This window comes from Ascidiella aspersa, chromosome 3 (genome assembly GCF_963924565.1).
Source record: "Ascidiella aspersa chromosome 3, kaAscAspe10.2, whole genome shotgun sequence".
NCBI classification, from domain to species: domain Eukaryota; kingdom Metazoa; phylum Chordata; class Ascidiacea; order Phlebobranchia; family Ascidiidae; genus Ascidiella; species Ascidiella aspersa.
Genome location: NC_139449.1, coordinates 15,890,955 through 15,963,043, shown reverse-complemented (window position 1 = coordinate 15,963,043; position 72,089 = coordinate 15,890,955). Strand labels below are relative to the sequence as shown.

Below are 72,089 nucleotides of genomic sequence, written 5' to 3'. Positions count from 1 at the left end.
TGCGGCCCGCAAGCCTACCTCAAAAACTGGTATATATGAGTGTCATTAACTAAAAATATTTTTGGCCAACAATAAATTACCGTTAACAGTAATGAATCACATTTTATTTCATAGTCAAGCTACAATTAATTTTTTCAGTGCATGGGTACATAAACTCAGTAAAACCTAAAAAAATATGACACACCTTTTACAAAACAATATAATTATAACTGAACAAGTGAACAATCATCCTTACTGCACAGGTAATAATATCAGTCATCTACTGGATAATCTGTATTTAAGTCTACCCCAACTTAAAAAGATTTAAAGCTACAAACCCTGGAACATGACATCCAGCTTCCCGGATTACATTTGCTATGGATCGAAGTAGAGGTCTGTCAGCATCCGTAAAAAAAGTGATTGCTTTCCCATGCATTCCGGCCCTTCCAGTTCTTCCAATGCGATGAATATAACTTACAGCACTTGTTGGAAAATCATAGTTCACCACCAAGTTGACGCCCTTATTACAAATTTATATTATATTTATATTTTCTGTACAAAATGTATTGCCACAAAATGCATGGTATTGCCTAAACTAAAAAGGGTATTTAAAAATTTATATATAGAGCCCGTTTTGTGACAAGTAAAAATAAACCTACACCATTTCCCCACATTGCCCTGCCATGAAAAGGATTTACTATGTTTATTTTTTGTAAAGGGCTGTAAAATGCACGAATTTACATGCATTTAGCAAGTGATTCCAAAACTTTTTTATTCTGTGACCTAATTTTTTTTTATTTTAACAATTTTTGGCCCACCATGTGCCGTAACCTTTTTTGTATGCCTTTAGCCCATTATTCACATAAAATATATCAACCTGGCTGATATACATATATATCAAAATTGCCTGTCTGCAATTTACGCCTACATAGTCGGACAATCTATTATTAAATGCATTGATTCTAACAACATCAAAAAAATCCTTTTCACTTCCGGTTTATTTTTAAACTGGAATTACATATCTCTATGACAACCAACTGAATTCAAGTAAATTGCTGTGAAAACTGTGCAGCGAAAAAGACATACGTCAAGAGATTTTGCCTTTGCGCATAGTTTATAAAAAGCTAAAAATATGGAAAATGGCCTCGTTCCTATATAGTTTCATACATGATAACAATTATTTTAGAAAACAAAACATATTTGGTTGCAATATTTTCAAATAGCTCTATGGCCCACTGAAAATAGTCTTGTGGTCACTCCTGGGCTATGGTACACAGTTTGAGAATAACTGCATTAAGCTATATGTACTATTTTTACAATTCTTATCTATCAGGAAACCATGTGAAAGGCTGTATAGAATTCAGGGGTTATTAAACTTTCGGGACTGTGCCTCCTTTGGCACTGCCCACCCCTCTAAGAATAATGTTTGGTAGCCACAAAGACCATACTTACAGGCCATATACACTAACTTTAGGAAAAAGCCTTTAAATGTCTAATCTGTTTTGTGTCTAAAGTATTATTTAGAATTGCTAGTCATGGGAAGTAATGCTTAATATTGTTTCAATGGCATGCATTACACAAAATATAAAGTATTTTAAAGGAATATTTAATATAAAGTATTTTACAGAAAGATATTCAGGGGCGCTGAGCATCCTAAGTTTTTTATAGGGGTGTTTGGAGCAACACAAGCACCCCAAGCTTGCAGAAAGATGTTTAATATCTGAGGTTTTCTTTAGATTGGTTTAGCAACCAAGCAACCAAGATTGCTTGGTATAATAATATTCTTTGCCATTCTTGAATACATGATTTCATACAGTGCAACATATGCAATAGTGTGTACTGCGCATTTCGACTAAAAAGATTTCCACCACATGGGAAAAAACGTAAATCAAGTGATTAGTTTTCATAAATTCTCAACAATTAATTATAATTGTGCCGTTATGTCATAAATAAATTCTTCAATTATATTTTTGAAAGTATAAAACTTTGAAGCATTAACAATATTCTACTAAAATACAATAATGAATGAAAAAATAAATTTACTGCACTGATGCAAACCACTTTAACTTTAGTCACTTTGAAAATGTGCCCAACTGGTACTTGTTTAAAGTCACCTTGAAATCAATTCCACGTCCAAGCAATTCAGTGCAAATTAATATCCAAGTTTCTCCACGTCGCATACTTTTGATAGCATTTTCTCTTTGAGCTGGCGTCCGATCAGCGTGAATAGCGTCAATGTTAACTCCTTTAAAAAATTGAAAAATATTATATTTAGGTAAGCTTTTTCATGTTGAAACAATTTGTTTTGCCAACTCAATTTTTATTTACCATCATAAATCATTTCAGCAAACAATTCTTTGGCCCTATCCTTAGATTGAACAAAAATGATTACTGGAGGGGAGAATCCCTCTCTGATAAGTTGCTGAAGTGCCAAAAGCTTTCCTTGTTCATTTCCAACATATTGCAGACTTTGATCCACAGATAGTACAGCAGTGTTTTTGCCACCGATTGTAATCTAAACACACAAAATATAAATGCTGAAGCAAGGACAAAAATCTCAATGACAAAATGGTCAGAAATTTTAAATGGCATAAATCTATTTCATGGGTTGAGTGTATAGACAGTCGCCTTTCAGTTTTGGTATAAAGATTGGAGGCATTGTGGTAATGTAGAAGCGTTCACGGGCGCTTTCGAAGGTGGTTCCGGTTGAAAGTAAGGTCATTACGCCGAACAACATCAACAGGATGTTTGACGTGTCACCGGTTGCGCACTATGTGCGTTTAAATTTGTGTTTCGTTAAATTAGCCAATCGCAAGGATTGTCTTTAAGAGGGGGTAAATGTCACAAATTTAATTATTGTAACCCTTTTGGAGCATAACTAATGCGTTAGGCCGCGAACTGCTGTCCGGGTCGGCTACCCGCCGCCATGGTTTCCCCTTTAGGGATATAACTTTGTGTGAGTTTCGTAGCCTCCCTTTTGCTGCGTGATATCTTTGTGTCGATTTTTTCGTTGGGTGGATACCGAGAGAATCGAACATTTTGAGCACAGTTTGCAATCTCGTTGGTTAGAGATAAGCTGTTGCCTTATGCGAGCACTTGGTGTGCATGGTTATGTCGTACTGATTATCGATCTGTCCAATAAACGACTTGCTCGAGAAAGTAAAGTCATTCCTATCCTTAGCAGCTACTTTGGGGATTGTGTCCAGTCTGCAACAATTGGGGGATCGTCCGGGATTTAAACAAGGTTTGACTTAGAGACTCTTCAAGACGTGGTAGAAATGGACAAGATAGTCGAGGCAGGAAAGAGCATGGGACTCGCAGGTGATGACCTGGTGAAGTTCGTGCAGCAACAGCAGCAGCAGCAGAACGCGAAAAACGTCGCTTGGAGCGCGAAGCGGAGGCCGAAGAAGCTGAGAAAGTCCACAAAGCTAAGGCAGCCGCCGAAGTAAGGCGGGCCAGAGAAGCTCGAAGAGAAAACGAGTTTCGATTAGAGATGAATCGGTTGGAAGTTGAAATAGCTCAACTTCAGCATCGGAGACCAGTCCTATTAAAGCTGGTCGAATTCGAGAACAAAGAGAATAACAAGAATACTTCCGATGATAGTAAAGAGAAGACTACGAACCAAAGGTCTTAAGATAGATAACTCAAAGTGGACAAGCAAGTAGAAGCGTTTGAAGATATGCCTACCGCAGGGATATGTGTCCCAAAGATGCAAAACACAGGCACTTTGCATCCGTCGCTTGTCGCGAAAAATGTCATGAACAACAAAGAAATTACCGCGCCGAGCAAGGACAGCTCGGGAAGCTTGGTCGGCGGAAAAGTGACCGAGAAGAGTTCTACTGAGGAAGGTCAGTTGTACAACGAGGCATTGGAAACGTCAAACGAAAGTTGTTCTGACGACGCTCAGTTGTACATCAAGCTTTTGAAAACGGAAACCGACAGGTGTTATAAAGACGTTCAGTTCTACAGCGAGGCTTTAGAAGCGACAAACGAACGTAGGGTTAAAGACGTTCAGTTGGGCCACGAATCATTGCAAGCGGCCGACAATTCGAAGGTATTGAAGTGCGTGGAAGCGGATGATGTTCAAAAGGCAGGAATCGAGGTCACGCTTTGCACCTTTCTCTGAAGATGACGTGAAGCTGGAGGCCGTGTGCATTTCGGATAGTCCACGGGCGCTTTCGAAGGTGGTTCCGGTTGAAAGCAAGGTTATTACGCTGAACAACAGCGACAGGATGTTTGACATGTCACCGGTTGCGCACTATGTGCGGCCCTCACCGAACAGAGACAAAATTGAGCGGCGTGCGCTTAAATCGGTCATGGCGATGACCCGAGTTGTTTAAAGTTAAACTACTGTAAATGTGCATGCGATGTTTTCTCGTTTGTTGTTTTTCATTTTGTGATCTTTACAATTTTTGCTTTGAAATGTATGTATCGTAAGGTAGCTTTAAAGAGAGGGTAATATCGTCTCTCGTATGCGAATTTGCTATATGGTTCCTGATTTTGCTGGTTTTCTCTAATTAATTTTTGCTAAAATGCATGTCGCAAAAGTTTTTTTAAGTTGGGGTAAAGTGTGGACTGTAACTTGATTTGATTTCGCTTTAAATTTGTGTTTTGTTAAATAAGCCAATCGCAAGGATTGTCTTAAAGAGGGGGTAAATGTCACAAATTTAATTATTGTAGCCCCTTTGTGCGGAACTAAGCGTTAGGCCGCGGGAACTGCCGTCCGGGTCGGCTACCCGTCGCCACGGTTTCCCCTCAGGGATATAACTTTGTGTGAGTTTCGTAGCCTTCCTTTTCTCAGCGCTGCATGATATCTTTGTGTCGATTTCGTTTGCTATTGCGTGGTGTCGTTTTGATGATTATTCGTCGGGTGGATACCGAGAGAATCGGACGCATTTTGAGCACAGTTTGCAATCTCGTTGGTTAGAGACAAGCTGTTGCCTTATGCGAGCACTTTGTGTGCATGGTTATTTGCCGTACTGATTATCGTTCTGTACAATAAACGTCTTGCTCGAGAAAGTAAAGTCATTCCTATCCTTAGCAGCTACTTTGGGGATTGTGTCCCGACCTAGTCTGCGACAGATGGTATAACAAAACATGACTTTCGGGAATTGAATGCAACATAGGTTTTAGGAGTTTAAAATATTAAGAAAAGGTTATAAATTATTTTATATAGCAATAGCATGAATATGTGTATGCATTCTGCAGTACAACTGGCAGGAATTAAATTGGTTAGTGCATAACATGCCGTTTAGTGGGGGGGGGTAAAGCACACTGCTAAGCATATAAATTGTTTATTGTTTTAAAAATTCATCAATTTGATCATAGAATTGTCGTGTTTGTAGTTATACTTAAAGTGGAACTACTTTCACCTAAAAAATCACGATAGTGGTAATTCCAGATAAATATACAAAAGACAATTGACAGGGGGGATCCATGAGATGTTTTAAGCAAATCTATTCCAGCTTAAATGCACTATGCATACTATGCCATGTTGCTCTGCGTGACTCATAACCTCAACAACAAGTTCTTATAAATTGGACGATAAATGTTGATACTTTAAGCAATACCGAATCTGTGTTATGTAGGGATGTTCAAAGTAGAATCCCATAACGAATCCAGAATATTGAATCCTTTGGGAATATGTTGAGGAATTTTAACTATTTATGAATATTTGGCATCTATATGACAACACAACAATTTAAAGGACAACATTTTATTATAATTCAATATTATTAAAAAAGAAAGAAAAAACAAAAACATATCAGTTATCCTTCTGGTAAAGGTGGCTCAACTGGGCAACTCATAAACAGGAACTATTTATTTTATCAAAATTTTGAAATGTTTCCCTGCTACAAGGTTTATTGATCGTAAATCTCAAACAATTGCATTTGTTATTAGTTTGATCATTTTATTGCTTAGACTAGGGGTGACTGTGGGGCGAAAGAGTTGACTGTGAGGCGAACATATGGGGTCAATCTGGTTTGTCTGCCTGTTGTTTGAATGGATCCTTCCGACCTGTAAAGTCAGAACAATGATTTTCTTACACTTTAACAAAAAACATAGTCCGGCGCAGTAAAATGTTCCAAAACACCTGAATACCTTGCACGTGGCATTTCTTTCTCCTTAGTCAAAACTCTGTCTGTGCTTCTTAACCGCAACAACAACAAATGGTGATGCGTGCCTTAGCACCAACGCGAAACGTTAACACACAAACAAAGTCAGCGTTTTTATCACTACCACGAGACCAACCGCGCGGTTAGTTCAAATAGGTCACACACAGCCTTCTGAAAAGCGCACTTAGGAATGAAATTTATGCAGCACCAATGCAAAGCGAAAACAGGCAAAGTCAGCGTGTTTTACGAATACCGTGAGTACAAAGTCTAACCCAGCGTTCAGTCAAATACGTCACACACGGCCTTCTGAAAATTTTACTTAGGAATGAAATTTATGCAGCATCAATGCAAAGCGCAACGATAAAAAGTCAGCGTATTTTACGACTACCGCGAGTCCAAAGTCCATACGCGCGGTCAGTCCAAATACATCACACACGGCCTTCTAAAAAGCGCACTGGAATGAAATTTATATTGGTTCCAATTCCCAGACATAAACAGCAAAATTGGATTCGAATCCAAAGTGGGATCCGATATTCTACTTTGAACATCCCTAGTGTTATATACCTAGTGCACCATGTCTCCTTTTAAATTATAATTTTAAACGCTTTTAATTTGCCTTTAGCACAACTAAAGAGAAACCTTCCCCTAATAATCAAGGGTCAGCCGTGTAATGTCAGGTGCAGACATTTCGCAATTTTCTTAAAGGTGTTTAGTTGCAAAAGTAACATTCTATTGTAATAGTGCAAACTATGCTACGGGGTTATTTGAGGTCAACTTTAGGCCAATATTTTTATGTGAAATCGGAATTGTTAAATAACAGTAATGCAAAACTGGCAACAGTACACTTTGTACTTTTTGCAGAATATTGTTTGGCTGCCGAAGACCATGTTTTAGATCTTTTTGGCACTAATATTTTGTGTTATATAAGTTTTAATTAATTGATTTAGGTAACTTTTTACATTCTTTACAAAAAGTATCTGTATCGTTACGACTGCTTACTATATAACTTATTCCTACCCTAACCAATTTTTTAACCCCACTACCCACCACTAATCAAAACTAAAATACAACAAATTTTATAAAACAGACTAAATTTGTGAAGAGTTTATTGTGTTGCATTCCCCAGACTATGGGCAAGAAAAAATATTTTGGCAACAACCTGGTATTTTTGTCATGTTTCAAGTTTTTATTTTGTGTAGTTATACATCACAGTTTTCACAACTGCTTCAAATGACAATTGTTTAAAATGTTAACCATTTGGAAGATTATTGTTTCTTACAATATACATATATTAGAAAAGTGTTCTGTGATTAATTGCTGTCACTATAAGGTATATATACCCAACCAAAAAAAATAGAAGGTTATTAACTTGTTTAAAAAAAATGCCAATAAAATGGTGCCAAAATTAGTTTTATTCGAGCTACGTCTGATCAAAAAAGGTCCCAAATGAGTTTTATTCAAGCTGCATACAGAGAAAACAGTTGCACAAATGGGTTTAATTAGAGTTATGTACAGACAAAAAAATGTCAAAACTAGTTTTAGTAGAGCTATGCAGGGATGAAAAAGTGCCCAATTAGCTTTATTTGAGTTTTGGGGGTCGTGAGTTCGAACCTCACTAAAGACTATTAGTTATTCTAGGCTGCCCTGCTTGCATCATAGATGAACAGATTCGGTGAGCCTGCAATGGCTTTCAGTGTACTATTATATGTAAGCCGTAATCGTTGGTCAAAAGCAGCTTCAGAAGGGCTAGACTCCAGTTGTTAACACACATATGTGTGTACATGTTTCATTGAATGAATGATATGGTACTGTGAATCACCTTCAATATGAAGTTGCTTGTACTAACAGATTGAGCAAGCATTGGCGTATGGTTGTTTCTCGACTCGCTCTTCTCTGAGCCTGCATAGCTCAGTTGGTAGAGTGACGGTCCCGGCTTAATCAGAGGTCTTGAGTTCGAACCTCACTGCAGGCTAGTTGTTTTTCTAGCCTGCCCTGCTTGCATCATTGATTGACAGATTCAGTGAGTCTGGAATGGCTTTCAGTGTACTAATTATACGGAAGCCGTAATCAATGTCAAAAAGCAGCTTAGAAGGGCTAGATCTTAGTTGTTAACACACATATGTGTGTGCATGTTTCATTGAATAGCAGTCATTAAGCAGCCAATATTCAGAACCTATGTTGGCCTTCTTGCTTCTGCATGTATATACTGTATGAATCTTGTGGAATTGGTGAACCTTTAGATATAGATCTCCAAATCCTCATAAATTGGATACTCATTATGGCCCACATAGTTATTTTACAAATTTAATAAAATTAACTGAGGAATTTGTTGCAAATTGACAGTTTAATTTGACAGAATACCTGATTTGAAACGAATACCTAGGTAAAATGTGATATAAAAATCACTGTGCAAAGTGACTACAATATTGCAAAATGTAAAACACATCAACAAAATTGTTTAATGACTATTTGTTGTTGCATGTTATTGACAAACAATTCGAAAAGGGAATGATATCTGTATCAATTGCCCTCCTAATCAATGGATCTATGTATGTAATTGAATTTATCTTTAAAGATTATTTTTTCTGCTGCTTATGGTTTGATTGTTACGCACCACACTTTAAAATGTGCGAAACCTAGGCTCAATTCTCAAATTCAATTGTTTGTTTGTACTTAATTTTTGCCAGCAAAAAGTTTTGTTAAAAAGTTTCTGTTTGGTGTTGCAAGTTTTACATGCACGCTTTGATAATGGTGCACCCCAAGCATAATTTGATACCCCCTTGGGTACGTGCAGTGTTTACCCAGGTTAAAGAGAACTGTTCTAGACGGTGAAATGTCAATTTAGGAGGAGTGGAACTGTTCTAGACAGTGAAATGTCAATTTAGAAGTGGCTGCGTTGCTTTCAAGAGTTTATCTCTAAAATATATTGGCCTTTATGCCTGGACAAAATAAAAGCTGTAGTGAAACAGTTCAAAAATAAAGATGATTGTAGTACTTAAAGTAAAATGTCTGTTTGCTAAAGTAAAATACAATTTTACAAATTTATTTCAGATTGTCATAAGATTTGAAAAGCAGGTACTTTTAACAATAATATATTACTTTCCATTATTAGCAGGTCTGTTTTAGATTACGTGGCTCGTTGGGGGATGCTAGAGTAAAACAACAATAATAATGTAATTAGCTGCGATTAGGCGGCATAAAGTTGCTGGTGTAACATCGCAGTAATTAAGTTTTTTTTGTGAACTTTATTTACAGAGAACCATACTGCTGCTTGTTAGTGGTCTACAATGCTGCATCAAAAAACCTAAACAAGTTGTGTATAACAAATACTACCTTTTTAGAATGTTTAATTATACAGTTTTTCAAATAAGGATATTCATATATTGCCTATTTTTTTAATTCAAAGAACCTATTAAAATTTATTTAATGGTGCTAAACTAAAAGTTATTTTTTAATTAATTTTAAACAAATCACATGATTATGAATGCCATACAACTAAAAAAAACATGCCTAACATACCTGTAAAACATTGTCCATATTTAAAAGGCACCATTGTTGTACATCAAAAGCAAATGTAGCACTAAACATGGCACGTCGAACCAAAGGATTAGTACAGGAAGAATAGATTATGCCAAGTTGCTCCCTGAAGCTTCTACTTCCAGGGCCTTCCTCAAACAATTTGTCACATTCATCTACAACCAACCACTTCACAGTCTCTAAACTAAATAAACAGTTACACCGTAATATTTTAATTTACCACACCTTGATAATAAATTAGGCAACAACAATAAATTTATATGATATATTTTAATAGGATTATTGCAATGTTTTAAGACAGTTGTTTTTAATTGGAAAATAAAAAAACAGGAAATAAATTAAAGAAAGAGGGAGATTGGAAAACAGGTTTGAATTGCCAGACAGGTGAGTGTCTACAAATCAGCACTCGCCTGAACAAAAAATGTATTCACCGTCACATAATCTGCGAATTTTCATCCTACTAAATTGGTTCTCCAATAATTTAATTTGCTTTCTATTTCAGGGGTTATTGTTTACCACACTGTTTGAACGCGTAATGTTTTTTGCAATGTGAGATAGGTTTAATTCTTGCAAACGCCAAGCAAGTATTGTAAGTGTTTTAGGCAATAAACTACTTTACTTTAGGTACTTGCCAGTCTGGTGACTGGTGTCAAATCAGGATAAGCCTGAATGAATTGCATATTAGCGAGCAGGCGAGCGAGCGCAAAATCCTAACCCTGAACAATAAAAGGATTTTCAGTTTAAACAAAAAGGCAACCAACTTTTTTAAAGGTGTAATTAAATATCAACTTTTCATTAATTCAATTTAAAAATGGCAGTTATTCTTTATGGTGTAATGTCATTATACACTTTATTAACAAAATTAATGTGTTGTTTAACCGACCAGTAGACATTTGTAAAGATGTATGGCTTAACAAAATTAAAGCTAGTATCAGTATACAAAAATTGGTACTGCCCAAAATTAAGCAGTGTTTGCGCGTTCTTATTTATATTTTAGGCCTCTACAGCATTTTTTATGCAGTTTTGCATTGCCACACCTCTTGAACTACACCTTTTTTTTCAAATATACACCAAGATTTGAATAAGGCATTCATGAATCCCCTTAAAACTATGCCACATACTTGCAAGAGGTCCACATACCCCAGTTTAAGAAGCCATGGCTTATTAGGTCATATTTCTACAAATAATTGATCAACTTGTACAGAAAATCAGTTAGGTTGTATTGCTACAAAGCATAACAATTAAAAAAAAAATATACGTTTTATATAAATACCTTATTAGTGGAGGATTTTGTTGAAGGAGGTAAACAAGGCGATTGGGTGTGCTTATAAGTAGATCTATACATTTTGCTTGTTTTAAACCATTGTGAGTAAATGATTTGGTCTCAGGTTTATCCATTATCTTTACACAAACAAGATCTTCCATTTTTGTTGAAACATCTGATGGATTCTGAATTTTTATTAATTCTTTACACTCACGAAAAGTCTGCTCTGCCAACTCTCTTGTAGGAGATACAATCAAGGCTTGTAAGCCCATTTTATATTTAGTTCTTGTTTTCAATATTTGTGACAAAATTGGAACCAAAAAAGCCACAGTTTTTCCAGAACCTGTGGGTGCACAGGCCAAAATTTCGCGGCCATGAAGCATTGCTGGAATTGCCTGCAAAGAATTATTTTTTTATGATTTGCTATTGTCCAAATTATGTAAAAATAGTTCAATAAAAATACTATACCATGAAAGGGAATTTTAAACCAAAACATTTTAATCTAAAATATATTACCTGCATTTGAATAGGAGTCATTTTGCTAAACCCCTTTTTTATAACGATATTCTCTATCAGTGAATGATTAGAATCATAAAGAGCTTCAAGTTCTGTAAAGGTCTTGACTGGTTCAGGGATATCTTCACCGTCAACAAATATCTTGTTTTTTATCCTTAAAGTTTTACAATCTTCAGCGGCCAAAATTTTTCTCTTCTCTTGTTGACTACAATTATATGTTTGATCAACAACAGAGTTAGCTAATTTTGGTGTTTCTATGTTGACAACTTTATGCCGCTTGGTCTTAAAGAAATTCAATTGTGATTGACTTTTAGATTTTGATTTCAGAGCACTTAACTTGCAGCGATCGCTTTTCAAATGTCTACCATCAAACTTTATACTGCTTCGTAATTTCTGAAAAATGTCCTTTTCGTCCATTTTTTTAATTAAATTGCTAAATCATTTATAACAATATAATTAGTAAGATTCCAATCTAAATTTGAAAAAAATAGTTAGGCTATATACGTATTTCCAGTATTTTGATGTTCAGTTATCAGGGTATTGAATTAAAATTACTCTAGCCAGTCGGGTGACTGCCCATTTAACTCTATTAGTCGCAAATTTAGAAAATCATGAAGTGCACACGGAAATTTGAAAGTGAACTGAGATCTTGCGGGTAGACGACCGGAAAAATCTGGATGACCGGGTGTAACAAAGGTCAAAAAAGTGCCCTTGGGTCAAATTTCCGATGCACTTCAGGATTTTTCAATGCACTCTGTATTGCATACATCGCACTGTAAATGTATGCCACAAAAGCATTCAACATATTTGAGGTGCAGTTCAGGTTTTTCCAGGGTGCACTTTTGAAGGGTTGAAAAAAGCTTGCCATACTTTCAAAAGTGACTTATTAGTCTCACAACATTCGAAGAAATTGCACAAAAACAATCCCGGTGCGCCAAGTTCACCCAGGTTTAAACTCTTAGAGTTGTGAATTCGATTGGCGCCAAAGCGTAAGATATTTAAAATAGCCAAAACATATGACAATCGTTCTCAGTTTGTAAAAGAGCCCATCTGGAAAGTGCGTCAGATCTTGACAAGATCTCGTGGGCAGTCGGCTAATAAAATTGGGGTGGCTGGGTGCAACTAAGGTCAAAAGTGCACCTTGCCATTATAACATATGGGAAAACCAAGTGCATATTCATTTTCTAGGGATGCAGGTCTGGTCTGTTGAAATAAAACCAAGGGTGCACTTGCCATACTTTCCATAGTGGAAAAGGGGTAGCATGCAGGATGTATGGCCTGCGGGCCGTATGTTGCCGACTCCTGACCTAAACAGTATAGGTCTTTTTATACAAGAGGGGTCTTTTTATACGAGAGGGGCAAACCTCATGACTAGGGCGATTATTTTTTGACTTGTCAAAAAAAGTATTTTGTCAAAATTTACACGTTTAAGTCAAATTTGTTTCAGGTCAAAATCGATGAAAAATGCACATAAATCGTTTACAAAATAAAAAAACTATAGTCATATTTCTAAGATTGTCAGTGAGTTGAAATTTAAAAAAAAAATTAGTTTCGAGTTATATTCAAGACATTTTAACTGTTTTATATTCTTACTGTAAATGATATAGCAAGCTTTCAGAATTAACCACCCAGGCCTAGTTTATCGCATGATGTTGAGCTCAAACTTCGTTTTTGCTTTATACAGTTTTGTATATCTGATTAGGACAATTGTATTAAACAATATTCCAGTCTTTTTTCGCTTGCGATTTGCAATTATCCATTTTCCTATTTCAATAACTAGTTTTTTGTTAATATTTTGCAGTTATTTGTATTTCAACTGCTTACGCAACATTTTCTAAAATAACCAGCGTCCTGTTTTTCTTTGGCATTTTTATAGCTGTTTGTCTTTTTGATATCCAAAAAATAACAACTAAGCTTTTAAGAGTTCTGCATAATCCCAACAAACTATTTGATTTGTGAACCAGCAATTGTCAGTAAAGGATCTAAAATGTGTTGTTGACGAAGCCAAGACACTAATGCAGTACTTCAAACAACAACATGTTGATTAAATCAATGTATTTTTAAAAGGTCAAAATTTTGTCAAAAAAATATATTTTTAGGTCAAAATTTCTGATTTTTTAGGTAAAAAAATAATCGTTCTACTTATGACCGAAGTGTTCCTTGTTATTACGTCACAATGTACTAAGTGTGCGTGTGCCTTCGGTTATTTGCTACAACAGCATAATAATATGGAACACTATATACGGATCTGTTCATAAGTTTAATGGTGGCTTACACCTCGCTTCTGCGCACCTTTTTATCTATCGTTTTTGCGACGCTTGTTTCGCACGTTTTTATCATTCCTTTATGCGACTAAAGTGTATATAAACGGGTGTAACTGATGATGGCATGAGGATTTGCCGAAACTTTTGAACAATAAAGCATGTCGCTTTTTACGTCTATTTGGGCCGTTATTTTCACCATTAAGCATAATAATATTCGGCGCTCTTTCACTATTGTACGTAAAAATTAATAAAAAAAAAACTTTCTTGAAATGCCGCATACCACAACACATATTTTTGGGTTAGGGTGCGGTTTGGCGTTTGGTTGAGGGTGGGTCAAGGTATTATTAATAATAAACATAATATTACTTGACCCACCCTCACCCAAACGCTAACCCGCACCCTAACCCAAACAATATGCGTTGTGGTATGCGGTATTATTATTTTTTTTTTTGCATAACTTTTCACGTACAACAGTGAAAGAGCGCCAAAACTTGTAATTTTAAAGAGGTGGCGCTCTTCTTCGTATTGAGATATTTTCAGCAATATTTGTAGGTCAGTTGTGGGGGACGAGTCACAGTTATCCATTAGCAGGATTTTTTTAGAATTTATTTCGCTCAAATTTTGCTTATTTTTAAATCGATTTTTGATACGCATACCACATAAAGTGTTTATAAGCATGTTTTTTAAGAAAAAAATATTTCTATTTTATGTATAGAAAGTCGCTATTTTGGTTTGTTTTATTTCATTTTACCTCGGCGTTATAAAACCTTTATTACTTAACGAGCAATTTTTATTTCTATATAAAGAAAACAAAATATATCTTTTCTTCCGCTTATATCTGATATTATTTAATTTTTTGGCTTCAAATTTATTGAATAATTTACCAGCATGATAAAATATTTATGTTGCCGAAAATTCTTTTTTGCAAAGGGTGCCAACATTGAACAATAAAACTTAACTTCAAAAATGCAATTTGTGATAACATCTTGAATTAATCTAATTTTCTAAAACCCTTCAGGAAAACGGAAAACTGATTAGTTATTTAAATCAACACCAACAGGCCATCCAAGCAACGCCTATCTACACGTCGCTGTAGCTGACTGATAAAACCTTATTGTTCGAAATTGACCGGATGGCCCGTCGCGCCACAGATTATCTTATACTTCAGCAACAATTGTTTCCATCTCTAATCCAAAGTCTTTTTCATTTAACTATTTCACAATTATATAAGTTGGTTAACGTATTATTGTTTTCAATATTTTTAGTGATTAGGTGCTGATGCAATATTACAGCCGAACAGACGATTTATAACTTCGTTTACATTTACACCATAGTAGCGATATTGATTGATTGATACAGACTTGGACAACTAGATAATTCTAGTTTTCTAATTCATTGAATTAGAGCAAAATGCGGCTAATTCTACTTCTAATCTAATTTGTGAATTGCTTGTGTGCTCTAATTCTAATTCTAATCTAATTTACTATTTTACCAAATATGCTACTTTGTCCAACGGCATTTTTAATCTCTCAGTTCAAACACAGAATTTCAATTAAAATTTTTTGGTTGGAACGACTTGCATGTCATTTTTACAGGCTAAAAAGCATAAAAATGCATATAAATTAGCACACACATATTTACCATTCACGTTCTTATAAGAATAAATTGTGATTAAATTAAATTGGTTGTAAAAACTCAATGTGATTCTAGTTCAAATTCTAGTTGAAATTTGATTTTTTAGGAATTCGGTAATTCTAATTCTAATCTAATTTGAAAAAACTCAAAACGATCTAATTCTAATTCTGATCTAATTTGGAAAAACTAAAATAAATCTAGTTGTCCAAGTCTGGATTGATAGGTTGCCTGATGCAAGTTTTAACGTTTTATTATTTTTCTTGGGTTTCATTCTTAACACAACAAGGCTCTTCACTAGTCATTTTCTTTGCGCATATCCCGCTGGTCAACACGCCACCGCGACGCTTTGTAATAGGAGTAACCACCGCTCAATTATTCAGTATTGCTAGAATACATCTAAGTCGACAATGCTGTTAAGTCATTTTGATGACCCTATACCTAGAACGCCCAGCAGAACGGTCTAAGGGTGGCCTATTTTAAAAATTGGCGAAATTTAGTTTTATACTGTTGAAGGAATTCAACAAGGCGCTTCGCTAGACATTTTCTATGCGCATATCCCGCTGGGCCACACGCCGCCGAGACGCTTTGTCATAGGGGTAACCACCGCTCGCATTACGCGGCTAGTATTGTTATTCAACGTCAGCGACGTAGAGCAGCATAGTTCATTGGAAGTTAAGTTATTTGTTTGCTCAAAAGCAGCACTACCAGAATTTAATGTTCGGTTGTAGTAATAGTTATATTTGCAGGGAAAGACGAGGAAGGATTTTCTGTGATTTAAAATAATATTTTTTGGCATAACTTGGTTCTGCAGCATAAAAGTAAAGACAAATCAAATGGTTTTCCGTACAATAGATTGTTTTTAGTTATTCAGTATTTTCAGAATACACCTTATTTAACAATGCTGTAAAATCATTTTGATGACCCCATAGCTAGAACGCCCAGCTGAACTATTGTTCGAAAATTTTAAAAAAATTGCCTTATTTTTATTTCTAAAACTCGTATCATGAAAAAGGCGAAAGTAGGCCCCGAACAAATTAATAATGTTAAAGTAACCAGGTATGGGGTCACTTTTTTGACTTTGTCGATTGAATAAGGAACATTTTTTCTAAAACTGCCGAAAGTTTGAAAAAAATCTATAGTTCGGAAAGTTTTTAAAAATTGCCTTTTTTACGTCTAAAACTCGAATCATGAAAAAGGCGAAAATAGGCCCTTGTAAATCGTTATGTTGGGTTAACCAGGTAAGGGGTAACTTTTTTGACTTTGTCGTTTGAATAAGGAACATTTCTTTAAGAACTGCCGAAAGTTTGAAAAAAATCTATTGTTCGGAAAGTTTTTAAAAATTGCCTTCTTTTTACGTCTAAAACTCGTATCATGAAAAAGGCGACATAGGCCCCGAACAATTTATTATGTTGGGTTAACCAGGTATGGGGTCACTTTTTTGACTTTGTCGTTTGAATAAGAAACATTTCTTCTAGAACTGCCGAATGTTTGACAAAAATCTATTGTTCGGAAAGTTTTTAAAAATTGCCTTCTTTTTACGCTTAAAACTCGTAATATGAAAAAAACGGAAATATGTCCTTGTAAATCGTTATGTTGGGTTAACCAGGTATGGGGTCACTTTTTTGACTTTGTCGTTTGAATAAGGAACATTTCTTTAAGAACTGCCGAAAGTTTGAAAAAAATCTATTATTCGGAAAGTTTTTAAAAATTGCCTTCTTTTTACGCTTAAAACTCGTAATATGAAAAAAACGGAAATATGTCCTTGTAAATCGTTATGTTGGGTTAACCAGGTATGGGGTCACTTTTTTGACTTTGTCGTTCGAATAAGGAACATTTCTTTAAGAACTGCCAAAAGTTTGAAAAAAATCTATTGTTCGGAAAGTTTGTAAAAATTGCTTTCTTTTTACGTCTAAAACTCGTATCATGAAAAAGGCGACAATAGGCCCCGAACAATTTATTATGTTGGGTTAACCAGGTATGGGGTCACTTTTTTGACTTTGTTGTTTGAATAAGGAACATTTCTTCTAGAACTGCCGAAAGTTTGAAAAAAATCTATTATTCGGAAAGTTTTTAAAAATTGCCTTCTTTTTACGCTTAAAACTCGTAATATGAAAAAAACGGAAATATGTCCTTGTAAATCGTTATGTTGGGTTAACCAGGTATGGGGTCACTTTTTTGACTTTGTCGTTCGAATAAATAAAATTTCTTCTAGAAATTCCAAAATGTTGAAAAAAAATCTATTGTTTGGAAAGTGTTGCATTTGTATTTTTTCCTAAAAGTCGTTTCTTACAAAACTACGAAGTAGGTCTCCGAACAAACGTTGAGAATGCCTACTAGCGATGCCGAAACTTTGAAAAACTGCATAGTTCAGAAACATTCCATATAATTTTTATATAGTGCATCATTAAATTGGTTTACAAGTAAAGTATTTTTATTGTTTTTATTACATCATGTTTAATTTTTTCAAAAATATTTGGAAACATTTAAACGAAAAAGTCATTTTGAATAAGACAAAAAATGAAAAAAATCCTGGCAGGTTGATTATGGTAATCTTAGGGGGAATTAAAAGGTTGAAAACCACTGCTTCGAAAATCGCTCAAGCGTGCCGCTAGTTGCGCTATCCAGGTTACATAGACATTTTAATCCGATGTTTAGGATAAAGTATCGCGATCCGACCTGATAACAAAAACGTCATTAATTGGCTCAAATAAATAAAATTTAAACAGTCAAAGGTATTTTCCAGGTTAGTAGGCTAAGTTACCTTCGTTTGTTATTTATAATTTTCATCAAGTATCGGATCTGAGTTGACAGTCATATTTAGTACCATTGATAGATCTATATATTTTTTATGATAATAACTTCTACACCCTAGGTGTTGACAATTTATTTCATTGAACTATAGTATCGTAGCATGGGAAACTTAATAAGATTTGCACGTTGGATGTGGCTAAAGTTAAGTTTATTTTTTATACACTTTTTTTCTTAAAAATTTACGTCAGTTAAGCTAGCTGACTTTTGTGTTTCAACCAATTTAACTTTTATACAAAACACATTCCAGTTCTCTCTTTATGCTAAAAGGAAGTGTGAGTGGCTATTTTACTTTTAACTTAAATAATAAAAACCTTCATCATAGCGAAGACGCAGGGGCGGATTAAGGCGGGGGCTAAGAGGGCTGCAGCCCCAGGCCCACCTAAAAAATAGGCCCATCACTAACAATTAAATTGGACCAACCGATGTTATCTTTGTATAAAAAGTTATATTCTAGAATCTAGAGCAGCGGTTCTTTTAAATATTTATTTGTCATCATTATTGTCTTTAGTTATGCTTTATTATTAGATCATATAGCGTGTTTTATGATGTCGCTTGTGACATCACTAAGCATCTATTATGCTGTTTAACTCGCTGTCAGCAAACGTTCGCATCAGTTAAAAAGTTGTTACTTTAGAAAGAATCATGACTGCACTAGTGTACTACAAGAAAAATAGGTCAACTGACCCTAAAATTTGAAGGCCGCGGAATATCAAAATTATTGCAACGGGTTCACCAGGCAAAATTTTTAGAAAAGTTTTGGAACCGCTGTTCTTAGAGATATCACCACGGACTCCAGTCATAAGACTGAGATAAGAACAACATCATAGTCGAAATGAAATACATTTCGCAATAAGACCAAAATAGGACTAATAGGCTACCTAATAGTCGTATTACCGTCTAAATTGGATTACCAAAAAAACGGCCGATGCCAGACCGACGGCCCCCGATCGTCCCATACCCTCTACCTACACTTTCAGGAATTATTTTAAACATTTGGGCCTTATTTGGATGAATTTAGGACGTATTCCGGCAGATTTACGTCTTATTCAGACGACTTCGATCTTATTCTGCTCATTTTTCTGCTTAAAAGAACGTCATTTTAACGTCGAAAGTAGCAAAAGAGCTCAAATGTTTAGATATATTAACGAAAATTTGTTCATGTATGCGTTTTGTAATGTATCTGTTGTATTAAGGATGAGCCTTTTCCCGATCATTACCACCTGTTCAGGCGAACGCTCATTTTCAGTCCTTCAAAGAGTACTGAACCAAATGCGTTCGTGTATGGACCAAAATAGGTTACATCCCTTTGCTCTATTTAAGATTTTGGAAAAAATAGACAGCTATAAAACACCTTTGCTTTAGCTAAAGTTAGAAAACATGTTAAATGAATCTGTTTGATAAGTGAATCAAAAATCTTATTTCATGTTAATTCTGGTTGGAACAATAAACATAATAAAAATAGACCAATAGGCGTCTGAATGCCATTCAGCCCCAGTTCCATGAAAACCTTAATCCGGTCCTGCGAAGACGTCATCAATTGCATCATTAAGTTAACAAATTAATGTATTGCGCTAGCGGCTTTTGCTTCCATGTATGGCCACTTCTAAATACGTCATAAATGACCATTTTTTTAATGGCGTTAATATTTCTCTTTGGTTTAGTAAACGTTTTTACGCTTAGTTATTCTTTATTGAGACCAATCAATCATTTTGAAATTTGTAGCCAATGTATTCTAACCAATGTAAACCAAAATGGATGACGTCAGTTTGACGGACAAAATATTTTCACGGCACGTTTTTTTGTTAGTTCTTGGCACAGTTGCAACCTTTTTAATTTTGTTTTACCCTGCTTACTGGCCTATTATGCTACAGCGTAATTTTAGATTGAATGTCGTATTTTTGGGAAGAATGACGTATTCACTAAAAATAAATACCTAGATTTAAGTGCATTTTTTGGTAAATCTCCAATTCGGTGTTAATCTGACCTTAAAGGAAAGTCTTTTCCTTCCTCTAAAAACTTTTTTATTCGACTTTATTCGGGAGGGTTATTGCCGGGCATGCCGAATTCATCTTTATTTTTCGTTGTCACCTACATCGAGAATAAGCTAAAAACAAGATCAACTTTGAAAACATAGTAAACCACTTTACGAACATGTGGCGTTTTTGGATGCAGGATCCCTTAACTATTCTAGAAACAACTGTCACACTTTCGAGCCCAAAATCGTGTTGCACTGTGTTATTAATAGACGATAAAGTAAAATTTCAGCACGATAAAAATTAGCATTTACAGTATTTAACAAATTGTAGGACGTGATAGAGCAGCTTGTTTATATAGGTTAAAATACACCACAAAAAAATATAACAAGCCGATGTCATAGGCGGCTAATAAACACGTGGTGCACAGGGGCGGGTTCAGCAATTTCGTTTAATGGAGGGATATATTTTTAGAGACGACGTTACAAGAGTTCCGTTATAACGTGAATTTATAAGAAAAGTAGTTATGTTCAAAGTAGAATCTCAAGGTATGGGTTTCTAATCTAGAATAACGAATCCAGAATATCAACTCTAGTATATTTTTAATTGTTAATTTGCATTTTATATTTTTTGGTGGATTAATTATAATATACCCTTTAGCAACTAATCGCAAAAAACATTTGCTAACATATTTTTTATTGTAATCGTAATTTAAATTACAAATAATAGACATTCTTAACAATTCTATAGGAAATTAAACAAGGAGTTGTTTACATTTGGACGCAAAAACATGATACAAGAGGTTGTTACCCAAACTTGATTTTTTCCCATATAAAGACACAGTGAATTCTAGTTTTGTTGAGTTTTTCTTACACTAAAATCGTGATCTGATATTAGGCAGTCAAATTGCATGCTGCAAAGAATACAAAGTTACTACTGCCATTGATGCGTTACTATTACTTGACCGTTACGCTAAGCCGTAACCTCGTTGAATATTGGCCTTTTTGCCTCGAGTAACCACGTAACGTATTTTCCATGTTTTACGATGGAATGTTACCTTAATTATCAGATATAAACGGCAAAATTGGATACGAATCCAATTCAAGTCACAAAATACTAAGAGGTGTTACTACGAGACAATGGCCACATTGAAAGATATTTAATAGCCTCGCGCAAAGCGTTTAAACTTTAACGCATTAAATGCCCTTGTAACCCCTGAATCCCCCCCTAGTGATGTGTTGTTTCCGGGGCGCATGGAACGACATTTATATTCATACAATATTAAAATACAAGTAAATTAGAGTTATTTTTTAACGATGCAATCTTACAAAACATAATATTGAAATTCATAATTTAAATCTTGCGTGGGTTAGTGTCATGCCTTTTCTGTATGGTTAAACCAAAAGCTACAGGTCAAACACAGAAATGTATTCCAAAAGTCTACATAAAATTATATCTTAACTATGCAGCTCCTAAACGATTTAGCTTGTTTTTTGGTAGCAATTTGGTGTTTTAATCTTTATAAAATGTAAAAAACAAAACGATTTAAACATTGCGGTTGGGTTAATATTGAAACGGTATACGCTGGTCATCGTTTATATTTCAATTTCAAACTGTAATCATTGAAAGTTTAGATTCGATTCTTGAAATGTTTTAATGGCAATACCACGTGCTTTGTTCGACCAAATAAAGCTTGTCAAACAAATTAAGTGCAATGTTATTTCACCCGTGAATAGCGGAGCTGTGTATTGGGGGTTGGAAGCATTTGACGTTCTCCATAGGTGACGTGGCTTCAGCTGGGGGATGAAGGTATTTTCCCAAAATGCCGAAAATTTCGTTGTTGAGAATTTGAAACTTGCGAACGCGCTCCACGAATTTTTTGAGAGACTTGAAAACAACGTTTAGTTAAAAACCTGCTAATATTTTTTTTTGAAAACAGTGGAGACAATTTTTTAGTAATAACAACTATATAAAACATCAAAAAGAGATTGTAAATATTTTTTCTAAAATGGTTTTATTGTTAGCTTAACATCGAACACTTAGGCCGTACTATGTTACAGGCGGGTGTGTCTGCATAAGTTTAGCAATAAATGAATCTAGTAAGCAGTTGGGAGGCTAACAAGTCTATTGTTATGAGGCACACCAAGTTAGAAGCGTAAAAGTCTTATCAGTCCTATTTAATTAATACTAGTTCGCTTTTAGTTACCATTTTTAACTCCCCTGTGACTTACCACTTGTTTGATAACCTCATCTTTCTCATCATATCTCTGAACCTTCATTATGTGATAACTGAAGTCGAGCACGTCAAATGCTTTGTTCTGACGTAACAGAGTCATTATTGCACAAGAAGCCCAATGCAAACCGTCGCCGAACAACTGCCTGTATTGAAAAACTATTAATTAATTTTTAGATAACGAAAACAAATTACTGCAAAAATATTATGAACACAATGTATAACTTCATACGACAGACAACGAGCTTAAACTGTCTTACCGATTTATAGAAGTACGAAACTTAATAAAATATAATGTTTTGTGCACTTTTTCTGCTCAAGAACATAATTAATCGTTTTTCTAGCAAACCATTGCAATTAACGCTCAACACGTAATAGTGGAAAAATACTGAAAAAAAAGTATATGATGAAACGTCCCTAGGAAGAAACTTACTCCGTGGTAAACTCGTGTGCACGAACAGGAATGCAGTACACAAACTGGATTGCACTCCACAAGCGATGAAATTCTGTACATTCGTCTACATGCATCACACCGTTCGCAGGTGGAGGCCCCTGTGTTACAAATAAAAATTAACCTTATTAGGTTGAAATTAAGTCATAACATAAGCCTACAACTTATTTTATATGCATTTGTAAAAAAACGCGCCCCCCAACTTAGGAACCCCTGCCCTTCACAAAATAATACACTGTAATGTTATGACAAAGATTCTTCTAAAATACTTTTACACGCTACAATGTTACATAATAACTTTGCTAATGACTTCATTATCTTTTATTGATGAATAAACATTAAAAACTTACCTTCCAAATTGATTGATCCAAATAAGATTTGATTCGATTTAAGACGACTTCGAACATAGAAAGTCCACAACAAAGTCGCTCTCTGGTTAGCAGATCGCCTTCGCGAGCAATCGAGATTTGCTAAAAAACAAATATAGTTGAATATTAAAACAGTATTTTATGCAGAAAGTGTTAAAAATATTTGGCATGCATTATAATTTTTATCATTTGGATAGTAGATGTTAGGACATCGATTGTTCATCATAAACTAAATTATTTCAATTGTTTGAGAAGACATAAATTTAAAAAGTTACCTGAGGTGTGCCAAGTTTTTCGATGAGTGGCACAAGGTGAAGTGACTCGTATTTTGTTTCCAGTTTCTTTACTTTGTTTTCCAGCTTCTCACCTTCTTTCACGAACGGTCGAGGTATAATGTTCTGAAAGGGTGCGGCATGAAGCAAGTCGCATATCTCCTCTTGGTTCTGTATTATCATTGAGAAAATAATATCGCTATAAGTGAGTATTACGTGAATTTTATTTGATAATTTTTATTGTTGTTTTACCGGTACTATTGACTATTTGCAATACAGTAGTTTCATAATACTTGCCAGGTTTTGCTCGATCATAAGGCAGAACAAGATGGCGTTGCCAACTTCGCGAAAGTTCTGAAAGACGAGAGTTTTCAGTTCGGAATACTCAATAATGTCCTTTAGTTGATGCTGGTAGTACTCGAGAACACCAGGTGAGCCGTAATCAAACCTAGGTAGTTTACAGATAGGTGGCATCACATCAAGCAAAGTGCTCACGTATTGCACTATCGTCCCTTGTAGCTGAAAAACAGAATTGTACATACGCAACTTTGTAATACATCAGTTTTAAGTGACTACTCATTTAGTATGTTGGTTAGTAAGCTTTGCTTTTGAGAAACGCTATTATCCGATTAGATAATCAAAATATATTTTATCCTTCATTAAAGTGTCTGTTGTCTACGAGTAGTGAAAATAAAAACCGGATTTATAGTTCTACTAAATATGTTTTTCTATTTTGTTGCATTTGGGCAAAAGCTGAAAACTTACCAAACTTTTGACAATTTTCAGTAGCTCTTGAATAACAACGGCGATGCCCTGGTAGCCTATCAAGCGGCATATAGCAGAAAAGTGTGGATAGCCAACAAAATCGCTGTATGAACCTGCATAGTGCGTTCAACATTAACAGTTACCAAAGTGGATTTTTATTTAAGTATATAAAACAAAACATAAACACAACAGTAAGTGTGAACAAAATATGTTTTACCATACGTGCTAGTAATTGACACGTACTTGCTATTTCCCTGTAGGCGATATTTAGATGTTTTGAGCCGAAGAGGTAATGGTGAGCCACGTTTGGTGGTTTGTCTCTTTGCAACTCTTGTGAGAAAGTCATGGGAGTACGAACAAATCTGCAATAATATCCATTAAAAGCAAAAAAAAAAGTTTTTTGTTGGCTATTCATATTCCATTAAGTTGTTTCGTAAGAGGTTCGGGCATTTTCATGATAACCGATTTATCAAGACTTTTTTTAACAGCAGGTTTGTTTTGACCGAACTGCTAATTCAAAAGTTTATCTATGCGACAAAATTGTCTTACATAGTTTATCTAATTTGTCCGGAAATGGTGATTTGTACGGCTTCACTTAAGTCACATTATTACAACACCATCGTATGATCATAACTTTTATTTTTTTAAGTATTATTTCCTTCCGTTTAGATTAGATGTTATTAATTTAGTTGCATATTTTTATGAAAGTGTTGAACAAAGTATTCGAAAAAACAGGAATTGAATGAATACACACCGCCACCAGTTCAACACTATCAGCAATCAAAAAAGTAAGTGGTAGTTTGGATATAAAAAAACATGTTATACAATACAGCAACGACTTTGGTTAGGCCTCTTTACAGTCTCAAGCAGTGGTTCTTAATCTTTTTTCCTTTTGCGTTGATCTTCAGTAAATATGCTATGCCTTGCGCCAGATTAAATATTAAAACTGAAACATACTAAAAGCTATTCGGTATTTGTCGATTACATATCAGTGAGAGAAAAGAACATACTGTACTATGGTGGACTCCTAATTGCGAAAAAGAAGCGTTTCATATGTGAAAATTCACTAAACTTTAATTAGGAGACATAAAACATTGGACCACAAACAAATTGCCATTGGTTGTGCTAGATATATTGGCTATCATCAAGCTGATTTTAACCAATATGTTGTAAGGGCCAACGACTCCGCAGATGGAAGGATGCATAGAAACCACGAAAAAGTCCCGACTAAGGGCAGAAAGTTATACATTGCCTTTAAAATAGGACACCGGAAGCTTTTGACAGAATAACCGAATCTGTCGATCAATAATGCAAGCAAGACAGGCTAAAAGAACAAATAGCCTGTAGTGAGGTTCAAACTAACGACCTCCGACCATACCGGAAGCGTCGCTCTATCAACAAAGCTACAACGGTTCAGAAGGAGCGAGTCGAAAAACAAGCATGGCACCTTTGCTGGCTACAACCTGTTAGTACAAACAACTTCATATTATGTTATGGTTGATTAAAAAACTACTTTAGAGTGGCTAGTCTAAATCAATAGTTCTCAAACTTATGTACTGTCACCTCTTACAGCAATTTATACATCATTATCGCCCCTCCCTATCAACATTATAAAACAATTAATCTTTAAAATTCGTGTTTTCTAGTGAAGTCCGCAAATATGCAGCCGAAATCAAATTCAATTGCGCGCTGAATAGATTTCCTTCAGAGGACAAAAGTATACCAGAATCGAATAGAAGTTTTCCCGAAGCGCAAAAATATTTACATGGTAAAAGTTAGGAAAAAATAAAGTTTGGCCTTATATATCCCCTCCCCTAGAACCGCCCTAAATCACGATGAACGACCTTGGTGATCTTTTTCTCGAGTTTTACTATTTGAGAAAGTTATTTTGTCAGGTATGACGGCGTAAAAAAACATTCATGCCAGGCCTAAATATACATTTGTATATTTTAATTCATAAGAACGCCGTGTTGACCACGGTGCCGGAAATGCCTCCCAAAACAGTTTTAAATCACAATACAGAAAGAGTTGCGGGAAGCATGACATCATTTTGCATTTACGTTTAAATTACAAGTTTGGGGGTCCATAACCTCTTATTCCCTAGATTAGTCCCCAACAGGATGCTTTATGACTGATATGTAAAAGTAAACCGATTTTAACAATTGATTTAGGAAAAAAATCATCAGCATTAATTCACATTTGTTATTTGTTAAAACACGTTTGCTATTTATTAATCACTTCGCGTGCATAATCTTTTTCATAGTAGGCGAAACGAGAAAATTGGGAATCAATAAATTGCTCCACAAGCCATTGATAATTAATGTCTCTTAAGTGTAGACCACGCTGATTTAGAGTATCTTCCACCATTATCGCCCCCGTCAAAAGTTTTTTTCGAACCACTGGGCTAGATCACGCGTACTGTATGTGTACTGTATATATATCGTGTTTTAAAAGCAGGTAACTTTTTTCATAAAGCGAACGATAACAGTATGATCGCGGGACGGATCTAATTTTTTGTGCAAAACTTGAATATTGTTAAACGAAGGAAAACAAAAGTAACTAAACATCAAAAACTTGAGTTTCAATAAAAAAATGTTGTTCGGTTTAAAATTTTATAAAATTAATGGGAAATTGCATTCGGCAACATTTCAACCGCACCTTATCTTCTTTAAAAAAGAAATATGTCGGTAGAATTAACACAGCGAGGTATAGATAGACCTTTGTTTTAGGTAGTTTTGGTGACCTTTTGTTTTTCTGTTTTACCTGTTGGTAGATCCATTGTAGCAGTAGTTGGGAAGGAAATCGTAGTTTAACTCCCAAAAGACGTGAAGCGTGATACGGCCATAAGGGGCGGACACGTTGTGGTTGGCTTCGCGTAATATCGATGAGAAACTATCCAGGGTGAGATGTTCACATAACAATTTATGGGTCTGACGGTTCACAGATATTAACATCTCCAACTCCTGTGGGCAGGTAGAGACCGATCAATTTGAATACACATTACAAAACAAGCAATTTAAATTTAAGTTATGCTGCCTTTGTGGCGGGACCTAAACGAATGACCTTAAAATAAGAGTTTTGCAGCTATCCAGTGACAAGGATTTGCAGGTACGCAATGCATTCCTACTAAGTTTGTTCAATGTTCGTAGACCTTGAAAGGTAGGCTATTGAAAATTATTATCAAATATCGCTCAGAAACCCAATTTATTAAATTTAACATTTTAATTTTATGTCAATGCTTCGACTTAACTTGCTATTTTTTAATACTAAGTCATTTCGAAATGACTGGTTTAAAACACTGAAAAGAGGTTTTGGTTGTCGGAAATAACTCGGACCGTACCACCCGAAAATTATTAATATTTATTCATTTTAAAAATATATACATATCTGATTTTGGTACTTTCAATTTATTAAAAGACATGTTTAGAGAATACAAAAGAGGTTACATTTTTGCATTTGGCGCATCAACTTTATATCAAAACCTGAAGTAGTAAGCTACAAATGTCACATTTCAACAACATTTGTTAGGCTGTTTTGTACGAAAAATAGATTTTTAGCACGTTTTTTTGAACTTTAAATAAGTTATTGATATAATTGTGTGAAGACTAAATGTACTATTTTATTGATTTGATGTCATGTGTGCTGCATCTACTTTATTTTAAAATTTTAAGCCATTGTTTGTACAAAACAGCCTAACAAATGTTGTTGAAATGTGACATTTGTACCATGACTACTCACTTTTTACTGCAAAACAGGTTTATTTATAGCTATTCAATTGCAAAGCAATGCAAAAAAAGAAAAAAACATTTTTTCAGGGGGAAGATAATTTATTTTTTTCAAAAATTTTAGCCTACATCTGACTTTTCAAATTGACGTAGCACGGTCAATACTGAACCAAACCTGCTCAGATTTGGTTTGTGGGGTTTTTAGACACAACCTAACAATTCCATGGGGTACCCACTGAAATTTGACATAAAAGTGTTTTTTTGAACAACCCTAATACATATAGTAAGTGTAACTTACCATAATCCCGGTTAAATCACCGCTTTCAAACTTGTGAATGGCCAGGTCGACAGATTTGTGCATTGCCACCTGCACACGTTGGGTAATCAGTCTGTTCAAATCGATCGAGCGACCTAATAACTAAAATAAAAGTTGATTTTCTTTGGAGTTTTTCTTATTGAATGTAATGCTAAAAACCCAAGCTACCAAAGCTAGTAATAAGCAATTATTTCACTAGTTTAATGCATTTAAAATAATAGGTTTACTGACCTGTACGTGGCGTTGTTTGAGCAAAGTTTCATATTTGTTAGCTTCAGGGTACGGAATACTTGCTCCACATTGCTCCCGGAACTGCTGGTCCAAAAACATTGAGCCCGCCAAGTGCTGCAAAATAAGCAAAAGTTTTAAGGTCAATGTAAATGTTAGCTAGACAAAGTGTCCTGGCTGTTGCATGTTTTGCCATGGGGAACATGTCAGTGCCACAACACTTTCCCAACAGTTATTGTTGATTGGCCTCTATTCTGCCATGGTCAATGAACTACAAATATTGTTTTCCGATCCAGTGCTTTAGAAGACGAATCGAATTAGACCAAACGATGTTGGGTAATAATTGTTTTATTAGAGTTGCCAGGGGTCTTTATGGGCAACATATTTATCCAAACAAAAACAACATGTTCCCCAATTTTTTTCAGGCCACAAAAAAATAGTATTGATATAATTAGCAGTTTAACGGTCTTACAAACGCACTGGGTGTGGTGAATCATAGTATAAATGAACTGTGTTGTTTAAATTGTTAAATGTTATTGCATATTTTCCGGACGTTTTTTACTGGGTTTACTTGTTTACAAAGCTAAAATATATGTATTTAGATGAGCAGGGCACCTATAAGTTAAAAGCCTATAAAGGGGTTGCACAAACCATGAACATTTTGAAATAAACTAAAATAGTAAATCAAAGCGGTTTCCTATGGCGAATATTTTGCATACCACAAAAATGTGTGGTACTGGTACCCCCAATGTTAGAAATCAGAGGCGTATCCCGAAATCAAAAAAAAGAATGGGGGGCAAAATAGGGAAGAATTTATTGAAAAACAGCGAAATAACGTCCAGCGTAAGCAGATCCATAGACGCAAAGCGAATAAGTGTATCGTGGACACTCCTGTCAGGCGCCAGCTGCGAAACCGCTTGGTGTGTAATCGCTCCTTTGTGTAGGAAACCTAAACAGACTGCGAAATATGTCTGATGGATATTTTGGTACATCTACAATTCCATTAACAGAAGGTTCCCTAAGTAAGTACGGAACTACGCTTAAATATGAGCACGCCTTTCACCACCTGCAATGCAAAACGAAAATATATATTTTTTTTTGGGGGGGGGGGGGGTAAATTAATTGCGTTAATTAAACGCTAATCACGTCATATAAAATATGCTGAGAGAATTTTTTGCGAAAAAGAGTATTTTTGCGAAAACAATCATTTCATGATTCATGACATTTCAATCTTTTCAACAATTATTTCATATAAATAAAGACCCGCAAACGCGCACAAAGTCTAAGTTAGATAACTTTTTTGGAAAATCTGCTGCAGTAAAGGATTTGTTACGCCAACGAGAGATATTAGCGGAGACAGCGATATGCCAAGAACGTCAACTGCGCATAACTCGGCAAATGGTAATGGCCGGCATGAACTTGACATTGTCATTTTTGACGCCTGCAAGATCGAAGACACGCTTAAATTTTAACTACATACAAACGCATGGAAAATCTTTCCTTCCCAGTTTCGAAGAGCACTGTTAACGGGGAAAATTAGAACATCAAGTTCTTAATCCAGTTGGTTGAAATGGTTTCCCTGGTTATCTTACTCTTTGTTCGGATGGATCACAGCTAGAGGATCAAGGTTTATAGTTATTAAACCGCTTGTAACCATGAACATTAACGGCGATCTAAAACTTAGACGGGACTTTCTCGGGTTTACTCAGCTGAAAAGCTTGACATGAAAGTGCATCTCAAACGCAATTTTGCATACACTAACATCGTGGGGACTGGACTGCATTATGCTAGGCCAAAGTTTACGATGGTGTAACTGTAAGCAATATTCCTGGTAAATTCAATGGAGTCCAGGCCAGAATACTTCCAAGACATCCGAATGGGGTATATTGCCACCGCTCTGCTGTCTATTTGAAAATTGTTCTCGCGCATCTTTATCTGCTATTGGTCCAATAGGCCGAGTAATGCGTAATTTGTCTGATGTAATAATTTTTTTCTGTGGAAGTCCTAAGGAACATTCATATTTGCATTGCGCTATCGAAGCAATATCTCCTCAATCACGACGTTATAATCTTAGACGTCTGTGTGAAACCCGGTGGTGAAAAAGCACGAATCAGTGATAGTGTTTGTGGAACTCTGGCCTCCTACATTGATTGCACGCACTTTGTCGCACTGGGTGAAAAGGAAACTTGCGGTGCCCAAGTAGTGAAAGACAAACTCTTGAATGACAATTCCGCATTAGGGCAATAGAATGTATAGTTTCGTTGAAGGTTTAGGAGTCTGTTCTTTTATAAACTTTCACCTTTCCACAAGCCTTCAATCAGCTTCCTGTGATTTGGTATTGTCTGTACAATGGCCACCGATAGAATATTAACATTTGAAGAACACTGCGCCCACGCTGAGCAGAAATTTAAAGAACAGCTTGCAGTATAATACAACAAATTTGTGCTGAGAAGTAGAATAACGGATGACGCTGCTTAATGGGTAGTTGAACGCAGTTTTTCAAGACGATATATATTGTCTCTTGAACGAAAATGTCTTGGTGCATCGTATTGTCGCACAAAAGCGTCATATTTGTGCTTCATATGTGGCAAAAAACATAAGTAGGTAGGTATACGGCCTATACAATAATCACGTTTGTCAACAGATCAAAAATAGATATCGAAATCTGGCAGAATGCAGTCAGCCACCTGATACCGTGTCAAATACCAAGTAAATTTAAACTCTTAAATTTGTTCACATGTAAGAAATTAAAAAAAGTTTCGTGTGATGGTGAATTGATGGGCGGCGAGGAAGCGAACCAACTGCATGAGCTTGCAGATTTTTATGCAAGGGACGCTGAAATACCAGGTAAACTTAAACTCTTAAATTTGTTCACATGTAAGCAATTAAAAAAGTTTCGTGAGATGGTGAATTGATGGGCGGCGAGGAAGCGAACCAACTGCATGAGCTTGCAGATTTTTATGCAAGGGACGCTGAAATACCAGGTAAACTTAAACTCTTAAATTTGTTCACATGTAAGAAATTAAAAAAGTTTCGTGTGATGGTGAATTGATGGGCGGCGAGGAAGCGAACCAACTACATGAGCTTGCAGATTTTTATGCAAGGGACGCTGAAGTGGCAGAGAGTTTAAACAAAGGCAAGACCCAAATCACGTCTTTCCGCAATGAAAAATGCTGACACCAACTTTTTTCTAAATCTTTAAACAATTTTTACACGCATCGTGCAGTTATCCGCAGAAAAAGTGGTTGACGTTTTCAGCGAGACCAAAGGAAGGTTTGATTTAGTTTTGTGAATTGCATATTGGCCTTTGTATTCAGTGTACAACTCCGATTTCATTGTATTTTTTTCTGCGTACAGAATAAACTTTTCTTTTTACTCATGTGCCGAATGTACACTTGGCGATTAGCCAAACTGAATTATTAGAGAAAGGCGAAAGAGAAAAAATGCGTTGATTCAATTACATTACAAAACAATGCCGCTGCGAAAAGTGAATTGAAGCCTAACAAACACGAACAAAAAACGATATAAGCACTTAAAAAAGTGGACACCCGAACCGCCCCCTGGATAAGCCACTGTTAGAAATCAATGTTTGATATCACAACAAAATATTCATAAGAGGAATAAGTGATCACGTTATTGTAAGGATAGGCTACATGTTAGAAAATCTGGTTATTTATAACATTGGTCAACCAATTTTTTTGCAGGGTATATTGGAGTGGTTCTACGATATTTTAAGGTCCGATACCAAAAATGCACATAGTTTGACGGAATTGCCTCTATTTTCAAGATTTAAAAAAGGGAGGGGTGACTTTTTTTTTATCTTTTGGATAAATTACCACTAAAATCTAAAAAAGGCGACATTCAGCAACTTCCCCGGTTTTATGCCACCTTTTTTTATGTGAAAATTGCATCATTTTATCCTTGAAAAACGTCAAATGAAGTCAAAAAGCCGAAAATCTTAAAAACTAGAGCTAATTTAAAAAAAAACTAAATGCATTTTTGAGTTCGGGAGCTGCAAAATGTCCTAAAACAAAGACTTTGTGTCAAAATTTTTGTTGCACTAGGTGTAATATTCAGAACTATTGTAAGTGCATAATATTCCCAACAGATTTATTTGACTGAAAGGGTTAAATATCAACAATAAAGAACAGAATTATTTAAAAATCTACCAATTGACTAACTTTAAAATAGGCAAAGATCTGATCGGAAAGCTTGTACACGAACTGGTCAAAGCACAGGTTGACTTCTGCCTCAACCTCATCGTAGAGAAACTGCTTTTTAAATTTTGTGAGTGCATAGTGGGCGCTGTCACTGTAAAGGTCCAGGGGGTACAGCACAAACCTATTAACATACAGAAATACAACCTTGGGTGGATATAATTGGGGGATGTTAAATTTAAAAAAAAATCATGGTTCATTTTTATTAAGAATTTCCAATCCGAATTTGGCATTTCAGAAAATGTAATGCCAGACCATGCGGTATTTTTTTAATCATTGTAGATACAAGTTTACAACAAAGTTTGTTACGAAAGACAAGTTTGACATTTACTCCATCATGGAGGGCTCCTTTTTTTCAAGGATATGATCCGTTAAAATCCATGGAAGAGACATGTCAATGGGAAACTGGATCCTTCTTCCCATAGTTAGTTCCAAGTAGAACTCCCGGTACCAGAGCTGGGATAGATCACAGCATTCTTGAAGTGTTTCTGTGCCAGAAATCGCATTTTGTTAATTTTACAGAGCTTGCCATCTTTTCAAAAAACAATTCAGTTACCTAACACTTATTTTATAGAAAGCCATTTAAAATTACCATATAAATATATGTAGCTGTACTAAATTTTATTCAAAATTATTTAAATGTAAACATTCCTAATTATTTTCAATTAATGCCCTAATGCAAGACATTATTTTCACCCTGTAGAAATTTAAAACAAGAATAAAATACAGTAACATCCCAGTTCAGTTCGCAACTTGAACCTAAGCAGTTTGGCGAATTTATGTGGATAGGTGAATACGTAAGTGATTCCGCCTTATAACATGTATACTGTAACATAAAACAAGGCCTAAATCGGCCGAACTGAAGACGCTGATATTTAAAGCTCATCCAGTAGTGCATAACCTTTTAGCTATTGACAGCTGAACACACAGCCTGTATGATTATTATGGCTGCCAGTAGGGGTACTTGACAATATAGGATCAGAGGCAATGCTTATGGCAAGTAATAATATTGCTATTCATCTTATACTAGGGAAGGATCAGAGCCGACCCGATATCATCAGTATGGCAAAATGCTGGCGACTTGGCGACTATGTCGGCCGAAGAATGAGCCAGAAGAAGAAATTGGCGCAAAAAAAATTAATTTAAAAAAAAATTCAAAAATTTTAATTTTTTTTTAAAAGATCCATCGTCAATAAAAAAATGTTGTTTTTACACATACTTAATCACATATATTTTTGAAATGAAGAATATGTAGAAACATTACGCACTACAGTTGGCAGGAATTAATTTTGTTGTGTCATTCTTAAAAAAGTTACGGAAGTGCGAAGCATGTTGTTTCAGGACTCGCCATTCTTGTTAAATAGACAGGTATATGAAATTCGCATGGGCCTTAAGAGGATGTACTAGGGAGCTAGGCCGTGCTGTTACATCTAAGGCTTAACCTATATTTTTGGCTATTTTAATTACGTAAACTCAAAATAATGTCAAGCTTCGCGCAAACTTTACCCTTGTTTTGCTATGATTCTGTCTCTGTTTTAAGCAAAGCTATTCAGCCCATAGCCACTAATCATGCTGAGACATGTTGGACTTGATTGTGCGACTCTAAACTCGGTAAACAATTCCTATTAAATTTGATTATAAATATCATTATTTCAAGCAATATATATATTAAAAAAATTCCCCTATTTAACCAAAGAATTGTTTCGAGCTTTTTTAATCTGGTTTTGCCCTGCATGTTTGCTCACGAGTTCGCAAGCAGGCATGTGCTATCCCAGGCCCCAGTTTGTACTTTAGCATGTCCCTTTTGTATATATTTGTTTAAGTCACAAAATATTTTGTTTGCGCCTTCCGCGGAACTTTTTGTAAACTGTTATCAGCCTTGTTTATCACTTTAACATGGCAAAGTTTATAAATTCCTGGCAAGATTCTGCCAGCCTGTATACCATTAAAAAAATTTTAGTCGTGATTGACGTTCCAATGTAGTGATTTCTACCTTGAAAGGCAAAGTTATAAAACATATTAGGTTAAAAACTGTTGGTAACTAAACTTGTCAACACTAAACTTTGTAAATGCCGATTATTTCCTAATAATTTAGAAAAATATTTTCAAGCGTTTTAATTTTTTTAGGTAATTTAGGAAGCGTGCTGTTATTGATTGAACATGTTTACAATTATGCTATAAAGCCACGGTAATTGTGCGGAGCATAAAAAAAGTGATTATTTGGTTTCAGTTGGCAAAGCGTTTTTTTTAAGAGACTTATCAAATTGGGCACATAAAAAGATTACTACTATTTACTCCACAACTTTATAGCTGCATCGTAATCACATAAAATGTTCGTGCCAAGCGCAAATCATACAGTGTGTTTATATTGTTTTTGAAGCAAATAGGCATTACTCACATTCGCAGTAAAATGGCCCTTAGCAAAGATGCTACAAAATTGCGCAAATAAAAAAAATGCATTAACTGGATAATTCGGAAGAGTAAAGCTTTTTGCCTTGTCCTGTAAATATTTTTGTAAAGCATCCTCACACCGATGTTATCCAATCTAGACCAGCAAATGGAGGCTTATGTCTGCTTGGCCAATAACATAATCCCTGCATACTTTTGGACCATGTTTTCGACCGAAATCCAATTTCTGTATGAAGTGGATAAAAGGCTTGTATAACAAAATCAAGATTTTGTGATTATTTTTTGCGAATTTACTTAAACGGGTGCAAACTTGACTGGGATGTTACTGTATATATAAGGAGGACAAAGTTTACATATGATACCACCAAAAATATGCCAAGCATTTTATATTATCCAGCGAAATGATTTGAAATCAAATGTTAACCCTTTTGGATGAATTACCACTAAATTCCAAAAGGGGTGCATAGAAGATAGATTCACGATGGAACTTTTCAATTGCATCAATGGTGTGCGAATCCAATAAAGTCCGCAATGCCTTTTTTGTGCCGCTCTTGTCGGCCACCAAGGATTCAAGCATGGTTCGCACCATATACAACTACAAAGAGTAAATTAGATTGCATGCATGTAATTAATCATGTGAGGATTACAAGAATTACTGTTGTCTGAATATTACCATATTCTGACAACAAATCGACACCACAATATCCCATTCAACCGTTATTAACGCCCATGCTACAACTACAGATAATTAGGAAAAGCCTGTTTTATTGTTTGTTGAAACAAACATGCCATTTTTGATGCCTAAAATTCTGTTCTCTCACCAGAGAGGTTGAGCATTTGTGGATAAATGTAGGACTCGGTGTGAAATTCTTTGAGGATATCCAATTCTTGCTCTTTTTTAAAGAACTTTCTGAGCGGGCCTTTAAACATGGACTCAACCAAGACGCGAGCCATGTACATCTAAATTGCCAATTGAGCGAGGGATGTTGAAAATAAGTAAAAAAACAGAAATTGGTAAAATTAAATAAAGAAGTGACCAGTTAGTTTCATGATATTTGAATATTATCTAGACCAGTGGTTGCTAACCTGTGGGTAATAACCCCGACTTAGAATATATTTCTTGGTTACAATATAATAAAACACAGTATTTTGAACCCTATAGATTACAACGTAGACTAAATAAATTTGAAGTGTGCTTGTAATCGTTTCGCAGTTAAAAACAAATCTTACCTGTGTGCTTGAAGGACCAACATTTCTCCGTGGAACATCAATAAGAAAACCTGTCTTGGGATCTTTTTCACCTTTAATAGCAGGGTCATTTGGTGGCTCAAAACCTTGGATCCAATCAGCACAAGTCTCACGAACAGAACTAATGATGCTGCAAACAAACAAAAAATACCCTCTTTAATTAATTTCAAGTATGTAAGATTATACTACAAACTTTTACCTCCTGATGTGGTTCTTCTTTTTTTTAATTGACTGCCGCAGTGCATCTCTTAATTTTAGTTGAACAAAGTCTTGTAGCTTGCCATATATATGACACCGAATAGCTTCATTAAAAACGCTTTCCATTCTACCCATTAAGACTTGCAAACCTTTGATCATAGCAATAACCTACAAACAATCAAACAAACCCAAATCACATTAAACACTGCTGTTGTTCAGGCTTCTTTTACAACAGGGGCTAGCAACCTGTTGCCCACCGGTCAGTTTGACCAGCAGTCCTCAACATCATAGTCAGCTTTTTTGCATAAAAAAACAACAACAGCTAAATAACAGATAAGCTTCCTTTCAGGAAACAAAAATAGCAGGCGACATAGGTCTCAGGGAGGTGCAAGCCCTACTTCAATATTTACCTTTTGTGTGGTGATTTTTATAGTTTCGGTTGGTGTTCATTCTGTTTTATGATGTCATATGCTTTACACTAAAATTACACATTTGTAGCTAAGTAACTGAAGAAATATCTCATGATTTGACAAATTAAGAGCTTTGCTCCCAATTTCAAATAGTTTCTTGGTTTTTGAACTATAATTGGTACTTTTCATGACCGATGTTTATTGGGCACTATTCGTGCATCTGTACAAACTGTTTTTTTGCCAACTTTAACACAGAAACTGCAAAATATTTAGCGCAAATCTTCCATTTTCCCGTTTTGTTCGTTCCTGTACACCAAGAGCCATTGCAGACTCACCGAATCTGTTGATCTATGATGCAAGCAGAGCAGACTAGAAAAACAACTAGCTTGCAGTGAGGTTCGAACTCACGACCTCCGGTCAAGCTGGGACCGTTGCTCTACCAACTGAGCTATGCAGGCTCAGAAGGGAACAAGTCCAGAAACAACCATACGCCTATGCTTGCTCAATCTGTTAGTACAAGCAACCTCATTGAAGGGGATCCGCAGTACCATATCATTTGTTCAATGAAACATTCACACATAATGTGTGTTAATAACTGAGATCTAGCCCTTTGAAGCTGCTTTTTGACCAACGATTACGGCTTATGTATAATTAGTACACCAAAAGCCATTGCAGACTCATCGAATCTATGATGCAAGCAGAGCAGACTAGAAAAACAACTAGCCTGCAGTGAGGTTCGAACTCACGACCTCCGGTCAAGCCGGGGCCGTCGCTCTACCAACTGAGCTATGCAGGCTCGGAACGAGTCGAGAAACAACCATACGCCAATGCTTGCTCAATCTGTTAGTACAAGCAACCTCATTGAAGGGGATCCACAGTACCATATCATTTCATTTGCTGAAATCTAGCCCTTCGAAGCTGCTTTTTGACCAACGATTGGGCTGAATTTTAACAACAGGCTTACAACAGGGGGCCCAGACTTACAACAGGGGGCCCAGGCGAATCTATGTTACTATTTTTATGTTGTTTTACTGATATGTAATTGAAAACTAAATTGCTTTTGATACAATCATTGTATAATATCTTAAGGGGGGCGCAAGGCACACGACAAAATTACAAAAGGGGTCGCGTTTGTAGAATGGTTTCACTGGCTTACAAGGAAGGAGTTACGCTTGAATTTTTTGGTTATTAGTCTTTAATATGTGTCTCTACACTAAATGGTGCAGCTTTACACCTCGACTTTAACAGCGAATGTTACTATGTAACGGATATCTGGTGGAGTTTCTCAAAAAGTGCATCGAGTAGTTTTTTAATAACAAACACCGACTCGAGAAAGCACCTTCAACAAAGTGCAAGGACAATCCACTACGCTATATATTGTTGCGGCTACCATACTTAGGCCCAACCTCACATCATTTACGTCATGAATTACATAGGTTTGTACACCGCTCTACTGGTGGCAAAGTTGGGTTTTGGTTAATTCATGAAACAACTAAGATGACAAAATACTTTGCAATTAAGGATTGCCAAGAACATTTACAGCGATCTAGTGTCGTGTACAAATTAAGTTGTTCATGTGGTGCTTTTTACATTCGCCAAACCCGACAAAACCTGTTAACGAGGGTCAAAGAACATAGGGTCGATGAGAAATCAGAGGTTTGCAGGCATCTTCTGCAAAATTCTGATCACAAGGTTGACTTTGGCAAACCTGAAGTTCTCGGTACGCCTTCAGACGTTTTTAGATTGCGGCTACTCGAGTCGCAATCTATCCAAGACTGCAGCCCCGAACTGAACGTTGACACCTTATCAACACCGCTGTACCTGTTTAACACCTGAAGGTGCTAAATAATGGTCTTATAAAGTGATGCCTAATGTGCTTCTCAGTCACACCAACTGAAGATGATACAAGCTTGTATCGAAACATCTTAATCAAGATGCTGTCGATCTACTCGACCTTTTTGGCTTGCAATTTATTATCTAGTCTTTAATAGGTTGACATTTATTATTAGCTATTAACAACATCCTTTATAAGTTACTGACACATTTGCTTTTAGTTTCCATTTCTTTTTGATGGACTCCTTGTGTATTATTTTACAATGGCTTCATTTTGTTACGATTAGGCTTAAATAAACCGTTAGTCACTTTTTTGACATCTATTTTAAGAAAGTTTTTCTTGATTTTTAGATTAAAGGCAGAATATGCTTTTATGTATTTTTTCGCAGTACCCTTTAAACGCCTTCATGAAAGTTTTTTTTTATTTGATGTTTGCCATGTGAGCAAAATTATGGGATTCCTTTGTAATAAGCGTGGAAGTTTTGAAGTTTTTATTACTTTTAGGTCACCACTCTTGGGGTGCAACAAAAATAGGTTGCAAATAATAAGTAAATCATTCATGGGTAATCAAAAACAATTTAACTTTATTCGACATGGCGTAATTCTTAATCCACAGTTGGGCAGTAATAGCATCGCACATTAACACATATATCTATTCTAAGAGATGCCAATAAGATACTACATAAAAACTGTGATAAAAAAGACAAATACTCGCCTCAACAAGAGCATATTTCTCTTGGCTTGAGTAATTGTATCTTGTTGCTCGTTCGTATTCCTCTGCATCATCTGGACACTCAGTGCTGCTATATTTGTCGGTTGGATGAACCAACTTCCATGAATATACTTCCATAACATGGGAACTCCACTTTGACAACAATTGTAGGCCTACATTTGATAACTTTACATGTGAACTAAATTACCATATTCATGAAAAAAAGATTTTGGTTATCTACAGAATAGCATCTTGTACATAAATATAAAAAGTACCTTTTAATGCAAGATGATACAGCTCTTCACTCTCAGCATCAGTTCGTGGTTGGTCGCGTTGAGTAGTTGTTACCACCTAAAAAAATTAAAAAAAAATTAAAAAAAACTTTTTGCAACTATAACAATGCAATCTGAACAAATGATATGAACCAACATGTGTTTCATTACTACAATCACCCGCTTAGCTAATGATTTTAAAATGTATATCAATACAGCACCATATAGCTTAGGGCAGTGGTCAGCAAACTGTGGGTCGCGGCCAAAATAAATGTGTTGGTGAACTTGGGTAATGGCTGAATACAGCCTGATGATGTCTTGGTCGTGGGCGACGTAGTCTCTCCGGTTTAAGGATTTGCCTTGAGCAAAACTACGTAACATTTTGAGGTGCGTTTAATAAGCAGATACATGGCACAGCCATAGGTTCTTCTATAGCGGTGGTGGTTGCAAATATGATCATAAAATTGAGTTTGTCAAAGAGTGGGCTTTCGCAACTTTAAAGCACATCTGGAGGCATTCCTTGTGCCATTCAACAACTTGGAGTTGAGGATGTTTAAAGTAGAATCCCCAAGGTATTCTAGAATAATAGGTTTCGAATCTTGAATAACGAATCCAGAATAGCGAATCCTAGTATATTTTTTTTTAATTATTTAACCTTGATTTTGTTTGGGGAGGGGATTACTCTTAATCTACCCCACAGGGCCCACAATCACAGCAATAAATCGCCCTAACAATTTGCTAACATGTGTATATTATAATAAAAAAAATCTCCCATGTTTAATATTCTATCAAACTGTCATTGAAGCAGTTCTGTAAACTGTAATATGTCAACTGTCCAGGTTGTTGCCAAAACTTATATTTTTGCCAATAGTAAGTACAATGAAACACTGCACACACAAGTCTTGTGTACGGCCAGCACGTTTTACAACGTAATATTACTTTTACAACTTAACGCATTTAAGGAAATTGCGAACTCCACACCAGACATTACACGTTAGTCGCTCGCCCAATAACGCTTGATTGACACTTAATTATTAGACAGACGTTATGGCGAGACGCAGTAATTGGTCGCCCGAACTGCCCTACCAGGTTACATTTAAACCAAGCACTATAAATGTGTCGCCGCAGCGACAGGCCAACTTACCACAAGCGTTTTACAATTAGGCGCAACAATCGGCTGTAAAAAAAATAAATTATATCGGTTCTAATTACCCAAAATAAACTGCAGAATTGGATTCGAATTCCATCAGGATTCGAATCCAAGGATTCGATATTCTACATTGAACATCCCTACTTGGAGTATAAGCTTCATTATGGAGAAGCAGGTTAATGGAAGCCTTCCATTTAGTGATTCGAACGAGTGATAGCCACCTACACAGAGGTACTTGAATCTCACAATCCCATATACTAGAAGCGGGGGAGGCGACGGTCTTGTTTGACCAGGCCAGACTTGCACCTCAAATCGGGGCGTGTTGAAGGAGGAGCTTTGAGGAGTTCATGAAACCCTCTGTATTAATGGATATCAACCGTCCTTCCTAAGACAAGAGAGCGCGGTCTTATGGATCAAATCCCCTACTAAATGGAAAGGGTATGGCAAGTCACCTTACATTTCAGGGTTGACAAACCTTGTGCGCCACGTGTTATGTCACTTTGGCATTACAGTTGTTTTGTTTACTAAAGATCCAATTGAAGTCAACAATGCAAAAGGTGTAGTGTATACCATTTCTTGTGGTAATTGGCTAAAGGTTTATATTGGTGAAACAGGGAGGTCATTTAACACACTGTGGCAAGACCACATTCGCGACATGAAGAACAGCGATGCTAAGAAGTCAGCTTTAGCGCAACGCGCATGCAAATTTCATCAAGTTACTCATTTTGCTGGTGGCTCTGTTATTGCAAAAGAAGGTTACTATCGTAACTGTCTGTTTAGTGAATCCTGAAATATCCACCAGCGGTCGGATTATATGAATATGAAAACGGACAGTGTGTTTCAGCTCCGTAGAAACAGGTGTTATAAGATAACAACCAAGTTGTGTGTCGTCAATCTTATCGCTTTTATTTTAAAGTTTATTTAGCACATTTTTATCTCCTTTTTGCGTCGTTTTACTTTAAATCCTGTTGGGCGTGGAACGTGGTGTTTTTTTCCCTGATGATGGCTTCCTGGATAGGTAGACAAAATGTTGGACAAACAAATAAATACCTGAAGAACTTATTTTCAGTATATATATATATGCCGTTATATCAAGCGATTTGCAAAAAAAGGTTTTGCTATTTTAAACATAATAAATAGAATTTTTCGCGCCTAGAATGATGAGATTATTAACTCTAAAATATTTCATCCCAGACAGAAAAAAATTTAGGGATGCTCAAAGTAGAATCCCAGGGGATTCTAGAACTTTTGGTTTCAAATCCAAAATAAAGAATCCAGATGAAAATTCTAGTACCTATATATATTATTTAACCAAGATTGTGGTAGTGGGGAGGGGGGGGGATTAATCTTGATATACTTACAGGGATAACAGTCACAACAATAAGTTGCAAAACAATTTACTAACATGTGATTATAATAAAAAAAATAATCTCCCACATGTTAAACATTCTTACAACTGTCATTTGAAGCAGTTGTGTAAACTGTACTACATGTCCAGGTTGTTGCCCAAACTTTTTTTTTGCCAATATAGTGAGTACAATACGACTCTACACAATGAACTCTTTTCAGTTCTTTGGCAATTCAGTTATGCTTTTTAAACCATTGTTGTGTGTGCTTTATCAGGAACTTACTTTTGCAACTTATGCAGTTAAGGAAATTGCAAACTCAGCACCACATTTTACATGTTAGTCACTCGCCCAATAATGCTTGATTGACACTTAATTAGGCGAAGTAATTGGTAGTCTGAAAACTAAATCATATACACATGTTGATGTATGATTTAACTAGGTTGATTGCAAACTGGAGAAGGTTTAAATTACAATAAAGGTGTATATTAAATAGTGTTAATGCCTTGCTTGCACACAAATTTCAACAGACTACTGAGTTTAAATAGTGTTCCAGTACAATGTCATGTACACGGAATAGACATAAATAATGTAAATGTGTTAACTTTTCAATATACAAAATCAATTTCCGTGGGTACTCATGTAACTGTATATAATGTCATAATAATACACTTACTTCATTGTTGCTGTGTCTTGCCAGTTCACTAGTGTATTTTATATGATCATCGCGAATAGTCACAAGCTGTTCAGTTAAATTGTATTGGGTTATGATGCCACTACCAGAGCTAGAAGTGGCAACACTGGCACTTGTGCATGACCACCTTGACTTATTTTCCTCGTAGTCTGACATGTTCTGAATGTATGTGGCAAGTGGTATCTGCATGTCTCCAAACAAGGGAACCACCTGCAGTTGCTGTAAAAATATGTATGTTTTAACACAACATGTCTATGTGGACCCCGTGGGTGTCTGTGGACTAGTTTTAAGGTCAATGAAGTCAAATATTAAAATCTTAGTGTGTTATTTAGAAATGAAATAAATTCAAAAGGAAAATAATTAAATTGTAGAATTGCTTTGCTGCATTCTTTTTGAGGGTATTTACACCTAATTTCAGTTTTATGTTTGGTTGACAGAAAATAAAGATTTATAGTTTGTCTACTTGTGTTATGAGGTCAATTTATGACGTCAGCTCTGAACAATTTTATGCAAACCAAAAATATTTTTGAGGGGTCCGTGTTAAAAAAGTTTAGGAATGTTTGATCAGCCAGAAAACATTACTTTAAGTGTGGTCCACGCATTAGGATTATGCTCAAATTTGGCCTAAAATGTCTGATTTCATTACTAAAATTTCCAGATTACCTAGCGATTATTAGGAGCTTACGCTTCTTTTGAGATTGAGGCTAATAAAAACTTTCAATAGATAGACCTGCGGTAAAGAATGCTTGACCGGCTTAACGCTAATAAACGTACATATTATTAACTACTTCATGGATGATATTATACAGAGGTTCATTTAAAAAAATCGACAAGAATAAATTAATTTTGTTTAAAATGCACATTGCTGTAACTTACACGCCTGTTTTTAAGCTGATGAGAAGTCTGTTACTTTCACCAATAAACTATCTTTTAGTTATCAGGCCTGTTTGAGGTTACTTGAGTGACATGCGAACTGCTAAATGAAACAACGATAAGAAGCGATGATTAGCAATCATCATTGTTTACTGAGATTCAAAGGGGGTATCTACACTCATAGACACCCACCCACGCTACACCCCAGTCTGTAATGAGAGAATTTTTGCATTTTTTCCCAAACTAAAAGTGTCAAAAGTTTGAGAACCACTGCATTATACTTCTGTGTGTAAATCGTTTTACTTTTAACAGAGCAAATGCTATCGGGCATGAGATGTATGGCAAAAATATTGACAATGATTTAAGAGAAACACTATGCATTTTATTGTACTGGGGCTGTGACATATTGATGCATGTTTTTCTAATGCCTACATTGGTGTTACTAGTGGCAATTATAATAACTATTAATTTGTAATCTTAAAGAGTGGAAGCATATTTACAACTTTTGACTTTTCTTAACAAGATTTTTATGGTAAGTTATGAAATTAAGAGGGTCACACAGCACACAGTAACAATTATTATTTATCTAAATCGTGAGGTTGACAATTGAATCATATTTAAAGGCGAAAATAAAAAAAATTCTGTATATAGCACATTGATTGCATAATAAATAAACATTATTTATGAATATACATAAAACATTTTCATGCACTCTAGATAATGTGGCGTATCAGACTTAATTGCAAACGTTTCAGCCCTTAAGAACCGAAACTTTTGTGCCAAAGACAAAAAACAAGTTTTTTTCTTCTAAACGGGTAATGTTCAGCGAAAGAAATCCATTCTAAGTAGTTTTATGTAAAATAAAAATTAACCTGGCTCCATTGTCCAAAATAACAAGGTCTGATAGGTATAATTGGCTCTAAACAATATAAATATGACGTAAATAGAAAAATCAAAGCCCATACAGGAGTAGGTATTATTTTGAATGTTACGAATAACCCTTTATTCATTTCTGTATGGGCTTTGATATTCTTATTACATCTCACTACAACCTACAACCATTATGCTCCAAAATATAAATATGCTTTTAAAAGATTTCTGAGTTTAATTGCATGAAAACAAACCAAAATCATCAAAGACAAATACCAAAAGGACTGTTTACAGGAGGTTGTAGTACCATTCTTTATTCACCTTTGATCTTTTCCTTATATTTTACAAAAATTATGCAATATTTAATAACACAAATAACATTGTTTAGAGTAAACATTACCTTGAAAAACTTGTCAATTTTGTTTAAATTCAGACGTTTTTTGTCATGTAGCTTATAGATGTTGACTTCTCTATTGTTTAATAAAAACAGACCAAATCCCATCACCTAAAAATGGATTTGCTAGTTTAAGAATTTGAAAATTAGTTACAACATTTTGTAAGTAAATGCTTTAAAACTATTTGTGAAGCCACAGCAACAAAGGTCAACCAGAAAATAATCTATTGCTTTAGTTAAACAAAAACATTGATGTCACATCACACAAAAATCTCATGTGGGGATCAAAAATGCATTTGCCTTTTTAAAAATAAAACTTGACACAGATTAAACCTGTATGTCCAAAGATCATTTTACATCAACTAAGCCATCCCATTGTAAGATGATATAAGATAATTTAACCTGTTATTGTTTGGTATGCAACCCAGGTTTTAAGTTTTATGATATAATAAAACATATAAACCACTAAAACATTTTTTAACCTTTAGAAGCATGTGTTTTTCTGATGGCACAAGATACATTTTATTTTCATAATAGTTCATACTTATTGTCACAATGTCGCAAATCAGTTCTTCATATCCACTAATGCCTACAAATAAATACATAAGTAGATAAAAATACAATTGTTAACAAATAACAAATGTATTGCAACAAGAAAGGATTGCACACAATGTATATATATATATTAAATATTTACATAAGTTAATATGATTATTTATCACAATATTGAAAATGCTATTAGTAATCCAACATTAATTTATACCTGAGAGTGCAAGTTTCAATGACTGGGTAATTTTGTCATGGTTGGCAAGAAACATCGAAAGATTTTGTGATTCCTGAATGGATTGCGGATCCGACATCTTTTTTAAAAATTGGGCAGCCCTATCAATAATAAGATAGTCTGTATAAAGAAGCAATCTCCCTTGTTCTATGTGGCTAAATTTACCAATTAATATATAACATACAAGTTAGTTAATTAATAAAATAATATTTATATTGAAAAATATTTTGGATATTAAATGCATTATCTTGTTATGACATGCTGAAAGAAATGCAGGATGAAAACATAAAATGACATTGCTAAATGTTGTACAACAACATATCAATCACTCAATAAATGCCGTGGAAAAATAACAAACATGCAAATAAATGATTATCAAACACAACAAATCAATTTGGGTAAAACAAAAATAGACTAAAATTTCCTGCCTATGTCTCAAACTGTCTAGGTTGCTTTTTAACTGGTGTTTTAGCACAAAAGTCTGTTATTACAATTTATGCCTCTGAGTAACACTTTCAATGCACTATCTGAATGTCTAAGATGTTATGAGACATAATTACAAGAAAAAAAGTATAGACAGAACTGCTTGTGTAAACATTTCTTTCATTGTTTACAAGTGTTAGTAATTATATGCAAGGTGTAAATGTTTTTTACTGTAAATAACACTAGTCACCACTATAAGTTTATTCGATCCATACCGTCTATAGGCAGAATAATCATTTTTTACACTGCTTTTCATGTTTTTCAATGCATCGAGCACTGCAAACATGTTGATGAACTTTCCCAATGTGAGTAGATACGCTTCAGAAACAAAGTCCTTTCTACGTTCCTGGTGACAAAGGCGCTTCACTTCACCAGTAAACTTGTCCACAGCAACTTTCTAAAATAGAGAAACATTAAGAAATTGTAATATCATAGAAAGAAACATTAGGAAAATGTATTTACAAATAGCATCTTTTGTTTCCAATTTGTTTTGCATTTGAACAATATTGCTGCATCATTAAAACATTTCTATACAAACTGTCTTAAAGTTACCTACCAATGTTGCAATTTAACATATCAAGTAAATGTCAGGCCATGCTTTCCCAACTAAGGGTTAAACTATATTTTTGACTGTTTTACCTACATAATCGCAAAAAAATCGCACTTCTAGCATATTTTGGTCTAGTTTTACTATGATTGTGTCTTAGTTTTAAGCAAATCTATTCAGCACAAAGGAACTATGCATACTACAATATGTTGCACTTGATTGTGTTGCTCTAGCCTCGGCAAACAATTTCTATTAGATTGAATAATAAATATTGTTATTTTGAGCAATATATATTAAAAATTTCTCCCAAATAACCAAACAATTATTTTTTTTAAAACAGCTTATCTAAGTAAAAGTGGTAGAGTAAGAAAAGCAGACATGTGCAACCCCAGGCCCCTGATTGTACTTTAGCATGCCCCGTATGTATTTGTTTATGTCACAAAAAAGTTTGGCGTAAATAAATGCAAGTCACCAGAAGGCTTGCAAGATTCTGGCAGCCTGGTAATGACTAGGGTGGGCGATTATTTTTTACCCTTAAAAAACATAATTTAACTATAAAATTGACATGTTAAGTCGGAATTATTCAAGTCACAATTATTTCAGCAGTATTGTTAAGGTAGGGTTGCCTCATACGCAGAGGCTTTGCGGTTAACTAGTAAATAGTGTATTCCAGGGTAAATCTTTTAAATAAATAATGCCGGATCATTGTAATGACAGACAATGCAACCAGATTACTGTAAGGATTAACTAAGCAGGCCAGTAATAAAGTTTTTGTTATCATTAAAGCCAAAACATCAACTCGTAACTGATTGGCGTTCCACCTCTCAATAAAATACAGAAAACAAGTGATTAACGCTGCAAATACACACTAATGTAGTATTTCATACAACAATGGGTTTTTTAAATCAGGGTTACCCAAACTTTTTTTGACCGCGGACCACTATTTGTAAATCTGATTTTTTTCGCGGACCACAATACAAAGCAAGCATCAATAAAACCTAATTTTATTTATTTACAAAATTGACAACGTCAATGGGACAGATGCGATTGCTTCTTTCTGCATAAATCATCGATTCTCGGAGTTATTTGTGAAAGGCAAACTCATAAGTCAGAGTTCACAGAACTTCTGGGCCTGTATTCAAGGCCCTATGGAATAATAGTGTAGATGTAGAGCCAGAAAATAATCGTTAACAGAATGTAAAAACCACACAAAATTCATGAAAATATAATACCACAGAACTATACTGCCTCCCAAAAACAAACAACATTATCCCACAGATGTGTTTCATTTTAACATGTTGTTCCTTTATATCAGGGGTGGGAAATTATTTTTACCTGCGGGCCGCATGACAAACATAAAATGTTGTTGCACGCCAGGTAAAAAATAGTATCTCAAATCGTGCAATATGACGCTATAAAACAATTAGGCTAAAGAACCTGTTATTACATTAGAAGTTGTGCACAATTTACAACCCAGGTCGATTGAAAGCAACAAGGCCTTGTGCATAGTGCAAAAAAATCTTGTCTATTTTATTTAAAATGCAAACTTTAATTTAGATATGGAGGGGGCATGACACATTGAGCACAGATAAAATATATGTACATTGCTTGATATGTTGGCACTAATCAAGTGATAGGGGCGTGAACCTAACAGCTCAAAATTAAAATATGTCAAAACTTTGACCAGAACAACTTACGATGGCCTTTTACACTTTTTGAGGCTTTAAGTTGCCAAAATGTTAATTGCCAATTGCCATACAATGGACATATTGCAAAGACGGTATAAATCGGAAGAACCACAAACATGGCATTAACCAAATTAGCTTGACAAATTGCGAATCGGTATATGTTTAAAAGCAGTGGTTCTCAAAGTATGGCTTGCGACCCAAACATGGGTCGCGCAGGGTCAAAAAATGGGTCGCTCTATGGTGATTCAATCCTGCGCAAACAAACTTTTTCCATTTTGTATTTTCAATTCAATCATAACTGAGTTATTGCAAGATAAGCTTTTCTGTAACCTGGATTATTGCGTCATATAAGTGGTTTTATGAACGTTTTGATGGCAGCCAGCTACAGTAGCTGCTAAGAAAGCTTTTAGTCACCACAACAATCCACGCTGATAATATAAAGGAAAAAAATTAGTTTCACCAATCACACAAAAAAAATAAATAAATCAATCATTTGTTTGTAATTAATCATTGTTGCATAGAACTGTGTAGGCTACTATATCTGGCTGTTGTGTCTTTTTTTATTTCATGCATATCAAAAAAAAGTACATTTTTTTATGTTTGAGGTTTGGGTCGTGAGATGTTCATAAAACTCAGATTTGGGTCGCGCTCAAAAAAGTTTGAGAACCACTGTTTTAAAGATTGGGAAAGGGATGTTATACTAATATTCTTTAATATTTTTAAGACGGAATACTTTTAAACAAAGCGCGAAAAATATATTTACAAATATTAGGCTGTTTGACAAACCTTTGCAAAAAGAACTTGTATTTTAGTCTTTAAATCAGGCAGGGCCAAACCTAGGCACGCAGGCCACATCATTTTTCGTGGCCCGCGAAGCACTGATGAAGTATCGTAATGCATACCTTTGGGGTTTAATTAAAGAAATATAAGTAACCAACGACGCATTACAAGTAACCAACGACGCATGTCTTTATGTGGCCCGCAAACAATATGCAAGAAATATTGTGGCCCGCCATGCTGTGAACCTTTGACCACCCTGCTTAAAATAATGGAGTTTGACTGGGTCATATATCCATCCCTGGAAAGAGTGTATAATGTATGTTACAACCAAACAATTAGAAAGTTGCCCTATGGTTTGTATAGAAAAAATGAGCCAGGGGCCAGATCAAATCGATTCGCGGGACAGAACCGAGTCTGCTTTACATTAATACCATGTTACCAAATATATTTACATTTATACCGTAACGCTGGTGGCGGTTTTTGCTTAATCTGAAGTATTTATATAAATAAAGGAAAGTATATTTACACATAATAGTACAAAAAACAATAGCAAATAAAGACAACTGAGATATGCATCCATATAGATAAGTCTTTCTGGCAGATTTCCTAGAAGGCTGAACAATATGTAACTTTTCTTCTATCTAAATTGTCTTTACACAAAATAATTTTCTGACTTCTAGTTTCTGAATAATTCTAAGCTACAGCTAAATTACTACATATATACAGAAATATATGTAGATATTTAAAAAGAATAACAGGCTGCATGAAGCACACAAAAAATGTCATAAGCATAAAAATCAGCAATAAAACTCATAAGCCTTGTAAACAAACAGCAGCCCTGGATCACTTTAGCCAAACCTGCGATATAAGGATAGGTCATTGTTACATGAGGATTTCATGTTTTTTAGTGCATCCAGAACTGCAATCATGTTAAGAAAACGTCCCAGTGTTAAAAGATAGCCCTCTGAGACAAAGTCCTTTCTTCTATCAACTGATGACATTCTCAGCACTTCAGAATAAAACACTTCCACCGCCTTTTTCTAGCAGTAAAACAATCTGGGATGCTAGCTTAAAAAAACTTTGTTATATTAGGGTGCACAAAAACATAGTTAAAAAAATCTCAGCATAAACCTTCTATAATATTCTTACAGATTGGGGCAAATAGAAAACCAATAAAATTATGCAAATTGTAAAGAAAAATGTTGCTGTGTTGTATTCTGTTTAATAATTAAATATGTCATACTTGAAAGTGCATAAAATCCATGAGCTTTCGCACTTCAGGTTCCAGAACTTCTACAGTTTTTTCATAAATTTCTGATCGATTGGCTTGTTCATTACATTTAACTTGAGGAATTGCACGTGAACAACTTCTCCAAGTGTACAACATAACAGCATATGTGTTGCCCTCCTCCAACATGGCATTCTGAAACAAACCTAAATCTGTTATACACTAGCAAAATACCTGACATAACCCAGCCCCAACCCCCCCCAAAAAATGTACTTCAAGGTATTTATATTTATGTTTTGTATTATTTTTCTGAAGTGCAAAGATTATAATACCCATCTAAAAATCTTAACAGGTGAATTTTGCATTCAATAAGTTTGTTTACCTGTATACTGTATAGTATTCTTGCATTTAAATTCATTACAAAAGGGAGTTTACCGAAAAACCTAATTGTAATGTAAAAAGTAAAACATCGTAAAGGTATGAAATGATCCTGGCCAATTAAGAATCAAATATGATTTTTAATTACCGGTAACTAATAAAATGAAATCACACATTTACATTTAATGTTTGTAAAATATTTATGAATTCTGCAAATGTCTTTACAGGCGACCAAATATTTATATAGTTAGCAACCATGTTTTTCTTTTGCACTGAGGACTGTTAAAACAAAGCAGCCCTGGCAATGGTAGTGGTATATATGTGATACAGTACTAAAACAAACCATAGACCCTAAAACACAGTTGGAAGGTCTTTTAGCTATTGATGGCTAGGGATGTTCAAAGTAAAATCCCAAGGTATTCTAGAATAATAGGTTTCGAATCTAGAATAACGAATCCAGAATAGCGAATCCTAGTATATTTTTATTAAATTATCTAACCTTGGTTTTGTTTGGGGAAGGAATTAATCTTAATCTACCCCACAGGGCCTACAATCACAGCAATAAATCGCCCAAACAATTTGCTAACATGTGTACATTATAATAAAAAAAATCTCTCATATGTTTAACATTCTTAACAACTGTCAGTTGAAGCAGTTCTGTAAACTGTATTATGTCAACTGTCCAGGTTGTTGCCAAAACTTATATTTTTGCCAATAGTGAGTACAATGAAACACTGCACAGTCTGCACACAGAAGTCTTAAGCGATTCGGTCCTGTTTTTAAAGCATTGTTGGGTTTTAGAGCTTCTTTTTTGACTAACATGATCTGTTATGCAGTCAAAAAATGTACTGCAAAGAATACAAATTTACTATTGACATAACAAATTCTTGACAATTACGCTGTGCATAACTGCATAATCTCGCTGAATATTGGCCTAAAGTTGACCTTAAGTAACCCTATAGCGCATTTTGTAGACGGCCAGCACGTTTTACAACGTAATGTTACTTTTGCAACTTAACGCATTTAGGGCAATTGCGAACTCCACACCAGACATTACACGTTAGTCGCTCGCCAATAATGCTTGATTGACACTTAATTATTAGACGAAAGTTATCGCAAGACGCGGTAATTGGTCGCCCGAAAAAACTCTGACACTGCACTACCAGGCTACATTTAAAGCAAGCCCTGTAAATTGGTCGCCGCAGCGACAGGCCAACTTACCACACGCGTTTGTACAATTAGGCGTAACAATCGGCGGTAAAACATTAAATTATATCGGTTCCAATTACCCGAAATTTTGCGTTATATTTTGTTTACGCATTAGCTAATGACGCATGACCCAATTACAATAAAAACATTGCCGCTTCGGACAGCTTGCTAAACCCTGTCAAAAACATGATAATATCACTCACAAAAAGGGGAGGGGAGGCACAAACCCCTTTCCCACTGGATACGCCACTGTGTCACATGATCAGTAACCCAAATTACCTTGGGGTTCTGGGGTGTGTATTATGAACACCCCTAGCGGGTACGAGCCCAAAAATTTTTACATGGTGTGTATTCTATACACTAAAAACAGCGATTATTAGGAGCTTACGACTGTTTAAAGTCGTCTATTTGACGTTAGAAAAATTGCAACACCTCGTATTCAAGTCCGATTGTCAAGTGATTTCAATTGCGTGCGAAACGCTACGGAATTGCGGTGTCAGAACAGCGTCTGTGACGTATCAATCTGTGACGTATCAATCACCAACTGTTGCACTTTGTTGTCAGCAAAATTAACAATGCTTATCAACAAATTTGGTAATATTTGTAGTTTAATTTCGCCGATGGTATGAAGCGTGGCTTCAAAATTGCCTTTTTTAACTCTGTATAATTAGTAAATTATTCAGCTGAAACTGTGCAAGAAAAACACAAACATGGCTTATTACTGAGGTTAAGACGGCCATTTATTATTAGTTTAGCGGTAACCTATAGTTCGTCGACGTTTTAATCTATTTTTTAAAATGCGACGGTCAAGCGCTCCTTTTCGAGATTGAGGCTAATAAAAAGATTCAATAGAGCGACCTGCGGTGAAGACGTTTGCTGTAGCTTACACGCCTGTTTTCTACGTTGTTGAAAATGTTCGTTTCAACAATAAAATATATTTTGGTTATCAGGCTTGTTTGAGACTTTTAGATTACTCAAGTCGGTGACAGGCGACTGCTAAATGAAACAACGATAACGAACGGTGATTAAGCATTGACGTCGATAAGCACCGACGTGTTTTCAATGCTAGGTGCCATGTTGCCGATGTAACAATGAAAAAAATCACAGTTTTTGTCTTGTCATAATTGTTTACTGAGATTTCAAAGGGGGGTGTCTAGACTCCTAGATACACCCCCACGCTACGCCCCTGCACATATTCCTGTTCTTAAAATATATAAGATTGACTATGTGTGAAAACAATAACAAGAGTTTTATAAGTTTTGCATAATGTGTAAAATCAACTATTCAAAAAATATATATATTATTAGTATTTGGTTAACCAAATATTTGCATCAATTTCATTAGTTTTCTGGCAATTCTTTGGGCCGACATAGTTACCAAGTCGCCAGCATTCTGTCATACTGCTAGCCTTCTGCAAGTAATGAAAGTTGGTAGTGTGGTAGTAATGAAAGTTGGTAGTGTGGTTGAGGTCATGAGTTAAAATCTTACCACAGACTTACTTTTCCAGAAGCCAAATCTTGCTTACAATCAAATCCTATTGTCAAAATGTTTTTGCTTTTGCCTTTACCTAGTGTTATCGAAGTGCTTTTAAATCTCACACAATAATGAGGGCAAATGGAAAGTTACTACAATATATCATTATCCTACCATGCTAGAATGTACAGTTGCCTCTTCAATGTATTTTGCAACACCTGTGACAAATGCATTTCTGTCTTCAAAATTGGTGTCAAAATTAGCTTGGTAAACAACAGAGGTGGGCAATGGTTCAATACAAGGTTGTTGGTCTGGTAAAGGTAATTCTTCTAATAAATCCACATTTGAAAGAGCATCATCTAACATAACATTGGCAGTCATGTTTAACACCTAGATTTTATCTAGTTGATTAAAAACACATATTGTAATTTGTATTTGTTATTGAACTACACAAACATGAGCATGCACACGCAGTCACGCACACATAATATGAATAACTGTGTTTTCTATTCAATATGATAGTTGCACTGGTAACACTGTATGTCTAAAATGGTGTGCCATGTTTTCGTTTTTTAAGTGTGCTGCATAAAATTTTTAATAGTAACAAAATTGTGTAACCAAAATGTGATATAAGACTTGAACACTCTAATGCTTAAAAATCAATAAAACAATGGTATTGAACCATTGCAGGTATATATGTGTAGTAAGATGGATTTTTAAGAACAATTCTATTTCATTATCTAACTAAATGAATTTGTGCAGACATTCGTTTCAACGTGCCACAAGCTGAAAAAGTTCAAGAATCCCAACATTTGATTATTTTTCCTTTTGATTTGGGATGCCCCTTCAGCCACATTAATTGCAGTCAAAATGTCTTTCATCAGCTTGTGGTAGATATGTTTGATTGTTTGCCAAAGACCAACTTAAGTTTTGGTATGCAAAGTAAAGCCAATGAGAAACAATTATTTTTTTTATGAGCCCCTTCTTTCTGGACGATTTTTGGCGCTGGTCTAGAATCCTACCACAACGAAACACCATTTGGGTTAGGGTGCGGGTTAGCGTTTGGGTTAAGGTGGGTCAAGTATTATTATTAAATCAAGAATATAATAATACTTGACCCACCCACACCCAAACGCTAACACGCAACCTAACTCAAATTTTGTGCGTTGATTTTAGAACTGTGGTAGGATTCTAGACCAGCGCCCGATTTTTAATTAGTAGCTATTTCACCATATACAAATCCAATTGTATACCAGGCGACTTTTCATGAGTCAATGGCTCAAAGTAGAAACACACCAAAGAAAGCAATCTGGGAAGTCTTAACCTAGGATAGGAAACCACACCAAACAAAGCTCTCTGGAGCTTTTAAACCTAGGAAGGCGGATTGCTTCAGTCGCGCAAAAGGCTTTCGGTAAAGTACTTTATCTTCAGCCGTGCAAATTTTAGAAATCCTGGTTTTGTTTTATTACAGCTGTGCAATTTTAAGCTGCAAAATTGTCTTCGATTATATTAAAAAGTTTCCAACTCCAACTAACCTCCAGACTGACAGACGCTGCAAGGTTGACTATATCACGCACAAGACAACACCCAAGTACCCAACCGATGGACAATATCCTTATTCCTTATTATTATTGGGCACTCCTATTCACTCATGTGTGACTATAGTAGGCCTGTATTAAAACGGCAGAAGCGACACTAGCGGAAGTCAGTCAAAATGAAATAGGCAAACCATTTGTCAAATAAGTCAAGTCACACTGGGTTCCATAAAATATAACTTGCATTATGCACATACATTTATACAATCAGCATACATACGTGTACAACAACTCTGATCTGACCTTTCTGAAGTCGTTGGAGGGTGGCTTAGGCCTAATTATCTCTCAGTTAATGCGGATCTAGGATTTTTGTTTGGAAGGGGCCATAAAAAATATACATCACTAACTTCCATCGTAATTTCAACCCTAACCCATTTTCTAATCCCACCCATTACGCACCAATCACCCAAAAAGGGTTAAGTCCGGTGCCAAAACAGCGGCGCTTTTGGTGTGTTCCCCTTTCTTCCTCATTAAAAAAAGTCTCGCCTTTCAGTCAAAACAACATTTTCCTGATACATTGCACGAATATTAGTTGGTTGTGAACGGTCTTTTACCAATCATAATAAAGCGTGATATAGGCCTACCTGGTATGCGTTTTTAATTCCTTTCGTTAATGTAGTTGTACGTACGCCACTATAGCGCAAGCCGTAAAATGTCCAGGGGTCTTGTTGGTACATTAGCTAGTTCAGTAAAGTGGCCTATGTGAGTAGGATTTCTTGCTGCATAAAAATAGGCCTAGGCCTACATAAACTTTGTAAACATTTTTTGGCAATACAAAACTTGCCCCATCCACCTTGTACTCTGTGTTGCACCTGGTTAATCTTCTTCTTCTTACGTATAGACGATATTATTATTACAATTAAAACGTCTGGGCAGCAGTCGAGATGCCAGCGGATAATCTCATCGTCCAAGAGTGACAGACCATTTGTCCCACTTGGTGGGCGATATATGGGGCACTGTAAGACTATGTGGTTTGGAGGAACAGACTGGAACAGACTGAGGAACAGACTGCAGGCCGAAGAAGAAGGCCCCATTTTGCTCATGGAAAACCTGACACGCGTGTTGATCCATGAGGGCGCGGCGACTTAAACGTAATGTGGCTCCTCGGCGGGAAGCTAAGCCGGCTGGATGCCTGCCAGAATAGGAAGGTCGTCGACTGGCGTGGGGCAGCCAGACAATGGGCATGCCGTCATAGAGGCACTTGTCAGTAAGATGAGTGTGAATACTCCTGCCCCACACAGGAGCACAGTATTCCGCTGGGGCAGAGACAAGAGCTAGGGAAGATATGCGGAGGATATCCGCGCTCGTCCCCCCCGAAAGCATTATGTGTTACCAAAAATAAACTTTGTTTGGATACCTTTGTGAAGTTTTGGGGGAGAAAACTGTGTAGGAGAGCGAGTTTTTGAATAATTAAACATGATTGGGCGTCTGCGCAGGCCTGGACGCGGAAGTATACGCTACAGAATAACTTGGGTAAAATTGAAAACAGAAGTTATGCAACTCAGATTTAGGTGCTCTCAAATATTTCGCAAATTGCTTTAGTTTACAATGGGCACTTATTAAAGTGAAATGGAAAATCGTCGTTTTTAGCGTTTTTTTTTAATTTTTAAATTATGATGACCCAATAATATACAAATGTATATGTATAATTGAACGAAGTAATTCAAAAAGTGCTACATTTGTGTATTATACAAGTTCGTATCGAAACGTCTTAATCAAGATGCTGTCGATCTACTCGACCTTTTTGGCTTTGAAATTTATTATTAAGCTACATTTCAGATCCGTGCATAGTGTACCCATGTGTATTATATTCATTAAAATTTGGTTGGATTGGCGTTATAAACGAATAAATAGCAACTGAGTTGAGACAGTTTTTCTTAGGAAGGAGGCTATAATTACCTGGGCAAACAAAATAGGTAAATCGATATAAAATTAGCCTACTAATCAATGTAGGCGTACTGGAGTGTGCCGGAAAAATACAAAGTAACTTAAATTTTAAACAGGTGAATATGACCACCGTACTATCTAAATCCAGTAAGTCGAAACTAAACAAAATACTATTGCAATTTAAAGTGCATATTGCTCGCTTATAGATTTATTGTACGTACATTTCTGAAAGTTCGGCATAGTCCCGCTTTAAATAAAACAACTTATACAGGAAAGTAAAACATATCTCGCAAGTATGGCGTTTATATCGTTGTGCCTAGTTGCCTTTTTTCCAGCTGAAACTATATAGCACAAGACTAACTGCGTTGGGGATTAGTTTCAACTTGCCGACTGAATTTGTCAGACCGGCTCAGCAAGGAAAAAAGTATCGAGGTGAAATAAGTGAGGCTTCACCAGGCGAACACGCTACAATAGAAAATTAATCATGGAAATAACGCAATAATCGAAAAATTCAAATAGCCAATCTTTCAATATTTTTCCTATGTCACAACATCTTAATAAGTTTAAGTGAGATAATATCTAGTACAGGGTCGGCAACGTACGGCCCGCGGGCGATGTAATCATCCGGCCCGCCGCCTCTTTGACAAATTAGACATGAGTCTATTTCACACACTTTTTGACCCGTTTAACTATGTAATTGCGGAAAATTTTCGATTGTGCATCCGATTTGTTTTGATGCTGCCTTTTCAACTAGATCAGCGATTCTTTACCTTTGCGGCGTGGAAGGCTGCGAAACGCGTAGCACCAAAACGGGAAACGTATTAAAAAGTATTGGACATATTGTTTTTAACATTTTCTATTTTTATTTTCGGCAATGTAATAAAAACTTGCAAAAAATTAAAAAGAAATACCGGTAGGCCTATACCAAAAAAAATATTTTTCTCGCCAGGTGCGCCTTGACTTAAAAGGGTTAACAAACACTGAACTAGATTAACTTTGAATGTTATCGCGTTATATCAAAGTAGTTTTATTACACTTTCCATTACTAGTATGGGTGACGACGTGTGAACTCGAATATTAAACCAAACAAACGCTTTTTTCGCGCTTTGGTTCAACATTTTACTGCCTCAGTAAATGTAATGAAACACGTTTTTAAGTGCAAAAAAACTGCACAGGTGGTCCGTGGAGATATGACCAGAAATTAAAAAGTTACACATACTGTACACGTTGTACAGCAGGGGTCGGCAACCTACGGCCCGCGAATGTAGTTTATCCGACCCGCAGCCTCTTTGACAAACTAGAAACGAGTCCATTTCTCCTACTTTTTGACCATTTTAACTATGTAAGTGCGAAAAATTTTCGCGGTTTGCGTTATAGATCGTTATACATCAGGTTGGTTTACGTTATGATGCTGTCATTTTAACTAGATAAGCGCTTCTCAATTTTTATTGATGAAATGTAATAAAAACTTGAAAAAGAAATTTGAAAAGAAATGCCGGTATATCAAAAAAAAATCGCACTCGCTTAGCTCGCCAGGTGCGCCCGGACTTAAATAGGTTAACATAGACTCAACTAGATAAACGATTAAGGTTATTGCGTTTTCTCAAAGTGATTTTATTACACTTTTTAATATGAATAACGACGTGTGGAATCGAATTTTAAACCAAACAAACGCCTTTTCGCGCTTTGCGCCAACACTATACTGCCTCCGTAAAAGTAGCTAAACACGTTTTTAAGTGCAAAGCCAAAAACATATCCGAAGCCCGCCTGATTTACAGTTGTTGTAACATTTTAATAACATAATTCTTAGAATTGTGCGGCCGCAGAGACCTTGAGTTTGGTTTCAGTTTAAGCAAAGGAAAGCAATCCCATCCGTCCAATTTATGTTATCAGTTTTGTAAATATATAAAAATTGGTTTTATTTATTTTTTGCTTTGTATTGAGGTACGCGAAAAAACAGATTTACAAATAGTGGTCCGTGGTCCAAAAAAGTTTGGGAAACCCTGAACTAAGAATTGTGTTATTAAAATGTTAGAACAGCATGTCTGAATCAGGCGGGCCTCAGATTTTTTCGCACCTAAAGACGTGTTTAATTACATTTAGGGAGGCAGTTATTGTTGGAGCAAAGCGCGAAAAAAGCATTTGTTTGGTTTAAAATTCGAGTCCACACGTCGTCATCCACACAACTAATAAAAAGTGTAATGAAACTACTCTGAAGAATCGCAATACCTTTAATGGTTTTAATGTAGTTTAGTGTTTGTCAACATTTTTTAAATTTCGCAATTGCGTAGTTAAAATAGTCAAAAAGTATGTAAAATGAACTAGTGTCTAATTTGTCAAATAGGCGGCGGATGAATTACATTGGCGGGCCGGATCCAGCCTGCGGGCCGTAGGTTGCCGACCCCTGGTTTATAAGTTACAATGTGAAATTTTGTGAAAACGGACTGCCTTTGGCCTATTTTGTTCCGAGTTTTGCTGTTTATCTACTCTACAGTCTTGAAAATGAGTTTCGCCAGAATGTTCCAGTAGATCCAATGTCCAGAAAGGCGTAAATGTTTGTACTGGTCGTTCTTTGTATATCACCAGGACAGGCACAATGCACTGTTTAACGTCTTCAAAACAAGATTCATGGAATCATGGATGCAGTTCCTCCGTTTCTGTTAACGGGTATAGTAATTGAACACTAAGCAACTTTCTTTGGTACACAGCCCTGTAGCAGTACGACGGTAGTTGCTTTTGCAGCCAGTTTTCTCGCAAACGGTTTGTGCCTTGCATTTTCTTATGACATGACCTGGAGCAAGACAGCAAACTAACGAACTGTATACATGTTACAAGTACGTGTTTCGTTTAAAGCACCTTAAAAGATCGTGCGGTTTGTCACAAAACAAGCACAAAGATGACATACTTGGTCACTGTCGCCTGTGTTAACAACGTAAATGTTGACGTTCTGGATTTTCTTGTCTGTGGAACAGCCTTCTTCTCACGTCATAATACAAAAAAATTTCACCTTAGCACGCTTCGATACGAAATGCACGAAGTCGGCAAATACAGCCTTGCGGTTTGCAATGAGCTGCATCATGGAATCCAAGGAGTTCAGATCGGCATAGTCCCCGATGTCCTCCAAAGATGGCAGGGCACTTTTTACTGCGAATGCCTTGAACCTCACAGGTTGATTTCTCTTAAATCAAGGAAACTTCTTCAGATACTGTTGGCATGCGTTGGCGATTATATGAGGTTGCTAGTATTCTTGAAAACGCTTTTGGCGTGCCTGGCGTGGGCTGTTGCTCAATTGATCAATCTTCAGTCGAACTTTGTCACCACAATGCTGTAGGCCAGGGGTCGGCAACCCCTGGCACGCGTGCCAAAAGTGGCACGCGAGATGATATTCCATGGCACGCCAATTGATTTATTGCTCACGTTGTTATATCACCTCAAGAAAGTGCAATTATTACATCACTAACATTAACGCTAACTAAATGGTTGCATACATTTCCAATTCGTGTCACAAATAAGTGTCTTTTGTAGTATTTGATATTATTTTCTGCCCGCGTTGTACTTGTTGTTTACCTCTAACCGTTCCTATTACGTCACAATGCCCCAAATTTGGCGTAACGTTTACTACGTTAAAGCAGGGCATTTTACATCAGTGGTTCTCAACCGCCGGTCCGCGTCAACTTCCTGCCGGCCCGCCAAATATATTACAAATTTATATCTCAATTGCAAAAAGCAAGATGTTGAAGGCGGCTTGTCCATTAAATTTAGAACTTAGCCAGTGCCGTAGTGCAGCATTGTGACGTAACATAGAGTTAATCGTCTACTTTCAACTTTATTATACGTCGCAATGCCACAAGTGTTGTGCCCAACTGTTTAAAAGTAGGCTACAACTTGTTTAAGTCTTAAACGTTAAGACCAGTTGTACGTGAAAAACTTTAATAGAACCACGTATAACACGTATGATATCGAAAAGACAGCAGGAAATTTCTCATTACTTTCAAGTTTTCGTTATTTGCTTTTAAGTTGCATACTTTTGTCATAATTACCTTTTGGGTTCATTTTAATTTTCAAAGGCCACCGGTCCGCAAAAATTGTTTTAAAATTTTACCGGTCCGTAAGCTAAAAAGGTTGAGAAACACTGTTTTACATTAAAAGTAAGCACGGGTGTTTTTGTGCGACTGAGAAACAACAAAAACGAAAATGATAGTTAACACTTCTAGGTACCGGTATTGGCTTAAAAGCATCGAAGTATATTTTAAAAAACATACGTGAATTAGGGTACACTATGCACGGATCTGTAATGTAGCTTAATAATAAATTTCAAAGCCAAAAAGGTCGAGTAGATCGACAGCATCTTGATTAAGACGTTTCGATACGAACTTGTATCATCTTCAGTTAGTGAGACTGAAAAGCAAATCAAAGCTTCACTTATAAATGGCAGGACGCAATTGTTATCATCAGAGTTTTTACAGTTGGAGCATTTAAAAAAACTCTGATGATAACAATTGCGTCCTGCCTTTTATAAGTGAAGCTTTGATTTGCTTTTCAGTCACACTAACTGAAGATGATACAAGTTCGTATCGAAACGTCTTAATCAAGATGCTGTCGATCTACTCGACCTTTTTGGCTTTGAAATTGATTATTAAGATACGTGAATTAAATTTCAGATCACAGTAGGGCTGCTGAGTCGGCAGTAAGACCAGCTAAAACTTACCGAGTCCGACGTGTGTGCATGCGCACTTGCGCAGTACCAAATTTCGAAACTGATAAGGAAGCAAACTGTAATAAGGTGGCATATGCTCGCATAATAGCATATTTTCCATGACCATATGAGTGGATTGCGGAATATCCACCTTAATTTACTTAAACGTAAATTGGTGAAATACAGAGGCTGAGTCGGACTCGGGACGCGATGAAACCTCATATTCAGCCGGAGTCGGACTCGGGTTGTTTTTAACCAACTCAGCAGCCCTGATTGCCAGTGCGAAACCAAACATAGAAAAATGTTTGGCACGCGAGTTGTTAATACTTTGACATTATTCATATACTGGCACACTGCGTACGAAAGGTTGCCGACCCCTGCTGTAGGCGGTAAACAAGACACAAATCCTCAAAATGAACCTTGGTTGCAACATGGGCGTCGAATTTGCTAATGAACATCAAGTACTCTATTGAATCGCCATAAAACGTCATAAGCTTTGGACGTGGCAGAAATCACTTTTTCTCACAAATCTCGATTGGCCCGGTGGGCGATTCTCCATGTCGGTTATTACATGGCGGAAAACCAAAGCTGACGTCCAAGTGTCAATGCGGAGAATCAATGTTATATGCTCTACGAAGGGGGTTGTAGGCGGCCTTGGTGCTTCGGACGGTTTTGTGAAAGCTTCTGGCAGTCGCGCGAGTCGCAAAATATCAGAATCGAAATTTCCTTCCCAGCCTCGCTTTTCGATATCCGTAGCTTCACGATTGGCCTTATGAATTTTTGCATCTGCCTTTCCAAAGTTTGACTGTTCGCGGGCCATTCAAGCCCTTACCCGGGACTCCGTGCTTTTTACGCTCGAGCTCGTGCTTGCAGTGGACGGAGAGGTAGAAGCGGGAGCTCTGTCGGCCTTTCGTGAAGCTTCCGGTGGTATAGTGTCCGCTTGAGCTTTTGCCGTCCTCTAGTCTGCGCAATACTCATAACGGACTCTTGCTTTTCGTTAGTATCCTGCTCCAGAATTGTCGTAGCCAAATCATCTTCTCGGTCGAACATAAATTCGTTTGCCATCTTGAGCACGAGATCATTATATTTCCTTTCAACAACTCGCCCTATTGCTTGTACAACGTCTAAACTGGTTTGACCTTACTAAGGACATATTTAAATTCGGCACGGATTCAGCGTACTTACACCGGTAGTAAAACGCGCACACAACAAAAAACAATTTAACAGGGTTTCAGAATGATCCGCTACAATACCGAACAGGGTTACGGACTACATTTATCACAAGTTTCGCCGAAATCCAGGCAGTTACTTCTGCTTAGAATTTTTCTACTTTGCTACAAAAATAAACCACGTGCGATACAGTTTATAATGCATAGGAGCAAAAAACACATTTACCCGAGTCTGTAATTCCTGAGCAAATCACGATGGTTCTAAGGTTTAGTTCTATCTGAAAACTTCCACGATATAGTCCTAGGTAAAGTAAAGGTCACCCAAAGGGATACGGTTTGGTAAAACTTGTTAAGACCTGTTCTCCGTTGGTTTGCTGTTTGACTGGGGAGGTCAAGCGCAATAAGCGTCTATTGTCACCACCGATATGTATGAAACCTGGATAGTGCAACTATAGCAGCACGAGTGAGCGATTTTTGAAGCGAATTGGAAAGCGCGTACCCCATCTTGAGAAGGACCAAAAGTGCGCAAAATTTGCATTACAGCTAATGAGAGAGGTAGCTTAAATTTGTGGCAACATTTTATCATTATTTTGCCGAATTTTAAGGAATTAATGACGTATTGTTTGCTTTGTACTATACACATTGCTTAAGCAGAATAACTTGATTTTCGGACTTTCGCGCAATAGCTCATCAAAACGTCGGCGGTATTAATAAAATTGTTGCCATAATACAGAGCTTCGCGCAACACGTATTTAGATTTAAGTAAGATTTTTATTTAAATAAATATTGTTTAAGCTTTTCTATGTAGCAAAGGGCAGTACGGCCATAGCCCACCCCTAAACCCAAACAAGGACAAACAGCCCGATTACATGCCCTATCCCCACTGTTTTAGATGTATTTGACCAACTGTATTTTTTATTACGATGGAAAGAAAACTTATACAGCCAGGTTGAGGTCTTATTTCGTCTTGTTTAGGTCTTGTCCGTCGCAAGTATTACTGCGTATTGGGTTTTATTATTTCGTTGTTCTCAATACTTTGGTATTATAGATGATAATACCTTTTTAGGAATTGTTGCTTTTAAGATTGAATTGTGCGTTTCCATTTCAAAGCCTCGGTTACGTATGAGCCCTTTTCATATAGCATCTAACTTGGTCCCCTTCTGGTTCAGTTGTTATGATTTTCGTGTTTTAAACTTTAAAACAATAAAGTATTGCGTTAGAATGGCTTGTTATTAAAATGCGAAATATTCACACATTTATAAAAAAAAATGTACTCTAAACGGGCGTAATGATGTAATAACATGTGTCACGATTTCGAGACACTACCCAAACACTTCTTTAAAGACTAAACAAACAAATTAGGCCTGCAAATTTAATAACAATCAGCTGCTCAACTTGATAATAATAAGCGTATTATAAAAAGAAAACAGTTTCAATCATTTTTAATTATAAGTGCTCTGTGTACATGCCATTGTGGGGCTACAAGCAACAAAAGAATAAGAGCAAGTTTACATACAGACCCCGGCAACAAAACAAATAAAACGATATTGACATGTTGACATATTGAAAAAGCAACATAACAAACATTGGGAACTAACATCGCAGTTTTTGTTAATGGTACACTAAAACGTAGAACATTAGGAATGAAATTGGAAAGTTGTCAGAGCACCGAGGTGCAAACAGACTGCAACTTGTGGGTAAAACAAATCCCGGTGGGAAAAAAATCTACAACACAGGTAACTTATCGGGGAAGGGAAATGCATAAATACAGTAAGAGAAATTTAGCAAATAACATTATGTTGGCACATATTTGTGTACAGGTGAAAGCCGCGCACACTCACAGATAAAAATACAAAGAATCAGATCTGTCAAATGGTTATTAATACAACAAATGTAGAATTGCTCAGCCTCAGGACCAACATAGCAGTGGAAGTGGGGTTACATCATTGCGGCGAAGGAGACGGTGTCAGCAGCAACGTATATTCACGGATTGGGTTGTGGGTTTAAATCGCAGCACCGCAAACTTCTAGATTAAACTGACACTGTTATATAAAAGGCGAATGCCAACATGGTTGTATAAATACTGACATATATAAGATAAAATTGAGCAATGCGTACGCAAAATGAAAAAAAGAGACAGTGAAATATAAAAGTAGTTGCAATTCCACACAAAAATAGAAAATGACGCTAACCAATTTCCTTTGTAAATTCTGTTGTTTACATCTAAGCTACATGACCCAGCATATGCACACAGAATACAAAGATTGAAAAGGGTGTGAAATAACCTATTGAATATATTTTAAACGAGTAAAATTCAAAGAAAAACTCTCTACGAGCGGTTGCAAAACATAAATCCCGATCGGGTGAATAACTTGTTTTCATGCTGAGGCCAATTGGTGACGTTTCATGTGAAGAGCGAGGTGATCAGAGCGAGAGAAGGCGCGCTCGCATTGGCGACAACGGAAAGGCTTGTAACCGGTGTGCTTGCGGAAATGACGAGTGAGCTCATCGGATCGTGCAAACTTCCAGGTACAGCCCTCCCATGTGCATTGGTATGGTTTCTCTCCTGAAAAAATAAAACATTAGCATTTGAAAAGCGCATTTGCAATCTATAAATATTATAATATAAACTTTATCAACTAAGTTCAATATTAACAACCGAAAAAAATTCATTGCATAAAAAGTAAAAAATATCGTCATTTACATTAGTTCCTTCTAATATGTTTTATAGTTGGTAACACGTTATCGTTAGCATTTGAGAATCATAATTAATGGACGATTTTGTTATAATTTGAACAGTGATGGAGGTTGTGAAATCATTTTATGTGGGAAGACAACAGTTACATTCGCGAAAGTTGCATGTAGCGTAGTAGAATATCACAAGCAGTACCTCGGCAAAAAAGTGTAACTACTTTGCAAAAATAATGACGTGCCGAGTTTGATTAACCCCAATTATGTAATTAACAATGAATAGGAACTAAGCCTTTAGTTCACTATAACTTTCCATTGTAGTTTAACACTACAGTGAACAAGTTTGTATTATTCGTGCAGGACGTAAACGGTTTGAAGGTGAGTGCGTCTGTAGCTGCTCAGCCTGACGGCGGGAGAGCAATCAATATTTTGACAGTTTCGACAACGCCTGTTGTAAGCTGACGCAGGCGTCTGTTAAAAGAAAGGTTTACGAACCGCTCCTCGGCGCGAGAGCAACATTTCTGCTCATTTCTGTGCCATCGATCAATATGGGTGTTGCCCTCTTTAAAGCGATCGAGACAATGGGGGCGAGTCGCGACTAGCACGCCCAACTTCGCCAATTTGCGCAATAATTCGACCTTCGTCCGTTCCTGTGCCGATTTAGCATTATAGGCATTCAATCCAGCTAAAATGCGAACGATGTTATTCACCTAATCACATTTTAAAACGAAAGTGTTTTGACAATCTTTAGGTGGGAAACATCAAGATAATAATATTCAAAAATTCCCGATGGTACGCGATATTTCATGTTCCAAAAAATGACTGCACTCATGTTCCAAAAATGACTGCACAAACAAAAAACATACGTTTTTTAATATGCCCTTACACTTTGAGAACGCTGCGTTTCGTCAAAATTGATTTCACATTGTTAAAAATAGCTTTGACGTATTGCGAGTTTTCAACTGTTCGAAAAAATACTTCGAAACGCAAAGAACTCAGTTAAGGGTCATTGCCTGTCTTTGCACCACGTCGACCCTCTCACACGTTTTAAGCTCTGTCGCGCCACGCTCTGACAGGCGCGAGGTCACGCCAACAGAACAGAAATCACGTTTCTCTAGCACTGGGAGACGCCTGCTTAACAAAGGCGATTACTACTCCCTACCAGCCACGGCAGAGAAATACCTGAAGGAAACAGGCCGATGCTCGCCTCGATGCATAAGGGCGTGACGTCAAATGCCAAAAGTCGAATAGCGAGCAATTCGTTCTCAGGGGAGCTACGCTATTAGTGAACTGCAAACAACGCGGCTCTGCCATCGTATTAGTGCTGAAATCCGATAGTCCGTTACGGCCCGGCTGCACTGCGGGAACGCCTTTGTTTGTCGGTGCCCGCGTCGAGACAAAGGCGACGGACGTCTGACCTCCAAACAGTGCGCTCGTAAAGACTTAACGTTGACTTTTTGTCTTTCGTTCGGTTAGCATCCAAGCTTAGGTAAACACGGCCTGTAAGGTTTTATCATACTGTCGAGTCAACTACCCTCTGTGCGATGTATTTCACGCCGTCTAAATTAATGTAAGGTTGTACATTATATTATCTGATTAAACCCGGTATAACTTGGCTTGCCGGTATGTTGAAAACTGGAAATAAGGCAATTTATTTAACCGAAACCAGCAAATTTGCTCTGCGCTTTACAGGAAGCATTGAGTTGACAGCAAGTGAACAGTCCACGTCACTGTGTTACATGAAACGTGTTTAAATAAAATACTACACAAATTTGTGATTGAATTTCGGCATAATTTGTGTAATTCGTGACATTATTTATTCCCAATTATTGCTTAGTTCAACCACGTATAGTTTGATTTAGCCCGTGGGTTAGTGGGCAAAACACATTACGGACATAAATGATTGTTTGTTGACATAACTGGTATACGTCCTTCCGCGCAATGAATCATACGTACTCCGACCAGTTCAAACAAAGAAAGGCAGTGAGGTCTCGGTAGAACCTATATGTGTAATTAATAACACTTTATAACCGCTGTGCTAGGCGTACAACAATGGGCGTTGGAAGCCAGTGTCGTGACGCTCGCCTATACCAGGTAATAAGGAGGAGGTTGGCTAGTCCAGTGCACAAAGTCCGTTAATACCATACAAGTGTCGGCGCACCTTTACCTAGGAAACAAGTCAATCGCCTACTCGTCACGATCATCTAACACGAGGGACTTTTGCAAAAAGCTAAACTGTGTTTTAAGATTCTAGTTCTTGGTCGCTTGCTGTGGAGAGTGTACATTGAATCAGGGATTTAACACCATAAATCGCAATTTTCTGATTTAGGCATGAGGCTTTTCGTTGTTTAGAGATTATGTAAACTCCGAAATAAGGTGATTTCTGACGGAAAGCAAGTAACCTGCAAGTTTAAATACGCCCGAAATTGCTTCGGCATGTGGAACATTTTAGCAGCAAAGCCTAGTTTACCAAAAACTTTGGTCCTTCAGCGATACGCGTTATGTAACTAAATAGCTGAGTCACAAGTTGACAAAAAAACGTCGCACCCGAGAAGACGTACAATCACAACAATCAAATTTTTGGTTATTTACCTGTGTGAGTGCGACGGTGGGCCTTGAGATGCGAGCTTTTGGTGTAGGCCTTCTCGCAACCTTCAAAGTCGCAAAAATGGATTCGACGCTTTTTGGAGCTTCCGTCGATGTCACCGTCTACAATTCGCAGCATCATGGCTTCATCTGGGGATGACCTCGACTCGGGAAAATAGCAATCGGGTGAACCGGGAGAGAGCACTACGTCCCCTACGCTCGCTTTGCGCCCCTTGTGCCTTTTGGTGCCGTTAAACCGCATGCAACCTGACGATGTATCACTTTGTTGATGGCTTGTGATCATGTGACGTAGGGACAGAGTGGACTTGGTGGATGGAGAAGGTCCTCGTGGACTGTTGGAGCAAGGCGCGCAAAGATGCAGTTTGTCACCCTTAATAAAAATTGTTTAGAGGTTAACATTGGCGTTTCTAGAAGCACCTTTCATCTTATGACATAAACAAATTTTTTCGTAACAACAAGATCAGCAAATCTTAACCGCGTGTGTACCAAAAATGCGTTAAATAAAATTACCTTGGACCTGGAAGTGTGCTTGTAAGATAGCGAGTCCGACACGAGACCGGTAGCATTTAGTTGACTGGAACTAAAATGACAGAAACAATAAATTTTTGGTCGCTGTTTCATAAACAATTCGCAATTGGCAGTTTTCATTCTGTCTCTTTGCCCTACAATTTACGTCACATATTATTTAATCTTAAGACCATTATGTAAGCAATCAAAAAGCCTTGCACTGGGATATTTTTGTAAAGCCTTCAAATATATCGAAAACACAAATAAATGCCTTACTTTAGTGAGGAGTAGAGGGAATCATATTCTGCAGCCGTTCGTTGTGATTGTTGTCCGGCCAGGAACATGTACAGAGGGCTGGAAACGGCGCCTAGCACTAGGGCAGCAGAAACGTTTTTCGGTGATCTAGGAGAGGTTGGGCTCAAACTCTTGTTCCCCATGTTGAAGCCGATTTCGGAATGGTGTTGACTGAAACTGTTACTTGCGCCGATACCAGCATCTTCAGGCGAGGAACCTGTAATAAAAATTGCATTTCGTTTGGTAAGGAAATCCCGTCTGATACGTGGTTAATGTTGTGGTCATGTCACGCTAACCGACAATGGCTTGGCGCTAGATTGATTTCGTTCTCGCGGACCTTAATTGGTACAACCTGCCAACGCGCAGCTTCAGTTTAATATCAGTAACTGTAGATGACATGTTGTCGCAACAGGACGAACACACGGGACTTATTCCATACATAAAATGTGTATTGCCGATCGATTTATTATTAAACGCTAACAAACGACCATTTTCGCTTACCGTACGCTGAGTCGCTATTGTGGGGAATCCGCGCTGCATTCCACGAGTTAATTGCTCCTCTCTCCGTACTTTGGTGCGACCTTGGAGAAGAGGATGGGGAAGAGATGTTTGATAGTGTAGGCGAAAATTCCGATTGGTTGCGCGGCGTTGAACTATTGGGAAACATAAACTGCGGTCCAAAGCTGTGCAGTAAATTGGTTGGCAGTGGGAGCACCTGGGGGCGGGTCAGGACCGTAGAATCTATAATAAAAAGTATCACAAATTGTATTCCTACAACAATTAAAATGTGATATGTTATTTAAAATAAAAAACAACATACGCACACCTTTTTCGTGTAATGCAGCGTCAACAAAAGTATTGCTCGCTTGAGAGTGTTTCGAATGACACAGTGCAGAAATGTTTGTCTCATCGACATTGGGAATATAGTTTGGGGAGCACTTGGAATAAAAAGTTGGAGATTTGGACATAATATCGCGGACGCTAAAGGCTGATTTACGTGTAGGTTCATCGTCACTGCGAACGTTTTGGTCGCATTTCTTTTCTTCAAAAGATTCCTCGTTTGCAGTTATTTCATTAGATTTTTGAGAAAGATCAAGCGGCTTATCTCTTTTCTTGATTGTTTGTTGCTTCGTCTCAATTGAGGAACAAGGACAATAAGTGCAAGAAGTTAGTTGGGAAACACCCTGTAAACCATCACTGTTATCTCGATGTTGTACTTCTGGAGGCGGTTGCGTGGAGCGTGAACAAGACTGTAAAATAAAATAATTAAAAATAATCACGCTTATATTCCAGTGCTTATACACATATGGAGCCCAAACATTTTTACAACTATGCATTTGCCTCACCAGTTTATGGTTGTCAACAGGGGCTTTTAAGATAACGGTTCCTTCCTCATCCACCAACAGCCATGTGCATTTGGAAGCAGGGTCCAATAAGGATTTCGATGCTGATCCCGGCGACTTCCAGAAAGGCTTATCCGTCATACTATTTGTGTGCCGCTGGAATTTCCCAGCTTCTAAATAATCTATTGCCTCCCGAAGTGAGCGTTTTCTGCCATTGCTCGAAGTCGACGACGTTCCTATGCGATTGTGTTTGTTTATAGGACGGGCTTGCAAGTTCGACAACGAGTTAAGGATCCTTTCCTTTTTTGTTAAGTGCGTAGGTGAACTTTCACTTCCACTTTTGCGTTGAGAAGATTCTAACGATTGTTGAACTAATAAAGGCAAGCCTTCCATTACGGATTCTTCACTTAATGAACTTGAGGCTGGACTGTGAACTTGTTCAATGTATGAACTGTTACTTAGTTTCGTTGACTTTGTATATTCGAAGTTCGACTCCATTAGTTTCATTGCGGGTATCCAGGGTAATAAGTTTTAATTAAATCCTGTCCACCCTTCTTGTCCTAATCGAAAACAAGTGAATTAGACACAGCTCGACTTCCAACAGTTGAAAACGCGTAACTTATTATTGTCATAACTGTTATTTTGGGTGATAGGTTATAACAGATTTTCCAATTCCTGCCAAGTGAAATATTAACTCTAGATCGTACGACTGTGTTTAATTATTTTTATTTTAAAACATAGCTTTAACAATATAACTGGCTTCGGCTATATTTTTAGCTATACTCGGTACGTTAGTTACAACATATCATCAGAAGTCCTTTCACACAAATTTAAAGCTTTTTACTACGAAGGCCGGCTTTAGTTTATCTGCTTGAGCATTCGACCATTCGTCGAGCGCTGCTGTTCTCGATTGATCACAATTCTCTGCTAAAACGCCCGTCGCCCAAGCCTATTAGGCATATGGAGGACAACAGAGAGAAAAATGGAGAGAGAACGAGAGAGAGGGGTGGGAGTAGGAGAGCAAGTGGGAGAAAGACAGAGAAAGATCGACCTGTGCCTTTTTCTCCGGTGCATGAGGTCAGATGATTGCTATTTTGCCGCACACCAACACCACGCCCCTAAATCCCAGTTTAAATTGGCTGCCGTCATGTTCGCGGATACGCCTCCGCCCCAACTCGTTTAAGAGGTGAAAAGAGAAATATAACGAGAAAAACCCTTGCGCTTGGTGTTGACAGTGCGCAAATCTTGAGGGACTGGGTAAACTGCACTGGTCTGTTACTTCATGAGGGACTGGGTAAACTGCACTGGTCTGAACATTTTTAGCACTAACCCTTAATACAGTAAAAAACATAAGAAATTTCGAACCGTTTAGTGACCATTCAAGCACATGTATACATGATCAAACGACTGTACGTTACGACAATTACCGAATGGTGCGGCTAAATGATAAAACAGTTACCAAATAATGTATTAACCACAAAGTACAACAATGTTATCAGTATTTTACTCGTCCTGTCGACGACTTACCAATGAAAGAATATCAGCCTGGAGTCCTAGATATATGTTTATCACGCGTGCATAAGAACTGCGGAAAAGGCACGGGCGCATGACGCAACCTAGTTTTGCGTCATTGGGTGTGACAGCCAGCAGTGTT

The 72,089-nt window shown here is 36.6% G+C and overlaps 3 protein-coding genes and 2 non-coding genes across 7 annotated transcripts in view; all 5 read right to left on the bottom strand.

Moving 5' to 3' along the window:
- Window positions 1-11,880, bottom strand: part of LOC146160396 (putative ATP-dependent RNA helicase DDX52) — a 15,597-nt gene extending 3,717 nt beyond the window's left edge. Inside the window, exons 1-6 of the mRNA XM_083383521.1 lie at window positions 11,413-11,880; window positions 10,906-11,291; window positions 9,615-9,816; window positions 2,308-2,494; window positions 2,094-2,224; window positions 318-499 (exon numbers count right to left, since the gene is read on the bottom strand). Coding sequence (XP_083239647.1) covers window positions 318-499; window positions 2,094-2,224; window positions 2,308-2,494; window positions 9,615-9,816; window positions 10,906-11,291; window positions 11,413-11,829 — 1,505 coding nt within the window. The 5' untranslated portion in view covers window positions 11,830-11,880. The remainder of the gene's footprint in view (window positions 1-317; window positions 500-2,093; window positions 2,225-2,307; window positions 2,495-9,614; window positions 9,817-10,905; window positions 11,292-11,412) is intronic.
- Window positions 11,881-20,328: 8,448 nt separating this feature from the next.
- LOC146160393 (cytoplasmic FMR1-interacting protein 1 homolog) lies at window positions 20,329-54,041 on the bottom strand. Of its 3 annotated transcripts, none has more exons than XM_083384051.1 (25): window positions 53,821-54,041; window positions 50,602-50,781; window positions 50,217-50,398; window positions 45,843-45,961; window positions 45,562-45,668; window positions 45,086-45,190; window positions 42,925-43,161; window positions 39,756-39,831; window positions 39,484-39,653; window positions 36,527-36,693; window positions 36,310-36,457; window positions 35,521-35,674; window positions 33,002-33,158; window positions 32,635-32,794; window positions 28,457-28,570; window positions 28,208-28,327; window positions 26,948-27,147; window positions 24,428-24,546; window positions 24,185-24,297; window positions 23,717-23,938; window positions 23,423-23,590; window positions 23,130-23,249; window positions 22,762-22,880; window positions 22,327-22,474; window positions 20,329-21,982 (listed from the first exon to the last, which is right to left on the bottom strand). In XM_083384051.1, the coding sequence occupies exons 1-25, from the start codon at window positions 54,025-54,027 to the stop codon at window positions 21,818-21,820; spliced, it is 3,777 nt and encodes a 1,258-aa protein (XP_083240177.1). In that variant the 5' UTR covers window positions 54,028-54,041; the 3' UTR covers window positions 20,329-21,817. The 3 variants fall into 3 exon arrangements, with proteins under 3 accessions (XP_083240177.1, XP_083240178.1, XP_083240176.1); XM_083384052.1 differs by lacking the exons at window positions 35,521-35,674; window positions 50,217-50,398 and adding exons at window positions 35,901-36,039; window positions 46,559-46,740; XM_083384050.1 differs by lacking the exon at window positions 50,217-50,398 and adding an exon at window positions 46,559-46,740.
- On the bottom strand, window positions 37,319-37,393 carry Trnaa-agc (transfer RNA alanine (anticodon AGC)). The gene has a single exon. It is a non-coding gene; the product is annotated as a tRNA-Ala (tRNA).
- Trnaa-ggc (transfer RNA alanine (anticodon GGC)) lies at window positions 37,657-37,731 on the bottom strand. Its single transcript has one exon. It is a non-coding gene; the product is annotated as a tRNA-Ala (tRNA).
- Window positions 54,042-64,418: 10,377 nt separating the features above from the next.
- On the bottom strand, window positions 64,419-71,365 carry LOC146160392 (uncharacterized). The gene is made up of 7 exons (XM_083384610.1): window positions 70,439-71,365; window positions 69,919-70,342; window positions 69,594-69,833; window positions 69,075-69,309; window positions 68,802-68,871; window positions 68,277-68,661; window positions 64,419-65,559 (listed from the first exon to the last, which is right to left on the bottom strand). The coding sequence occupies exons 1-7, from the start codon at window positions 70,940-70,942 to the stop codon at window positions 65,372-65,374; spliced, it is 2,046 nt and encodes a 681-aa protein (XP_083240736.1). The 5' UTR covers window positions 70,943-71,365; the 3' UTR covers window positions 64,419-65,371.
- Window positions 71,366-72,089: the final 724 nt, after the last annotated feature.

Excerpts from the sequence above, each read along its gene's own strand:
- LOC146160393 (XM_083384051.1), bottom strand. The coding sequence starts at position 54,027 with ATGACTGCCAATGTTATGTTAGATGATGCTCTTTCAAATGTGGATTTA. Across the intron at positions 39,832-42,924 it reads CAAGACACAGCAACAATGAA|GTGGTAACAACTACTCAACG; the intron begins GTAAGTGTATTA and ends TAATTTTTTTAG. Across the intron at positions 24,298-24,427 it reads CGCCTACAGGGAAATAGCAA|GTTCATACAGCGATTTTGTT; the intron begins GTACGTGTCAAT and ends CGCACTATGCAG.
- LOC146160392 (XM_083384610.1), bottom strand. The coding sequence starts at position 70,942 with ATGAAACTAATGGAGTCGAACTTCGAATATACAAAGTCAACGAAACTA. Across the intron at positions 69,834-69,918 it reads CGCTGCATTACACGAAAAAG|ATTCTACGGTCCTGACCCGC; the intron begins GTGTGCGTATGT and ends TTTTTATTATAG. Across the intron at positions 65,560-68,276 it reads CCACCGTCGCACTCACACAG|GAGAGAAACCATACCAATGC; the intron begins GTAAATAACCAA and ends TTATTTTTTCAG.